Consider the following 72089-nt stretch of genomic DNA (forward strand, 5'->3'; position numbering starts at 1 on the left):
CCCTTTTGTTCCCAGCCCAGCTGACAAACCAGCGCTGTTTGACTCGAGATCAGTTCAAGTGTAATGGAGGTACAAAAGACAATCTTTCTCTACAAGTAAACCTTTTGCTTTTTCTTCCAGAGCACCCTCCTGCTCGTGTTCTGCATGTGCCGATGTACGGAGGCTGCATCCCCAGGAGCGTCACCGGATGCCCACCCACATCTCCTGGCTGCAGGAAACTCCATCAAGCTGTGCTTTGCCTCCTGAACCCACCAAGAAGGCGACTGCACAGAGAAAATTACGACTTTTGTCAGGACCCAGGGAATCCATGAGTGACCACACACAACCTTTCATCAAGGGAGAAGCTCCTCACCCTGCAGAACCCCCTGGAAGCCACATGGAGCTGCCCGCTATGCTGGACCAGTGAAGGGGAGGATGGGATGCTCCCACCATTCCAGTCACAGCCAGAATCTTTTCCCTGCATCCACTGGAGCAGCGGCAAAGCTTACTGGGATGGCAGGAGGTGTGTGGTGCTCACTGCCCACCCAATGCCTGGATGAATCACAGTGCTCCTCCCAGCATAGAGAAGAACAAAGGATCCGGATGCAGCACTGACCAAATGCACACGGGCTCCCTTTTATAGAATCACAGAATGGTTTGGGTTGGAAGGGAACTTAAGATCATCCAGCTCCAGCCCCACTGCCTCAGACTTCTCTGGAGACTTCCTAAATGCTTCTCCTTTAGCTGGTGCAAACATGTCCTGAGAAACCTAATGGTAGAAATCTGTTTGAAATAACACACACAAGCTCTTCTGGAAAAAAAGCATTTTCAAGATTTCTCTGCACTTGAGCCAATTTCTTCAGGCATCCTGCCCCATATTTAAGAACGAAAGGCAAGATCCCCTCATTAAGTGTCGAGTGTTAAGTTTTATGGCCCTGCACTTGAAAATGTGCTCCTAAATATCTGAATCTCAAGCACCTGGAAATAAGTATTTGGAGCCTTTGGAGTGAATAGAAAAGGAAATAGTTTCTGTATATTATTTTTATTTTCTTTCCTTTTTATGGTTTGAAGTTGCTTTTATGCAGCGCTGGAAAGTTACAGCCCGTGATTTGTTGCATTCTGGTCTGCTAATAGAAACATCCCCCTGACTGCTGCTCACTCTGCAGAGCAGAGGAATCATAACACAGATTGTAAATGGTTGCATTACGGAGAAAGATAATGTTTCTTTCCACTTTCATTTCCCTCGGTTGGTATTTATCGTGGTAGGGGTTGCGTAAGCAGATGAGAGAGAGATCATGCATTATTTACCAGGCTGGAACTGGGGAAAGGCTCCAGCCTTTCGGAGAGTGGATGAGCGCCCAGCAATTCCCACCCGCTGAGCTTTGTGCTGTGCTTGGTGGGAGCTGTTAAAGCAAAAAGGATTGTCCTGCCAGCCTGGGGAGCAGTGGATGGGGCTGAGGGACACAGGCTCTGTTCTCCCTCCTTTCAGCTCTGGACAGTTTGTGTCATTATTTATTTCACACCTTGGCAAGAAGGGAGCAGAACTGCACCGAGTCACCACAGCCATCAACCGGTTCCTTAAGGTCTGCTGGGGCTCCGACACATCTGAACAACATTTCTTGCTCTTGAATGTAGCTGAGGGCAGACAAACCCAGAGATGGGGGTGACACAGGAGGAGGCAGAAGCCTTTCCAGCCCCAGGATTGTCCCCAGGATGCCACCAGGGCTGGTGCTGACCCAGTTTCTAAATGGGACAGGAAGTTGCAACACTCTAAGGTTTATTATCATTAAATTCTAGCCAGTGTCAGAGGCCCTGTGTTTGTCCTTGCAGTGCTACTGCCAGTGCACATAAAAGCTATCAAAATAAGCCACTAAATGCTGGCAGCCTTGGGAAAGAATTAAAAAAATCTGAAAAAAACAAGAAACAAACCCAGTGAAACTACTAAATAAGGAATAAGTTAATGAGGAAAAATTACAAGGAACTGAAGACTTTAAATGCCCTTCCAAATTAAGGAGAAAAAAAGGGAAAGGTTCAGCTCTTATTTTTGCAATTAAGGTGTTATTTATGGCAATTTAGCTGTTTTAAGATATAAGCCTGAATACAGTGCCACAGAAAATATATCTGATTTATTTCTAGGCTTCTCATCCATTTCTATATGAGCACCAGCCAAAAAGCAAGAGGACTCCCCGAGGTGTTTTTGCTCACAAAGCACCTGTAAAGCACCCCGAGGATTTATCCCTGCCCCGGGCAGCAGCACTGTGACCATTGGGAAGCCTTCTTGTTTTTTCCTATATATTAACAAAAACAATAAAGGAAATAAATGAATAAAGCATATAAAGCTTTGTTCAGCTCAAAAACAGTTCAAAGAGGAGAGAGCTGCCGGTGGGATGGTGCTGGGGAGACTCTCAGCCTTGCCGTGCTGCTGCTCACAGACTCCCCTCTTTGAAGGAGACATTGCAACGTGACAATTGCGAACTCCGCGGCTCTGTTGGCTTTTCCAGCCCCCTGCCTCGGTGCCCTGTTCTTTGAAGCCGCAGAGTAAACAGGTGTGAGTCCCGTGGCTCCGGGGGCAGGAATGTGTTCCCAGGAGGAGCACTGGGGGCAGGCAGGGAAAGCCCCGAGACCATCCTGGAGAGCGGCATGAGGCGGTCAGAGCACCTGGGCTGAAAAACGGGGGAAGGAGGCAGAGAGAGGAACGCAAATCAAGAAAACCGTCCATTGAGGAAGATCTCCTTGTGGAGAAAAGGGTTCCCAGGAATTGTAAGTAAGCACACAGGTAATGGCTTTTCTGAGGATGGATGCAGGAGGATGTGAACAGGAATGTGACAGAGTTGTGTCAGCTTTCTACCACGCCAGCAGAGCTGCTGGAGGCACAGTGGGTTTAACTGGAGCACCTGGAGCTTGGCAGGAGATGAGGAACAACCAGGGCCTCAGAGGGTGCCGATTTGATTTCATTCAAATCTAACTGTCCAGAAGAATTCTCTTTTCTTCATTCGCTCTCTCTCAGCAGAAACATTTATTATGTTAAGTGAAATGTTTAACCACTGGCACTGTGGGCTGCAACAGCTCATCATAAGCAGCTTTAGCATTTGCTGGGATCAGCACCCTGGGGCTGGGGATGGTGTTTTCCTCTGCCCAGTTACTCTCCCTGGCTCCTCTCGCCTCCAGCTCTGTCCCCTGCGCGTTTTTCAAGTTGCAATGCGTTAAAATAAAAGTATTAACGGCGCTTATCTGATGCATGGGAGATTGTGAGAGCAAGCTGGCAAGCAGCCAGGAGCTAATAGCAGCATAAAGCAATTTGCTGGGGAAAAAAAAAAAAAGAAAAAAAAAGAATTAACATGCTAATTGTCAGGCTGGAGAGGGTGCTGGGGATCACAGAAAAGTAAAAAAAAAAAAAAAAAGGGACATTGATTGCTCTAGATTTAAACAATAAAGGACTGAGGAAGAAAGAAAGAAAGGTTTTGAAGCAATTTTCTTCTTTTTTGTCCCATTCTCTGCTACCCTCCCCCAGCTCAAAACCTCCAGCCAGAGCCTCAGGCACTCACGGGAATTTATCCGAAGATCTCTTCCTTTTTAGCATCGTGTCACTGCCAGCTGCACCACGGGCTGCGGAGCTCTCGGCAGCACCACGCAGCTCTGCCCTTCCCACGGAGCGAGCGGCGCTGCCCTGGGGCTGCTGTCGGGGACAAAGTCAGGTGCGACAGCCCCAGCCCGCAGCTCGGCTGAGCCCAGAGCACGGAGCAGGTTTCCAAAGAACTGACCCTCGCCCATCCCCGGGGAAGATTTTTTGGCGTAACTTTCTTGAACAAAGGGACATTGCTTTTTTTTTTTTTTTTTTTTTTTTAATATTAATATTTTTTTAAATTTCTTTTCCTCAAAGCAATGAGAGGAGTGCCTGGAAATCTCAAGCAGAAAGCTCAGCCTCTTAACGCTGGCTCCGGAGAGCGCCGTTAACTGGGATTAAGAAAGTCACCTAATGCTTCACCAGGATTTCAGCAGCACGGAGCCTCCCGAGGCAGAGAACGGCGACGGCAAATCCGGCAGGATCTCAGGGCAGCAGCAGATCCACGCAGGTGCCGTTTAACCCCGGATTTATGCGCATCCCACTTGTGCGAAGCGGCTGGAAACGCAGCGCGCCTCCCCTCCGCGGACGGTGAGCGCTGCCAGCCCGAGCCGCGGCCGCCCGGTGCCCGGTGCCGGCGCTGGCAGAGGCTCTCCCTCACCCCATGCAGGTGCAGCGGCGGCACGGAGCTCCCAGCGCAGCCCCGGAGCGCCCGGCGCATCCCGGCTGAGCGGCAGATGAGACAGCGCGCTTCCCCGAACCGGGCGTGCTGGGGGAACACGGGCCGGGACACGAGGTACCCGTGGCTTTCTTTTGATTAATATTTGTGGATGAGTGATGTAAATGTGAGCCAAGAAGATTTAAAAGAAAGTCGCTGAGCCGTGCAAGTGAATTAATTTGTCTTTAGGCAACATGCGGCTGGGTTGCAGCCTTTTACAAGCAGGAACATTATTTCTTTCCTATGCCAAAGACTGACCGCGTTTGCCCTCCTGTTTTTACTTCTGCCGTGGAGGAAATTTAAGCAAGAACATGTATAGTGAATTGCTCAATTCAACCAGTGCCACCGAAGCTCACCTAATGATCCAGACCAACACGCCCTACCTGAGCAGCACTCCGAGACCCGTGAGCTCCTCCGCTCTTTACATGTCCACAGCCAGGGTGTTAAAAGAAGGGGAAATAAATAAGCCAGACCTGGTGACTTACATCATCCTGTTTTTCTTTCTGTTCTTGACTGTGACATTCATTGTGTTCTTCATAAACTGCCAGCTGAAAAATTCTTTTTTTGCTACTCTTCCTTACGACAGATCGCTCAGGGAGGCGAGGAACCCGTGGAGGACACAAGCTGTCTGACACTTCTCGTTCCAGCAGGAGCAGGCACCAGAAACCCTGTGCAATGAGGAGTTAGTGCCATGTGCCAGTGCAAGGATGTGACCCCCTTTAGAGTAATGGGCAGGAGGAGATTGTTGAAAATTACGCTGTGTGCCAATCTGAGTAGCTGTAAATAAAAAGTTCTGTTATGAACTGAGGAGAATGCTTTAGCAAATTTATACAGTTTTTGCAAAAAATTGCCCCGTGATTCCCGATTAAACTGTGTATGCAAATGTCATTATCCATCCATTCAGCATCCATACAAGGATAATTGTATTAACAACAATCTCTGATTTGGGCATCTGGTGGAGCCCATGTTTATAAAACCAAGCATCAAATGTTAAAAACCCCAATGTATTTACCTAGCAGCTCCACACTGAGATGAGTTTACTTTCAGACCCGTTTCTCCCAACTGCTGCTGGAATTGCATGGTGATATCGTGGGAGGCCTACCAGGCAGGAGCAGAAAATGAAAAATGTTTATTTAGGGTTTTGATTGTCATTCTGTTAAGGGTGTTTTTGGTGTTTGAATGCATCATGGATCAACTCCTAAGTTACTACTTATGTGAAACTCTTATTACCTATGGAATTTATTTTTGACTTTCACAGCTGCAAAGGAAATTATTTGCCACAGCATGAAACCAAAATGATCGGGATGGGGAAAAGTGGGGAAAGAAAATGAATATATTTGGTATTATGCAAACTAATGAAAGGGGTGAGCAGAGTGCTTTGAGTTTGTTACACAAAGTGGGTAAGTTCTGTAAGCCATAAAACACAGCTTTATAGGAACAATCACTTTACTGCACAGTATCCCCACTCCTTGCTCTTCATCTAAACCTAGCCCAAGCATGAGTTATCAATATGGCAACAGCTTGATTCAACACTGGTCACTGGCAACCCCTACCATTTCAAATTACTACCTGATTTTGTTCTAAAATCAGAACAAAAAAGCTTCTGCTTAACAATGGTAGCTGACAAGCTATTTTGTAGATGCTGGTATCTTGTAAACTTGCAGTTACAGATCAAGATGCATGAACTTGGGAAGAGTGTCCATCATTCCCACAAACAGTGGGCAAAGAACTTATTTTGTTCTTTTTTTTTTTTTTTAACTCAAATGGCTCAACATTAGGAGAATTGCAGCTATCCAGAACCACACAGTCCTAAATCCTATTTTTCGTGTAGTTTTGGGTATTGGATCATCTGAAAATGTTTTCAAAGTGGTGTCAGATGCTGCTCCTAACCCTGTTCTTGACCGGCAGAGTACACCAGAGGAGCTGTGTGTATATATGTGTACATAAGTCATTTAATCCAAATGAGATTTTACAATGCAGTTACACACACATACAAGCTTGCTCTCAAGAACACAGACAAAATGTGTATATATGGAATTCTGTTTGCAAGCTTTTCCCTTTTTAACCCAAAACCTGCAGTTGATAACACTTCCATGTCATTGTCTTTGTTACCATGTTTTATTTTGCTCAAATAAGTTAAACTACTACATAACAGATTTCAATATTTTATTCCTTAATATGTGGCCAATATTTCCTCTGACCTAAATTTAACTGGTGTAATTCCAAGTAGTTACTCTAATGCAGAAAGAAACAATAAATCCAAATGTATTTCTCTCAGCCCTTTTTGAATAAATCAACTTTTATCAAATCAGGCATTTCTTACTTATTTTTAAGTAATGACAGCTTGTTTTCAGCTACCAGCCATAATGAGTTTGGTCTAAGAATTTCTGCTGGCAAAAGCCTCAGAGCCTGACAGAGCACATGTTGCTTTGCACTCTTTGTTTAAACATTCAAGTATAGCTCCGGAATAATCCTATTTTTCTCCACAGCCTGGTTGGAGTAATACTACAGAAGAACCTGTCATGCTGAGAGTGTTAACTGATTTTCTGGGAATGCTTTTATCCATGCTCTGTGTTGCTCTCATCAATATCCAGGATCATTTCTACTGCAGAAGAAAGCTCTATTAATGATATTCAGAATCATAGAATCCCAGTACAGTTTGGGTTGGAACTGACCTTAAAGATTGTCCAGTACCAACACCCCTGCCAGGTTGGGGGTCATTTTCCAATGCCAGGTTGCTCCAAGCACCTTCCTATCTGGCTGTGAGCACTTCAGGGATGGGGCACCACCACAATTTTAGGTAACATACGAAATGAATGTGTAGAAAACATTCTGTTTCACCAGGCTCAGAATTCAAGCTGGTCAAAAAATCTACTTTCCAACCACAAGCACACCAGGGAGGGACTGTCAGGCTTTGCTTCACTTGCTGAACTGTTTTATTAAGCGTACAACACATGTGGAGTCCCAAAGGGATTCTCCATCCCTTCCCCTCACTCTCTGCCAGTCACAGTCCTGTCCCTGATACAAACACACCATTCCCTGCATCTTTTACCAAATCCCATTTTCTCAATGTGCCTTTCAAAAGCCCCTGAACACAGCACTGCAGCAGCCTCCCCCCTGCTGATGGCCTTTCCTCAAGGCAGACTGGAGGTCAATACACTGTAACACAAAGGGTGAGGGGAACACCAGGAATCTGGGGCACGAGGCTGCGAGCAGCAGAGTGATCCCGATTCAGAGAAATTCTTAATTATCAGCTTTGCTTTCAAGGGATGAGCAGCTCCTGTAACACTTTGAGGAGCACCTGTACAATTCACACCCATGGCTAAGTGCTCTGCTGAATCAGGAGCTGTGTGTTAAAGGTTCTAACTCTCCCTCCGAGCCAGGGAAACAACTCAGCACTTCCACCTGGAAGCAGTGAGATGGTTGGAAGCTGATGCCACCCTTTCAATGGATTATTATCACTGTGATGTTTCATTCTGTTGACTTCACCCTCTAAGCTGTGGATGGTTTTGAATGCAGCTGCCCGAGCCACTGGCACAGGCAGTGCCCACAGGGAGTTTTGCCACAGCACTGTACTAAGCAAGGAGAAACCAGCAGCTCCATACTCCGAGAGCATCCCATAACTGGGAGCTCGCTCATCCCATTGCTCTGCCTGAACACTGGGTTGTTAACATTTTGGGGACCCAGCAGAACCCATCTTTCTTCTCAAATTTCCTGTTGCAGGAAGTCCTGCAGGAAATCCTGTTGCAGGAATTCCTATCACATTGCTGAATTCTTATAGATAAACGATTTTTTGTACTACCAACAGAAGTATTTCTGTAAGTACTGTCAAAATGATACCATTTCAGTTGGCTGCATTCTACCAGTAGAAAGAATTCTTTCAAATGAAGTAATGAAATAATTTAAGTCTCTGCTTCTGAGAGCACAGCAGCTACTACGCTACCAAAAAGCCACAGAAAAGCATTTTTTTAAATGACAGGATCACCTTTGTGAGAGGAGGAATATGGACATGGAGAGGCATCAGCAGCAAGTTACATTAAATTAACCCTTGTAAACAAATACTTAAGACACAGAGTTACAGATAAAATAAATCAGAAGAATCTGTGGGTTTTTTGTTTTGTTTATTGAAATATGAGCAGCAGTATGCAAAAAATATCTTTAAAAACATAACATAGCAAAACCTAGTAATCTTAAAATTACAAAATAAAAAGATGTTTAGAGTTAAATGAAAAAACCTCATTGCTAGAACTGTGTTTCCTACAATGTAAACAAAAGCATAAAGGTTATGCTTGCAACAAACACAGAAGCAGGTTTATGGAGCAGCACAAAAAAGCAACATTATGTTGTAATCTGATGGTTTGGTCTATTGATTTGAATTCAGAATGGGAAACCCTCCTCAAGGGAAACTTCACAACTACAGAAGAAACTTAGTCACATGTTTGTCATTTGAAGCAGAACATTCAGAAAATGTTTTGGTTTCGGTTTTTGTTTGTTTGTTTGCTTTTCCAGAAACCATCACCAGCAACACTCTGAGCAAGTAAAACAATATTCTGAAAAAGTTATTATTTCAGACCAGTGAGGAAAGCCTGACACATTTTAATGTCCTCTAGAGTTATACTGCAAGAATCCAAGTTAATCTTACACCCAAGAATCGACAACTTTCACATTGTAATACTGTGGGGAAAATAAACCACTGCTTCAAGCAAAACTAAAAGAATACCAACATTTTAAACAATTTTATCCTGAATTTTAACACCTGGGCTGTTTCATCATTCTTTTGCCTGTTGGGCTGTTCTGTCAGGTTTGTCTCTCACCGGTCAGTCGTGCTAGGTGGTTTTATTTTGGTCCTGTAGATTCTATAACCGTGTCAGCCCCTCATGGACAATTAATTCATGCCTAATGCAGTTAATGAGTGCAATACACAAGGCACTGCCTGACTGCCAGCAAGGCCCAGGTGTTCAAGGAGCAACAGCCAAGCTGCTGTCTTATCTCAGGGACTGTAAAAGCATTCCCAGGAAAGCCTCCAGGGTAAGTCTGCTCCAGGCTCTCTGCTGGTATCGCCAAAGCTGTCAGTCAGTGCTGGGGTTGGTGCAAAGCAGAAAGATGCCCAGAAAGAAGAAAATACACTACAAAAGCCAAATCAGTTTTTACTGAGGAGAAACATTCAGTCTAAGCTGGGCCACACTGGAAAGGCTCCATCTGCCACTACCATACCACTGGCTGAGGCAATTTCCCCATCCCTTTATCCAGACCAATGGGTGATTTCTGTACCAGGAGCAGCACTCCCTGCTCTTGCTACACTTCACATATCATTGGCACCAAACAACTTTCCATTCAATCTATCCGTGCACCCATATCTGAGTTTTGTATCAGCAGCACAGATGAACAAAACAGGATTAGCAACACCATGAACCAGAAGCACACAAAACCTGCTAAGCAGAAAGCTCCCAAGAAGCCCTACTAGGAAGGAACAGAGTAGAATGCAAACAAATCTGACTGTGTTTGCTCCTGCAAGCCTGCCCTGCCAACACCAGCAGTAACAAGGATATCCCAGCACTGCAGCTACTGCAGTTCCAGAATATGTACACAAGCAGAAAAATGCCAGAGCACTTCAGTACTTAATGACAGCATCAGAAGTGGGTTAACTGGATATTATTGCAGAAATCGTGGTTCAGTGCATGGGTAGCCAATCTAACCACAATACCAGCACTAAGCACCAGCTCTGGCTCACAACACCCACTGCAGCACCCATTCTTGAGTCATTCAGTTGGCCACATACAAGCATACAAGTGAACAGAGATGAAGCCAGGTGAAAAACATTTTGGATAAAGTAAAATCTTGTACCTACAACTGCAATCTTTCCTTAATTCAATGTGCCATGTCATTTATTACATAAGCTAGTCAAGAAATAAAATATTCTGTAGTGTCAAATATACATATTCAGCAACTTGACAAACGTCAGGCCCTAAGAAGAAAATAGAAGCTGGATCCTGTGGCCCACTGACTTGGCATCTTATTCAATCAAAAGAACTGTCTGTGGGTTGCAGCTCCAAGGAGTGAAAGGGAAGAAACCAAAACTAAGTGGCAAATGATGTTACTCCCTTTCTCCTGAAGAAGCACTCATCTGTTTTCAAACATACTTGAGAAACTGTTTAAAAAAAACAAAACAAAACACAAAAAACTAAAACAGTAACACAGAAATTCCTGTACAAAAGAACATTAGGGTTCTGCAGAAGTGTTACAGTTTATTCCTTTAAGGCAATTCATAAAAAACATTTTAATGACACGTAAACAATTTAAATCCTTTAAGATCATTTGTTACTTAGGTACCATACAATGCATGACTTCCACATTTGAGGAGAAACTGTCATTCAACAGAAGACACAAGAACTTGTTTAAAAAATCATTTTCTCAGGATTGCAGTAATTAACTGCAACACATCTTTGAATAAGTATTTGCATATTAGTCTTCAGCCTCTCCCCCAAACACTGAACCCTTTTCTGAGGAGGTGTTCAGGAAAGAGCAAAAGCAAGGTGAGGTTAAAAAACATTATAGGGTCTTTCTGCATGCAAAATTTTGTATATAATTCACTTCTAAATCTCTTAACATGTTTCTTTCAGCCTCTTTTTATGATATAAAGAAGGGAAATGTGTATGTTATGTAATTGATTTTAGTGTTTACTATAGTGTTTAAATTCTCTACCAAAGTTTGCCAAATGCAAACATGAAGTTCAACAAAGCCAAGTGTTGGGTCCTACACCTGGGACCCAGCAATCCCAGACATAGCTACAGGTTGGGCAGAGAAGTGACTGAGGACAGCCCTGCAGAGAAAGACTTGGGAGTGACTGTAAAAAGCTCACCGTGAACTGGCACTGAGCACTCACAGCCCAGAAAGCCAACGGAATGCTGGGCTGCATCTCAAGGAACACGGGCATCTGGGCAAGGGAGGGCACTGCCCCCTCTGCTCTGCTTTGGTGGGACCCCACCTGCAGGGCTGAGCACACTTCTGAGGCCCTCAGAGTCAGAAGGACATGGAACTGCAGGAGCAAGTCAGCAAGTCCACAGGTCACAATGCTGTAAGAGGACTGGAGCACCTCCCCTGCAAAGAGAGGCTGAAAACGTTGGGGCTGCTCAGCCTGGAGAAGGAAGGTTGAGTGGGAACCCTCCAGTATCTGAAGTGGCTACAGGGGAACTGGAGAGGGACAGTGTCTGGAACTGTAAGTGACAGGACAAGGAGTAACAGGTCCAAACTGAAGGAGGGCAAATTTAGCTTAGACACAGAGAAGAAATTCTTTACTGTGAGGCTGGTAAAGCACTGGCACAGGTTGCCCAGAGAGGCTGTGGATGCCCCAACCCTGGTAGTGTTCAAGGCAGGTTGGAGAAGGCCTGGAGCAACCTGGTCTGGTGGGAGGTGTCCCTGCCCATGGAAGCGGGGTTGGGACCAGGAGATCTTTAAGGTCCCCTCCAATCCTTAACATTCTGTGATTCTTTAGATGTGAGAGAGAAATTGCATCATATTAACACAGTCCTTCAATCCCATAAAGATGCCAACCACAGTTACAAGTTTTCTGACTGAACCCCTGCCATCAGGGACAGGATCAAGAGCACTGTTTCATGCAGACTACAAAGAAGTGATTACTTTTGGTCATCACCAACAGGTCTGAATTAAATTACATCATCTGGAAGTAAAAGCTCCTGCATTCACTTAGTCATTTGCTAAGCCACTCATAGTCCTCAAAGAGACTCAAACTCATACTTGAAAGTGAATTAAATACAGCGTAATCACTAATACTGCATGATGTCTACTGAGAGGCTAAAAAGGCCTAACACAGATCAATTCCAGACAGGTAAAATAAACAGCTAGAACATCAAAAAGAAAACAAAACGCTTATTCCTTCCAAAAAGTAGTAAGCATTGCCATTTACAAATAGTAGTGTTTATGTTAAAATAGAGAAAGGTACCTAAAAAGAAATAGCCTTGGCAACCAAATCCAAACGGCATGAGTGTAAATCAAAGCAAAACAAGAATCACTACTCCAGAAACGTGCAGGATGTTTACCTTGGATCAATTACTATTTTAAATGGTGGTTAAAAGAGATATTACAAAACCAAAATGGGAAAAGGCTAAGAACTGCTATTCTGCATTAATATACAATGTGTTTATGACAGCATTTTCCAATAGAAAATACAAGTGTTTTTACACCACTCCAATATTTGTAAAAAGTATATTTCATGTGTACACATAAAAAAAAAATCACATTGTTCAATCTGAGGCAAATTAGCCATAATAAAGTCTAATTTTGCTTATGACAGATGTCAACCTTAAGATATTAAAACACTATGCTAAAAATACAGCTTGCAAGCTGGAGCTGCACATGTTCAAACAGTTTCATAAACATTAAAAAAAAACAAATTATGGTATGTATTTATTTTCTGAAGTCAGTCTTCATTAATTCTTGTCCCTACAGGACAAAAAGGTTTTCCAGTTAAGACATTTGTCTGTTTAAGTTTTAAGGGGAAGAAGGGGGAAAGTGTTCTGAATTTTTCAATAGACTGTTTTTTCCCTTAGGGTTCAACTGTCACTTAAGCATCACACGAACAATTTGAAATGTAAAACTGATTAGCTATACACAATGGAATTGGTCACAAAGGGATCTAAAAAAAAGTTAAATCATAAGATCCATTCTCCATATAGCTCACAGTATCCACTGGAAGTTTCTCTAGAATTAGAATAAGTTCTCTAAAAATAAGGCCGAAGATGGAATTTCAGCACTATGAAACAGATGAGATGGGATTAAGAGGAGAACCCATTTGTGTAAGTACTTTATCCAGCCACTGGAGGGGCCCATGAAGATGAATTTCTATCCAGCACGGGGTGCTTGTGACATCCTGCCGGTGATATTCAGCTCCCCAGCCCTAGAAAATGAACAAAATGGTACTGATCAGTTTGAGGACATGCTTGTCTTTTAAAATAACTACTAACAAGAAGCAGGATATCTCAAGATACTTATCTGAAGGTAATTCAGACTCTAGTAACACTGATCTAAAGGAACAAACCCAAGGCTGGGAAGGAGCAGGTGGGAAGCTGCACCTGGAAGCCTGAATCAAGTCCCATGTGCTACAGGCTCCTGTGGAGTTCACTGCTGACCTGAGGATGACTCCAGCCATGGTCACATCTCTCTTCCCTTTCAACCTCCTGCTCCCCCTCTCCTCCACACTCTCAAACTGAGCAGTATTTGTTATAACCGACAAAACCAACGAGACATCTTTTGGAGAAGATGTAAACAAAACGCCTGGAAAGCCCAAGTTTGGACTCCACACTAAACCTGAGACAGACAATATCTTGATTAAACAATGCCCAGGAAATGCTCCTGGGAGAATAACAACACAGCCTGACCTCAGAAACTCAAATCATGTCTTACTTACATAACCAGGGACTGCTTTAAACTAATAATCAGTTTGAAGAAGCTGAAAATTTTTTTCAATAATTATGCCCGTTTCTACTCACATTCTTTTAGTGGACTTGTTATTCAGTTTAATCCTTGAAATTCAGAGCATGAACTTAAATCTCCTTTAATAAAATTACAGCAACCATAATGAATAAACTCCTATCCTGAATACTGCAGTAACTGAATACACAGCCATCATTCAATACAGCAATCTGTGCTTTTTCTTCCCCGCACTGATTTCCCTCTCCCCAATTAATCACTTTAAATATACTTATCGCTGAAAAGAACCACATCAGGCCAAAACAGCTTTGCTACAGAGCTAATGGAATTACTGCTAAACACCCAAACCCACAATAAACTTAAATACCCTCAGAATAACCTACCTTTACAAAACTCATGCGAATGGTGCACATTTTGGTGAGCTCATATACTGCTTCAAATCCATGGTTGACAGACTGAGCTAAAAGCTGAGCAAACTCCTGATTGTTAAAAATTTTCAGACTGCATCCACTGGGAATCTTGCATACAGTTGTTGGATGAAAGCCATGGTGGTAGTTGCAGTTCCTGCTCTGTACAAATATGCTGCTATCACTTAAACACTCAGCATAGACTTCTCCACCAACATAGTAGAGATGAACTCCTTAAAAACAAAGATAAGGACATTTCAAATTACTTTGTTGTCTCTGATTTTGAGGTAGTTATTGTAAATTCTGTGTTACTGGAGGGGAAAAAAGGAAATCTCTGCCTGAGGAGGTTTTCAGAAAAGCTTTTGCTCACACTATAATTCACTGACTCATTTCAACACAGCAGGCTCATGATACACCAGCCACTAGATGTCCTTCTCTGATCAATCACAGAACAGAATGAAGAAATTCCTGCCACATTTCAACTGTTATTTCAAGCTATTCTTCTAGAGAATTTATGTGGGTTTTAAAACTCCAGTTTTATACACCTGGCAGCTTCTGCCTATACTAATTAGAACAGAAATAGGTGTGTCCTGGGAGAAGGGTCAGTAATGGACAGGAATGAGAAAGTATATCCACAGTCTGCTCTGATTTTCAGTACATTTTCTCAAGCCAAGCGACAGGTAAGTCCAGCTAGTTGCTCTACTTAATTACCATCAGGCTTTACAAACCTTAACATCAACAAAGCCCTTGGATTTATCGCATTTGTCTGCATTCAGCTATGCACGTTTTGAAGTCTATACAACATTATTACTGACTAAAAATTAACACACAAAAGCTGCCCATCCCTTCAGCACCCAAACTCAGGTGCTCACTGCTGCTTCACTGAGACACCTGCATTCCTTCCCCTATCCCAGTTTTTACATGGTTGGGATATAGATCTGTTTAAATCTTCCCTGCAATACCCTGAGAATCCATTCTGGACTATTCTGTGGTGTGCCAGAGGAGACTGCAGCAAGTCAACAAATGCAAGTTAATCTTTCAGACAGCAGCAACTGTTGTGAACATTGCTAGATCCACCTGGTAGGATGGAGGTTACAGAGGAACTGTTGGCTGTCAGAGAATCTAGGGTGGGCAAGAATGCATTTTCACAACACAACCCTATTTACTTAAAAAGACAGTGACCACCATTTGCCAGCTAGAGTAAAAAGCCTTAGCACACAGGATTAGGTGGTTCTAAGGAGGCAAAATCTCAAGACCTTCCAAGCAAAAGCCATAAATAAACTGTATTTCATCCCTAAATAACCTTAACTGTAGTCAGAACAGTTACCACAGAGCAAAGTTTAAGTTCAATAATTACTATGAGAGACACAGACATTTTAAAGCTCATTACTATTGTACAACATGATGATGGGTCCTGGTTACACTTCTGACCTTAGGCAGATGCACAAGATTTCTCTGCCAATACCATCAAAAGGGGTGAGCCAAAACAAAAGAGCCTGACAAACCACCCACACTCCACAAATCACTTGTTCCCCTTTGTAATATTATTTATAATTTTTTTTTTTTTTTTTTGGACAACTGCATTGCAGAGTCAAGTTTCCAACAGATACAAATAGAACTTCTGGTCTCCAAATTACCTGCAAAATCTTGTCATATTTACAGTAGTTTCTAATTAAAAGAATGTTATGGGACAGGGTGAAATTTCCATCAATCAAAACTCAAGACCAACTTTACCAAATGCTCTTAGGTATAAAAAGGCTTCAAAACATGTGCAAGAGAAACAGGGTTCTCTTCTCAGGACTGAGTTAATCACAAAAAAAAAAAAAAAATTCAGAAAGCGTTCTACAGTTTAAGATAATCCAGGCACATTCCATCAAAGATGAAAACTGTGCATCTCTATGTACTATCAGCCAAAACAGCACAAGAAAACTAGAAGATCTTGCAAAACCTGCTGTCTCCAGGAATCCCTCCCACACACATCCACGCCCCATGGATTCACTCAAGACAAATGAGCCCTTGCAGTTTTGCATTAGCACTTCAAAGTCCTGCTGCCAACTCACCAAGATATTTAAACATACTGCAGACAGCAGGTAATACCTTACAACAACAAAACAAAAAAAAAAATCTCTGACATGCTGTAAAGGTGTATGAAGAATTTGATTTAAGAAGTAGATATAATGTAGAATATCATGGCAAATCCTGTAATGTTTCCTGGTGCTGAAACACAGACCACTACACATCATTTACCTTAACAAGCAAGCCCCAATGGCAATCTAGTTTGGTAAGGAAGGGGTAATATTTAGGCTTTTTAATTAGTGACAAACAAAAATGCATGCAATTCCTGACTAATTAGAATCAAACCATGCCTAACTAAGTTGTTTTCTAGTACTGGAGAGATAGATAATGTATCACATCTCAGATTACCTCTAGCATTCTCATCTGAGAATAACCACCACTGCAGCATAGAGAAGCAGAAATAAAACCAAGGACTTGGTTTCTCATTCATAAGTCAGTTTTACCTTTGCCAATGTGCCGCCGAGTGTTCTCAATTGTTGAGTTGCGATTAACATTGGAGAGCAAACCTAAGCAGAACCTGTTCTTGTTATTGGAGGGATCTGTAAACCCATCTACTAAGACACTTGTGGAAGATGCATGGAAAGCCTCCCCAACACGGTTATTTAACTCGTAATACACAATGGAACACCAGTGTTTGGGCTCTTCATAGGCAACAGGCTGAACATCTGAAAAGCAAATGCAAGCAACAGTTTACATAAGCTACAAGGTCTGTCAAGCAGATCTTCCAAAACACCAACAGCTAAGTGAAATCTTAGTGAACAATTATGATGGGCAAGAAGTGTCCCGATTATAATCTTAACGATTTTGACCTTTGTGCATTTTAGCTGGCCTGTTGATTTTATGATTATTTTCTGATTTTAAGTGCAATATTAAACAAAAACAGCCTTACACACACACACACACACACAAAAGACTATGTGACAGCAGGTAAAACATAACTCTTCTACCCACTTTTAAATCATCTGTTATAACTGGGGACTCAATTTTCAGAGCCTTTTGCAAATGTTGTTCCAGCAACAGGCAAAGGTAGCAGAAAAGAAAAGAAAAAAAGTTCAACTCACTGTAAGCCACATTATGCACCTGAAGCTTTAAAAGGAAAAGATGAAAATAAAAATAAGCAAGGCAAGTTTTATGCTCAATTACATCTCTTTCAGTCCCAGTTTGCCTAGGAGGAGTATTTCTACCTACCAGCAAGATTTACTGGCCCATTTGAAGTTATTTATTCAGTTTGGTCATGAGCTGCAAGAAGCCAAACTACGTAATTTTCCACCAGATTATACAACTTACCTCTGGTAGATATATTTGGCATGATTTGAGGGATCATTGTATTGCTTGTGTCCATAGACTGTGAATTATCCTGCCCCATTTGTTCATCAGGGGGCATATAGGCAGGAGGTGGAGTATCAGCTACAAACATGAAAAAAATAAGAATAAACGTCAACAATTTAGAGTATTTATTTTTACATTCTACAGCTGTAAACACACAAAAATATTCCCCAACAAGATGTTAAAAAACATGACCTCATTTTCAAAGAAATCTGAACACAGCCAGCTGTCTTTACAGCAAACTCCTTCAATAGCTGAAATTTTACCTAGGAGAGCAATAACAAGATTGAAAATTTGAAAAAAATGAAATGCACATTTTTCTTTCTGTGTGGTTTTTTTTTGTTTGTTTGTGGGTTTTTTGGTGGGTTTGTTTTTTTTTTTTTTTCCTTTAATACCTGCACTCCTGCATTTGGGCAAAATGACTGCTTCCCCCTTTTTGTCACACAAACATGAGCTTTCTTGCCTACCCTCTTCTCAGTGTTCAAAAATAAAGCAGTAGAAGAAATAACTACTTGGGTATAATAAAGGTCTAGAACAGCCTGGGGTTTTTTGGTGCTCCTGCAGGCTGAGCTCATTACAAAAGTGTGGATCTGCTTTCTGCCATCAGCACAGCAATGAGTGTGGCAGCACCCCACTATGCCCCACAAATGCATCCACCCCAGTGATCCCAGTACTTGGCCAACACAGATAATCTTTACTCTATTAAATTCCTGGCTTCATAAACCACATCAATAATCAGACAGAACCAGTAAGGCTTCTTTCCTTTGTCCCTATCATTTTTTCCCGTATTTTCCAACACAGTTAAACAGAATCAGTTTAATCCAATCTGTTCCCAACAAAAATGATATTTTTCTCCAGTTAAACACCATATTCTAAGGGGTTTTATTCAGTGAAAGACATCAGTAAAATTCCTGTTCAGCATCCTGCATTTCCTTTCTTTTCATTGCTAAATATTCTTCTAACGTATGGATTAGTTATTCTATAGTGAAGCCGTGCAAAGTAACTCACCAGTATTACATCCATGACACAAAACAGTTGGAAAAATAAAACTGTAACAATTAACCAGTGACAAAACTAGGAAGAAAAATCCCACAAAATACAAAAGAAAAATCTGTTTATGGCAAGTATCACGAATTCCTGAGGTCACAGGTCTCAACAACACACAGCACCTCAATGATTTTTATTAAACTGCCGTTCAGGCTCTACTCACCTGGCAGCTGAAAGGGACTGGATGGCCCCGAGCTGGCTGGGGAGCTCGGGTAAGTGCTGCTGGCTGGAGAAGGGGGGTAGGGGCTGTTTGGTGAGATGGAGAACGGAGTGCTGTTGGGCTGCTGGAAGGAGTCTGGAAATGTGGCGTTGTGCGGCATGTGGGGCTCGTTGTGGCTGAGGTTCCTGAACTGAACTAGCAGACTGTGCTGGGGGTTGAATTCGCTATGTCTAGGCACTAACACTGGAGGTAGAACTGCAAAAAACAAAGGGAACCCAGATACATTTAGATTAAAACCTGAGATAGAAGAGATACAAATAATGTGCTGTTCTGCTCATCGTGATAATTTCAACTCTAGCTGGGGTGGAAAAGAGGAGCAGAGAATGAATCTGGCATGCCTTTACCCCATCCTCTCTCCTTCACATCACGCTTGACAGAAGATTCAAACTTTACTCTTGCAAGAATAACAAAAACACAAACATATTTCAAACAACTTGAAGATGGCCTTGTAGAAGTGCAAAACTCAAGTCTGCATATATTAGCAAGTCACAGAAAATGGAAATACAGTCTCTATTGCTACAGTCAAACTATATAGTTACATATTGTCCTTTCCAAGAAGAGAAAGAAGATCTGTACCACCATACGTTTTAACTTCAGGATGGGTGGAGTCTAGAATTTCAGTGCTGCAGCAGTGCACTGGAGCACTACAGTCAATGCACTGGAGTTAGAACCACTTTGGGGAGCATGGGAAACAACTTCTCACCACATTGTCCAGAGCAACATTCCTCATCTCTCCCACAGCAGTCCCAATCCTCCTCACCTTTCCCACAGCAGCACACTTTTAACAGCAGCCTCCTTACCTAACACACACCTTCCTCTAACTGATCACATCTCTTGGTTCCATTCATCTCTGCTGTCTCCTAACTGGAAGTCATGTGGGGAACTCTACCACCCTAAAATTTTATTAACTTTATTTTTCATCTTCTCAGTTCATGTCACACATCAATTAAATAGCAAGGCCCTGAAAGGCAGCCACCAACCTCCTTGCAGGGACTGAGATTTTGAAACAAGCTTCTCAAAGAAACTGAACCTGAAAGAACACATCACTGCTTTCTATTTTACTACAAAGGAGAACTTTGCTACTAACTTTAAGGACAGCAGGTTTATGAGGTCTGTGGGAAAACGGTGATCACTCCCAAAGAAAACAGCTAGTACAAAATGGACCATACACCTCCCCAAAACCCCACCAGTAATGTACACTTTGAATATTCCCCTCCCAAACTGCCTCTTTTCATTGGTAGTACAGTACCAGAGGAGGATGGAGAGAATAGTTAATTGGTTACTGAAGATTCTGTTCAGTTCTTAGGACAGTAACTTTCAAACATACCTGGGCTCTCCACCCTCTTGTAGTGGTATGGATTGATGCAGACTTCCTTTTGTTTGGATCCAAAAGGAAATTCACAAATATCCAATGGCTTCAGCTCATGATGGCTTTGTAGATCCGGCCAGCGCCACACACGACAGTAAATCACGTGGGGAAGGCCTTTTCTGTGAGAAACCTGGAGCCGTCCATCCAAAGAGCGGGGGATAGTAACGCACTTGCTGGGCTGCCCTGGACTGCTCAAGGCTTTCTCCAGTTCTTCCATAGCACCCTTTTTCTTTTTCAGCTTTTTCACCAAAGCATCAACAGCTTTTTCTGCCCATTTTTCCTCTTCATCTCCTTGTTTCCAGCCCAACAGACGCTTTACAGCTGGGCTAGTAAAGGAGAACAAACTGGCCATTGACGTCATTTGACACAAGTCTTCAAAAAGTTTGTTGGGTTTTGTCTGTTTATTTATTTGTTTTTTCCCAAATAAATGTCAGCGTATACCCAAAGAAGTTATTGCAACTGATGAGCCGTATTATTTCCTGGAGGATGACAAATGAACATAGAGATGTCAGTGATGAAGTCTTCGCATCAAAAATGATGATAGATTCCTCCAATTTAGTACTAATAAAAAGATAATTTAACAAGGAATTAGCCAACAAGTAAAGGTTGCGGTAAAACAAAAAGGCAAGATACAAAAAGACCTCCCATTTCAACCCTAGCATTGCACCCGATTTTGTTTCAAAACAAAACCCCAGAAGTACTATGATCACAGTCTAAAAAAGTAATCAGTCCCCAAAGCTTGCACTACTGATTAGTGGGAAAAGGGACCATCAAGGGATGACAGGGACAGCACGGTTCCTGTTAATATTCCTTAAAGTGATTACTTTCTCTCAGAAGATAAAACTAACAATACACCCCTGTCACAGGGCTGCATTAGAAGACCAAACCTGCTATGAAGAAACAAGTAAGAGGCAGGGTGGAACCAGCAGTCCCAAGGCCAATACTGCATGGAAATACTCAGCTTCTCAAATGGATCTTTATTTCCAAAAAGGAAAAAAACCCTAAAGCATCTGCTTTTTCTTGAGCTCTAATTAGTTACCCCATGGTTCTGAGAGTATTGAAAGAAATTAGGAAGAAACTGTAGATGAAGAAAACAAAGCACAATTAAAAGAAAAACCCAATTAAAAAAAAAAAAAAAAAAAACAACCACACCAAACCTTCTCCAGCCACCCAGAGAGGTGGTCAACCTTTTTTTAGCTGTAGCTAATTTTATGCTGCACTTCCTTATATCTTTTAAGAAGAGTATTTGAAGAGCTAGCTATTTTTAACCTTGGCAAAAAAAAACTGTTTTCTTCTCCCCAGAAAAAAGAAGGGGGGAAAAGACATGGTGGAGTAAGCACTAGAAAAATGTGACCTTTACTACAAAGTGCCTCCAAAGGAGAGGAGCAGAACAACTGGCTCATGAATGGTGTTTTACCACTCACCAGCCCTAATGCAAATCCTCCCCCCAGCAATTTAAGGAGTACCGATGACAAGAGGAAATGATGTGCTGTGGCAACGAACTGATAAGAACTTGTAAAATCCCTTGTGAATACTAAATAAGCAAGTATAGACAATGAGCAGCTGGCAAAAAGCAAGAGCAGAGCTAAGAGAAAGGATGTCAATAACAAAAGATGCTTCCTCTCTTGCTACAGAGACTGCCAAACAACATTGTCTCTCCACTTTTGATAAACCACGGTGAATTAGAACACCTACCTAGCCCGAGACACCAAATCTGCACATAAGAGAAAAAGGGGGTGGGGGATGAGCAAAATGTTAAATATCTCTGCCCTGGTTCTTTCAGATTACTAGCTTTAATCAAGAAGATCTTTTTTCCTCCCATCTTTGATAAACTAAAAGTCATCTGATAACGCTTTTTAAGTGTCTGGGCACATTTACTGGCTCACTCAGGCACTTGGACAGATATTTTTATATAACAGAACCGTGTACTAAGTACCATCAGCCAAAGCTACAGCAAACATCCCTAGGCAAGGCATTTACGTCCTGCATGTAACCATCCCATATTTTTTATTATGGAGTAAAGAGGGTGAGGAAGGCAGGGAACAAACCCAAGGACACTTGGTGTTCCTTTACAGGAAAAAAATCCATTTATTTCATGCAGTAGCTTAATCTCATTGGTACTTCTTTGATTATTCAGCTTTGTTTCAGTAACACGGGGGAAAAAAAATGGAAAAGCAAAACAAACAGAAAAACTGTTTGAAGGTCTTTCTTCCTAGAGCTCTCCCTCTCAAAAAAAAAAAAAAAAAGAGAATAGAAGTCTCCCACTGCTTCAGTAACTCCCTAGAAGAAGGTACTGAGAAAACAGTAAAGGAAAAAACTCAAATAATTACCCATCACCTGTTTTCTTCAGAAATATCACCACGTCTGCATTTTCAGAGTAATTTAGCTCCCTCAGATTGTTACACATGAGAACCTTTGCACCCTTCAAAGTAACAGGAAATATATAAATGGAGATGAACTTGGCCAGGAACTCAGACTGATTTTTTTTTCTTTTCTGAGGATAAAAGTCTACTGTTTTAAAAAGTAAAAGCTGTCTATAGTTGCACCTAACTTACTTTTAAGCCTTGCACACATTCAATAGCTACAAGACCAGCAACTGCTCACACCCCTAGAAAAGGAAATGAACCCACCTAGAATCTCAGACCAGAAGACAATTAAAATGTTCTATTTTTGCTTTCAGCTATGTTTTCAAAGAACCTTAAGCATCATCAAGGCAGAAGATGCACTGGAAATTCCTCTAGTTAAGTTGAGCTCAAAGGAGATCTTAAACAAACATCCCCTGATCTATCCCATTACAGGATAATGGGATAAAAGACCTAGGATTCTATGCTATGATCATGTAAATTTTTATTTTGTATTTTTAGTATTTTGAACATAATGCATCCACTAAGAAAAATATTTTATTGGTTTTATATAATTTCAACATCACTTACCCACAAGTATGCTCTTGGAATAAACAAGTTCACTAAAAGGAAAGGAAGTTGGAACAGTTCTACTAAGATATTTTGCAGTAACTAATATTTGTAGGGCAATTGTCAAGGGAATTTTGATAAATGACTGTCCTACAAACTGTCTTTTTAGAAATAATCTGCTTGCAGTAACACAATTAACTCTAAAAACTTTACATTTGTCTGGGGGCCCATCAACATAAAGCAAAGCCTGGTAAAACAAGTATTTCCAAAGCATCAGAACAGATTTTATCAAAACTGCTTCAACTTCTTCAAAAAAAGTTTCCGCATACATGCTTGTAAGTCTAAGCACTGAAAAATGAGACGGTTGAAGCTGAAAACCTTAATACCATTCACAGTAATTCCATTCTGGCCACTTATGAGGCTTTCAAGCCTTCAGCAGAGGTGTATTTGAACCTATTCAAGAAAATCAAGGGCAAGAAAGAAAATGCAATGAAATACTAATAGGCTTTGAGAAGTACAAAATGACAGTGAATTTATCCCACTGCACACCTTCCAGAAGTTCATTTTGGAAGGCGAAACACTGAAGGTTTACAGCTTTTGCCTTTTCTTAAGGAAACAAGGCAGAATTATAAAACTTCATGAATCATGAGCTGGCTTCATGAGCTATTTAAGGCCACGAAGCAGTAGGCTCAGGTATTTATGTAGATACCAAACATTTCCATGTAAAAACTGCAATTCATGTAGGGTTTTTAGATTTCTGAATGTGTGACATAAACCACATTTAGAACATTTACTTGCATTTGCCTTAATTTTAGCATCTAATTTGTGAAAGGGTTCTAAGCAATCCTGACATCTGCCAGGAACAGCTTCCCCAGATGATCTGTACTTACAATCAATTTCTTCTGAGGCTTAAAAGTACAAGTTACGAGCTGCGATTGCTGTACCACAGAGCATCACTGAGCTTTGAATACAGACACAAATGCTTTAAAGAGTCGCATTTTCGTTCAGTGCTGCACAAATTATTGCTGCACCTTTAGACACAGCTGGTAACAACTTTCATGGGGAAAAAAGCTTACTTAAATTCCCTTAAGAAGCAGAGGGTCTATTATGCATTACTTCTTTTATTTAATAACTTTTCAGCTGAGCTACAAGAGAGTATCAACTGAAAACCACACTATTACATTAAAAAAAAAAAAAATCAGTTACAAACACTCTTTAAGGAGTGAGTGTAATGAATTACATGGAGTAGCATGAGGGGGCTTTTAAAGGGCAAGTATAAAAGTAAGTAATCACCTTATCAAAATTAGACTTTGGGGGCATGCATTATTTATACTTTTAAAGTTCTTGTTAATGACTACAGCAAGTGGAAGAAAACTATCGGGTGAACAGGTCCATTGTTTGAACCCTCTCCTTAATACTTCATCCAGCCAGCCAGCTATAAAAAAAGTTGGCCAACAGAACTTACATTTCATTTATGTAGATGGAGAACTCCACCACTTTCCATCTGCCATCACAAATACTGAGCAACTTGACTTCCTTTTAGCAGCTCTTGTGAAATTTTCTTAGCCCCCTACATTGGCAAGTTCAGTACGTTCATCTGATGTCATATTGAGGAATCTCCTTCTGGCTAAAAGGACCTGAGCAAGAGCCACTGCAGAACAGAAAATCTAACATTACACATGGTGTACCCATTTTCATGAGATGCATTTTGTATGTAACACGTTCTCTCATTGATGCCAACCTAATTTCCTACCCGCAAAATCTAGGTTTGAAGTACCATTAACCAAGCAAACCATCATCACAAGCAGCAGGGCAATGAATGATGCTTTCACAAGCACAAGAATAAAATGGGTAAAAGCAATGACCCTCATCCCTTCCTACTGCCAGTACTAAGCCTGTGTTCAAATGTACAAGGACTATTCTCTTCCCACTAATTTACTTGTTTGCAAATTCAGGGAGCCTCCCGTAGCATCGTACCCAACGTGAAACAAGGAACTTCACTGCTGATGATTAGAAGCTGTTTTGAGACTCAACTTCATACAATAAACAAAGCACCACTTATAACCAGCAGCACAACTGGGAGTTCATTAGTGCTGCTGCAGATCTGCAGTTAAAGCTGTTCTGCAGTCAACTCTTGTGCTTAACTTTATTGCCCTTCAAACTCAGAAATGCTCAAGTGTTTTGACTCCATACACACATTAACATACATATTCACACAGAAAGCTCAGAAATTCAACTGCAGTATATTACAGTGTTATGCTATAGACACAGATCAATACTTTCTTTAAAAGTACAACCTCGCACATCAATTTCACCTGGTTTTATTAAAATCCTTCTTTCCTTATAAATTTCCTGACAGGAACTGTGCAGGATTGTGCTTGGGTTTTATTATCATTTTCCCAAGTCTACAGCTTACACTGCAGCCCAGCATACAGCCCCATGCAATGGCACATATTAAGAGTCTTTTCTTGAGAACAAACACAGGAGAAATGTTAGCTCCACAGTTTCTCTATACACATCAAGCATAGAACAAATCCTATGATGACACTGTGGTTAAAAAACTTGTTCAATAAACTTGAAGGGCCTGCATCTTTCAAACCACTGCCACAGCCTCTACACCAAAAAGATTTTTCCTACATTACACTATGCAACATCTCAGCCACAAAGAACACCAACAATGAAAAAGCTTCTTTTCCTCCTTCTCCCCACAAGATTAAGTAAAGGATGAAAGAGATTTTATAAATTCTATCAAAAAGGAACTTGTGGTATTTTCATCAGAACTGGGCTTGCAGTACTAATGTACATCCAGCTGACCAAAATCTATGGTAAGTGCTTTTACCCTAGAACTAGATTGCTTCAAACACGCCTTGTAAGGCAATATAATCTAACTGATAATATATGTAAACAAGAACAGAAAAGAACTGTCTGGTGTCTTCAAAACTTTTACTAAGCGTGACTACTCTCCAAACAGAAAACTCTACTGACAATTGCTGACAGGGCTTTCTCACACAATATTTTTGCTTTTAATTTCCACATCTGTACACCATCTAACACAGTTAAAAAAAAAAAAAGCTGAAGCATTTAGTTCTGTCAGCTAAGTATTTAACCAGCACTCTCTTACAAGAAACCTAACAAACTCCGAGGCCAAGCACAAGCAGCAAGTAATACAATGTAAATGGAAGATACAGCTCAATAGCAAAGTGATGCCTCTGCTTCTCCTTAAATTTGCTCAAAAACTACTGTCAAAAAATAATACCAGTGACAATGATTTATACCACAAAAGAGGTCCAGGCAAAGAGATCACTAAGAGAGCTCCATTGCACTTCCAAAGCACCCTCACTTCCAGCTGATGTCAATAAAAGCTCAGAAAAATTATCATCAAAGAATACTTTTAAATCAGTTCTGCACCACAGCAAAACTTGAGTTTAACTCTCATACAGGGGAAGGGCGAGGGAGGGAGAAAACACCAAAACTTGCCATGCCTAAAAAGTACTATCAATTTCTTAAAGCATCCACATTTACAACAACAAAAAAAAAAAAAACAGTGCTCCCATGGCCCCGGTCTCTGCAAATGCTCTAATTAGTAAGCAATTAGCTTTTGTAGAAATCCTCAAAACTAAAAATTCCATCTTTGAAGCAAGGCCTGTCTCCTTTAAGTGTTCTGTCAGAATTGTACATTTTCTCACACTCCTTTCAGCTAACTGGCACTTTCCAGCAGAGGCATTATGCTGGAAAATGCCACCATCAACAGTAGACAGCCCTGAAACTGCCTCCTGTTTTTAATGTTATTTAAGATCTACTCTAACCAAAGCTGATAACTACAACTTAAGAGTCCATTTCTTAATTAAAATTCCAGAGAAAAGCACTGCTACATTTCACTAAACATGAAAACAAAGGCCTATGCCTCCATTGGTAGGTTGGTAGACATGGACAAGCAAATGGGTGATTAGGAATGACCTCAGTACTACATTTGGAGAAAAAAATGGGAAAATAAAGGGCATCTTGTACTTTTCATAAACCCTGAAGTATGCTAAAAAATTAACAAGCCGGAAAAGTCTTCTAAAAATTTAGATGGTCATGTGCAAGACTTTCAATAAAGACAAAGATTCTAAATACCTCAAGTTGGCAACAAAAAGTATATCCTGGAAAATGAGATACTCAAAAAGCTTTGTAAGAAGAAGAAAAATAAAGATGTAGACGTGTTTGTGTGTGTATACACTTCCACTCCAACTGAATTGCATTAAGCCTGTGACAAGTTCACAAAAGCTACAGGATTGGAGGGAACACTAACAATAGTAATTCAGCAAGTTTTGGTTTTTTTTTTTTTCCCCTTGCACAGAATGAATGAATGGCAAAGTATTCTAAATTTGTCAGTTTGTGACATCCACTGACCCAGAATTCAGAGACACTACTTCATAGTTGGTGTATCAGTAGCAGGGACTCTGACAAAGATCCTCTGTCAAGGATGACAGTGCTGGCAGGCTCAACCTTGGTGGTAGGTCAGTAGGGATCCAGACTTGGCAGGCAGCGCCCTGCACCTTGCCAACCCACACTGGTCAAGCGCGCTCCAGTGCCAGCCAAACGTTTCTACGTGGTCACAGGAACACAGCTAAAAAGGCTTCCAGAAAACAGTGCAGGAACTTGCACTGTGACTAATGATAACGGCAAAAGTGTTAAATTACTGCTCAACTTGCTTTTAATGAGCTGTTTATCGTTAGCCATGAAGATATCTCAAGTGCACTCAGCTCACACAAGAACAAATCTTCTCATTCTGAACACGAGCTCCTTACCTGTTATTAAAAAAAAATCAGTGAAGATCTTTAAAGAAACATTAACGGATTAAAATAAAATTCATTTCACCAAATCTATCAGACATTTGAAGAAACTTGTACTTTAATTAAAAAAAAACAAAACAAAACAAAAAACAACAAACATGAATATAACCAACAAGGCCTTAACTTGGAGGAAGGGAAGACACAGGGACTCGCACAGAATTGCCACAGTATTTTTGCAGGTATGTTATTCAGTCAAGAGCAGTAAGAGTTCCTAGCATTCTCCTTAGACATCTATAAAGAAAATACAGAGGACAGTTTTTTGCAATTAAGTGTCCTCTGAAGCATTAAAGATCACAACATAATTTGCAAAGAACATTCAAATAAACCCCAGAAGTTCCTTAACTGAACATGAGCACTCCACCTTGGGACACATTTTTTTCTAGCTCAAATAATATTCTGTGATCATAAAAACTTTGAACAGATCACCCATTCCAGGTGCAAGATTTAAAATCTGACTTCCTAACAAGTACAGAATAGTACAGGGTCAACAATTATAGTGTATAAAACTACAAACAAACAAAAAGATATATATGAAAACTCAGTCACCACAGCTGTACACAGTAGCACACCGTGCTTTTTGTCATCAAGAGAAAGAAATGCACAGGAAGCCTCTCTTTCTTCTTTTCCACTTCTCAGCCCCATCATGATTGTCCCTCTCGGCTTCCACTAGGAAAGCCCTCTTCAGAAAAAGAGAAAATTCCTATCTCAAACGTATGTCCTCCACATTTGAAAGGAAAAGAAGGGTTTGAAAAATGTAGGTATCCCAGTGTGCATATGGTTTGCCGGAGTTTTATTTTGCAGAAGTAAGTGGCATTAGGCACTTAGCAGCAATTTCAAGGCCAAGCAAAAAAAAAAAAAAAAAAATAATATCAGAGGTAAAAGCAAACCACTATCAAACGGTAGGGATTAAGACATTAAATCCAACACAGACAGGGCACTCTCGAAAGTTACAACACACTAATTATGAAACATCTTCAATTAAGTTATTTGCTGCTTCTATTAACTTCCACCACCACTAGCTGCCAACTTCATAAAGCATTACAGGTTTTGATGAGCACAGGCACATGACTGTAAGTGTTTGCACCTTTGTCTTTACTCCAGTCAAATTGTGATTCCTCAGAATACCAGGAGGATGGATATTCAGGGCAGAACTTCTGTAACTGACACACACAACGAAGTATGCTCATTTCAGTTTTTAGCATTTTAAAGCCACCCATGGAAGGCTAATTATCTGAAATTAATGAAGGAATGAAAACCAGCAAGAGATTTCATCTAAAACCATCATATACTGACAATCTAATTTCCCATGACAGACAAAACTTTCCTGATGCAAATTCTGACAGTTATTCCTTGGAGGTTTTGTTAAAGCAGCGAGACCAAGTGATTCACTGCATGGAATTTCTAAATCTATTCTAAATTCTAAATCTATTCTACCAAGAAACTCAAGAACTATTACTGAAGCTATTCAATAGTACATTCAACACCACTGCTGAATCAATTCTTCCCTATCTCATTTTCCTACAAAGTATCATTCAATTACCTTAAGGTCACATAAGAAACCCCACAACTGGAAACAGCGCACAGATCACTTGATTTCCAGTCTTGTGCTCTTAACCGCAAGAGCATATTTCCTCTATTAAATTTACAACCCGCAGAAGACAAAAATTGCCATTCTAAATCACCGAAGCTGTGCATCTGTCGTCCAGCAGCTGTCAGGGCTGGGCGCACACGAGAAAGGCCAAGGTGGACATGTGTGTGTTTGTGAGAGCTCTGTGTGTGTGTGTTTGTGAGACATGTGTGAGAGGTGTGTGTGTGTGAGAGATGTGTGTATGTGTTTGTGAGACGTGTGTGTGTGTTTGTGAGACGTGTGCGTTTGTGAGAGAGCTCTGTGTGTGTGTGCTTGTGAGAGAGTTGTGTGTGTGTGTGTTTGTGAGAGAGCTGTGTGTGTGTGTGCTTGTGTGTGAGCGCTCATATCGCCTCCCGCCTCTTCACCAGTGCCTGCAAACGTGTTTGTTGCTCTCCCCTCGCTCGGCCAGGCCTGACTCCAGCTAAGAGACTCCTCGTCTCAAAAAACAAAACAAAACAAACAAAAAAACCGAAAAAAAAACCCGAAAAAACCCCAAAAACAAAACATAAGAAACAACCCCCTCGAGTCTCTGCCGAGCACGGCGATGTTCGCTCCTGTACCGGCACCACGCGTGTCCGAGCAGCCCCGCGGGCGGCCCCGCGCTCCCCTCTCCTGCCGGGGCTGCTCCTTCCCCCGCAGGCCGCTCCCCGTCCCCTCCCGCCCCGCCGGGACCCCCCACGGCACCGCGGGCCCGCTCCAGGCCTCGGCCCCGTCTCCCCCACCACCGCCACCGCCGCCGCCCGGAACCCGACTAGCAGCGCCGCGACCCCGCGGCCCGCAAACCCCCCACCCCACCATCCCACCGCCCCGACACGACCCACCCGGCGCGGAGCAGGCGGCCTCCCCGGGGCGGGTGTCCGTGAGGCGCCGGCTGGGCCGCGGCCGCCGCTGCTGCTGCTGCGGCGAAACTTTGCCGGGGAGGCGGCGGGACGGGAGCGGCGGCGGCGGCGGCGGGGCCGGCGGGGCCAGCGCCGGGACCCGGATGTGCGCGAGGGGCGGGGCCGCGCGCGCGCCACGGCGGCGGCGGGAGGAAGCGGGAAAAGGGCCGGGCCGGGCCCGGGTGCCGTGTGGGAAGGGGCCCCGCGGGGAATTGGCCCCGCTCCGTGAAAGGGAGAGAAATAAATGCAAATAATAAACCAGGAAATAAGCGTGCGGGGTTCGGTGTCCGGGAAGTAACGTACCACGTAGCGGAGGGATAGAAAATGCCCCGAAGGTCCCGCTGCGATGGCGGGCGCTGCTGGGGCCGAGGGCCGGCGCTCTCCCCCGGTACCGTGTGCTGCTGCCCTGCGGCGGCTGACACCGGCCTGGGCACGGGGGCTGTTTTCACAGAGTCACGGGCTCTCTTGGGTTGGAAAGACATGGAGATCACTGAGCCCAACCTATAACCAGCACCACTGGCAACCAGACCGTGGCACTGAGGGACACGTTCCGTCTTTCCTTAAACACTTCCAGGAACAGTGACTCCGCCACCACCCCGGGCAGCCTCTTCCAATGTCAGAGCACCGTCTCTGCGAAGAAAATTCCTCCTGATGCCCACCCTGAACCTCCCCTGGTGCAGCTTAAGACTATATCTTCTTGTCACTTAACTGCCCCTGGGCAGAGCCCAAATCCTACCTGGCTACAACCTCTTTTCAGAGCTGTAGAGAGTGGGATGGTTCCCTCCTGAGCCTCATCTCTTGTGGGACTGGGTGTTATCCACAATATGCTGGGGCAGTTGAGGTCCTTCAGGGTGCTGCCTCTCTGAAAAAGTTACTAAAATATTCAGTAAACTTCAGGAAACTGTGTCAGCGTTGTTAAGAATGGCTCTAGAAAGGACTGCACAGATGAAGATTTTCCTACTGTCTATAAAAGCCCTACGGGACAAACTCTTACTGTTATCGTGTGACATGGAGATGAGCGTTGTTGCCTCAAAGCTGCTTTTGGACTGCACAGAAGAAATTTTCAGAGGGATATTGGGCCAAAAATACATGCAGTGTGCCACAGCAGTGTCTGACCTTGGTTAAGCATACTGCAGGCACAAGTGCTTCTTGTCATTTTTAACTGAGTGAATTATTAGATATAAGGGTATATTAAAAAAGAATTGGATTCCATGCCATGAATCGATGTAAGAAAATGTTCATTTTTCAAATTCCTCTCAATACACAACTGACGTTTGGAACTCCAAGCAGCTCAGTTTCCACTAAAGCTAAAGAATGTGCTTTCTTCCACTGAAATCAGTTATAAAAATCAGTTGTCCATGCAGAAGTCTCTCATGGCATGGAAGGACTGGCCAGATCATGTTTGTCTTATAAGAGATGAGGTGCTGTGGATGGATGTGTGCAAGGCTGACCCAAACCCAACGCTCCTCTTCAGGACCAGGTGGAACCACCCACCACAAACTATTGTTGAGGTTGGAACTCTGATGGCTTTCAAAAATTTTAACTTTATATGGGCAACAGGAACATCCACAACTAGAGGAAAGTATTTCACACTTCAGCTCACAAAGTGATTTTAAGAGCAAACTTTTCCTACAGGACAATCACTTCATAACCCAAAGGCTGCTTTCCTCAGAGGAGGCTGATCAGCTTCAGACACACTACTGAACTATGCTGAATCCTAGTCTGAAAATTACAGAAATTTCTACAGAAGAATTTCTTCCTCTGGTCAAAAACATTTGTGTAGGAACAGATATATGGGGCAAACCCATCATTTGTACATAAATTTGTGTCTCTGCTGTAGAACATGTAACTACAGTTAGAAATCTGGCATGCCAATTGTATCTGGCATGCCAGCTGAATCTTGCTATTGGATTCCTTTTGGAAAAAAACAGAAGTATGCAAATGTAATGAAAAGTGATTCTATATACATATAAAAATACATATATAATTAAGCTAAAAAGAAGCCACATGAAACTCTATATTTTATTTGTGTAACTTAAAGGTAAAACATCTACCAAAAAGAAAAAAAAAAATCAATAAAAAACAATGTAAAGTTGATAGAAATAGGGAAAAAATATCAAATGAGCCAAGCTGAAATTTCAATTTCAAGTATATTTGAGCTTTAAAGAAGTTTTCTTCTGGTTGGAAACTACGTGGCTCTTGATTATTTTGCATGTAAACAGAAGTTCTTAAGAAGTCAATTAATAGTTCAACAGGATATCTCTACTAAAGTTCATGGCAGCAGTCAAGGCGCAAGGCTTTGGTGTAATTTAGTCCTAGAACAGAGCTAACCTTTGGGGACTCCTCTGTATCTCTGCACCAGCAATTGTTCTGCTTTGGCCAGGCAGTCCAAAATACAGGACAAAAAAAAAAAACCCAAAAAACAACCCAACAATAACCGTTGGCCTTTTTCCAAATCTTTTGTGTAACTTAATTAATAAACCAAGTAACAAACAACAAATTGGCAGCAGGCATTTTAGGTGTTGTTCATGTGCCAACCATCATGTCTCTAGAAAACAAAATGTTCTCCTCTGTTGAGGAGTTACAAAACAGTTGTATACTGCTGGGTGAATCTACATCCCAGAGCTCCGATGCACTTCCTGCTGCGGAGGTTTCAGAGTTCCAGTGATGAGGAAAGCTGAAGGTGTGCATACAAGAGTATGGGAAGATAAGGAAAACACTAAGATTTCCAAAATTAAGTTTTCATAAAAATCCTCCATTGAAAACTACAGGCAATTGAGACATGTCTGCTTGCGGCACACCCTTCTCACAAAATAGTAATTTTTATGCACAATGCAGAGGCTATTTTGGAGTGTGTTAGCAGGGAATATGATAATTGGTCTGGAAAATAGGTTTCCTTTTTTTTTTTTCCATGACATTTTGTCATAGACTAATGTTGAATGGGCAAACCCCAAATGTCCGAAATCAAATTATCTCTTTATAGTCAATGAGACAGATAAAATACAAAATAAATTACATTGGCTATCTGATGATTCATATGTATTCCCTTAAGGCCACAAGAAAATTAACACTGCCTGTCCATACATGGTCTCCATCATTTGGATGGAGTGCCCCATTCCCAGGGGTCCACTCTAATAAGATATCAAGTTCAATAAAAGGACAACATGGAGACTTAAAGCACCCTGAGCACATTTTCCAGAAACCATGTGATTTCACAAATTCCTGAATTTCACAACTCATGGAACCATCGATCCTATTTTATCACTGTCAAACACAGATTTTCCAGCATACATACATGCAGCTGTGTTAATACAAGGAAAAAAACAACTAGCTAACCTCCCCCTTACCTGAATGTTTTAATTATTAAATTATGTTAGGTTCTGCAGAGACAACTGTACACGTTTATGCTTTGGGGCCTGCCTTGTAAAGGCAGCCTTTTTGCACAGGCTAATGGCAATGAGGGTGGAAAAACACCTTCCCATAAAGCTGAGCTACTGTAGGTGTTTATGTCACACTGAGAGATAACCTCAAAATCTGATCAAAGTACAAAACAGCCAACAGAAGAACTTCCTACAGCTATCAGGTCTTCCATGGTTGAGAAGTGTGAACTATCCTAAAATCCATTTTTTTTTTTTCATTTTACTGTCCAGGTTTTGAATACAATTCCTATATTTCTTAATGAAATTTTTATTTGGTTTGAAGTGAATTAGTATGAAAATCAAATAGATTGTTTGAATTATAAGGAAATAGTCTTGAGAAACAGTTGCTTTATTACAAAACTTTGGCCTTCCTGTAACTTCTTAAACAGCTGTATTGTTCAATTTCATTCTCTATCAACTTTCTAAACTGCTGGAGCAAGAAGGTGGAATGTTGTTTAAAAAGAAAAAGAACTATATGTAGACAATTGCCATGTCTCTACCCACGTTAAGCATTTGCTTTATGTTAAAAAAAAATCCTGTAGTGTGAAAGATGGCTTGGATATTTAAACCAAATCTAGCTTAAAAACAGAATTGGGGGAAATGGATAGGATAGCTCAAGAAAGTTCCACTCCCGCAGCTGTCAGCTGAGAAGAAATGGGGGAAGGGGGAAATGCTGAGAAAGGAATTTATTTTTTTTTTTTTTGGCAGTCAAGAGAGGAACATGCCATCCCTGTTTGAAAAGTTTCAGGGTGGGAAAGGCTAAGGAGGGGCTAACATACTATACATACCTTTATGTATATTTTTGAGGCAGAAAAACAGTGTTGTGTTTAAGCAGAGTTCAGCAAGAAGAGAGGGAGGTGGCATTCGCTCTGGCCATTTGGTTCTCTTAAATAAGCCCACAATTGACAGCAGGCTGAGAACAGGCACAGGAGGTGCTAAGAGCCTGCCTCCTGAGCAGACAATACAAATGCTGTGTACCTTGCACCACATACGTAAGAAAATGGAAATAACCTTGAGTGTCTGGAGGAAAGATACTAAAATGTTTATCTACAAGGCTGTCGGAGGTGTAGACTCCTGCGAAGTTACACTCACTGGCTCATGGCCTTTGAATCTCCAGAGCTAATTCTCAAATTAAGTACCCTGTTATTGTTGCCACCACGCTTCTGGGTACCTTGCATGATAACTCACAGAGAAAGAGAGAGAAGAATTAGTCTTGTTTCCTGAAGCTACAGATAGAAGACATTAACATGAAATTGTAGGAGAGAGGGAAGGCAAGCCAAATGCATTCTTCCCAGCAAGTTTAAAGCTGCAAACTTTCCTTCCTAGACTGGAAGAAGAAATGGGCTGAGATACGTAGCTGAATAATGCTGTGGAACATCTATGGGGATGGTAGAAACAAAGACACAATTATGTAGAGGTTTTGAAGGTTCAGCTTCACTCCACAGAATAAAATTGTGAATATACTGGGGATAATATATCCAGTTCAAGAGATCTGAGTCGCTTAGGATGCAAAACTGATCACACAATTCAAGAAAAAAAAGGTCTGAAAAAAAACTAAAAAGGCAAAACCCTAAGAAAGGAAAAAGGACACTGCAGGAAGAGTAAGATGAAGGAATGAATAAGAGCATTTGCTTGAGAATGTCACAAAATCCACATCAGAGTGGGAACCACCATCCATTGACGCCTGTGGATAGAGTCCAGTCAAGGCAGAGTGCTCCCAAATGAAATCTTCTTGGAACAGGGTGAAAACCTTCCCAGAGAAATGGAAAATATGTCCCAGCTGATGAGCACAATATAGCACTCTCAGAGAGGAAATGATAAAGAAGATAGTTTTGAACAGCTTGATTCCTTTGAATATTCCTCTGGTGTTATTTTTCTGGACCATCCCCAGCTTGCCCTCACCATCACATCAGCAGTACAGAAACATGCAGTGCTCTCATTCCTCTTAATCAGTGATTTTCAGCTATTTCCAGAATATGAACTCACATTACAAGAACATTTTCTGGAGTCTGACACCCACTGCCAAGCTCAGAAAAAAGGTGGCCCTTGCCTCCTCAAAGCTGTCTGCAACAATCAGACCAGTTTCCTATGGACAACAGAGAAGTTGGACCATGGAATTGGGATAGAATACGTAGTACAGAAACAGGATGAATCTGACATCACAGTGAAATCCTTGCGTGTACCATAACCCTGTGATCACTATGAGCTTTTTTCTCTGATGAAAACTGGGCTTCAAATTAGCCATGAACAAAATTGCATCTTCCTTTCCTAAAGGTTTACTCCCTTCCCTCCATTTGTTTTACATCCCATACCATTAGCCAAACATGGAGATTTATGGGTGAATTCTTTAACATTATCTCCTGCACAGTCTCAGTTTTTCCTAGGGTTTTTCAGTGCCCAGCCCAAGCACTGCCTTCCAAACATGGTCCCTTTTGGTGGTCCCTGGCATTTGGGTGGGACACATGCTCACTTCAGACAGTGAGGAGATCTGACATGTGGCCTCACACTCAACATAATCATCTACTGACACTGTCATGAGCTGTGTCATCCATTTGTTGCAGCAATAGAAGGAGCCAGCATCCACAATAACTGTGCACTGAAAACTTGCATTTGTGGCTCCATGGCCAAAACCACAGGAGAACTATTTTTAGCACAACAGAGCTCTAAATAGTGGAAGTGCTGAAAATTTAGCTCACATCATGGGCCAAATTCTTCTCCTGGTTACACCCACTCTATGGAGAAGCTTGAGTATAGTAAACAGAGACACTCTGAAACAGAAATTAATTTTTTTTTTGAGAAGTGGAGTTTTGATTATGAGCAAAATAAGTATTTTAAACTTTAAATGAAAAGGGGTATGATCGTCCAGCATTTCCTCTGGAAATAAATGAAAGGAGAAAGGAGCGGTTTGAAATAGAAGCTCTCTATTACAGTAACTGTATCTCCTATGATAAAGGTAATTCTTCCCACTGTGTATGTGTGAAGCAGACCCAGAGCTGACATCTCTCCATTCATTACACAGCCACTTTTGGCCTAGACCAGTGAAAAGAACACTGAGTTTATCTGTATCTGGAGAGAAGGCGACACAGTTGAGTGTAACCTATGAGTAACAAATCAGGTTTTAATAGCTAGACCTACACTTAATTACTCACAAGCCAACTTTCTAACAGCCGTTTTATCACCTCAGGATTTCCCAACACAAAACAATTAGTGATGGCAGTGCAGAGCACTCAGACTCTCTCATGTACGAACTGACAGGACCTGACTTTCTCCTTCTGGGTGTAATTCCAACGGAGTCACCAAGTTACAGGGCGCTGAGCCTTTATGACTTGCATTTAAATTTTGTGGCACACTTAGGGACACATTTTTTTTTTTTTTTTTTCCAGCCTCATGACCAAATAGTTGGGTTTAATAATTTCCTCTGCCATATCAAGATCTGCATATACAAGCATAATAATGTCTATTGTAAATTAAAGTGCTTTTGGGCATAGTGTAGTACAGGTTTTGGACAGTGTGTTGCATGTTGCAAGCTATTTGCTTTCTATTATTAAAATTTCCACTGAGGTTTTTTTTTGGGGGGGGGGGGTTTGGTTTTTTTTTTGTTTGTTTTTTTTTTTTTTTTTTTTTTTGTGGTTTTTTTTTTTTTTTTTTTTTTTTTGGGGTTTTTTTGGCTAGGAGAAGAGGGAATCATCTTCTAAACCCAAAAGTTCTCAGAAAATCCAGTAAGATGAGAAAATCATAAAACAGTAATATAGTAATGTTAATGTTCTTTCTCACTCACTATCTTACTGTTGATGAGTCTTCTTGCACTGTTTAAGCACTGCCCTATGACATATGTTTCAAAAGGAGGTACAGGAAGGAAAATCAAAAAGCAAACAACACACATTTTCAATTTGGTTACATTTTTTCTAATCTGAAATAAATTAGTATTGTTATTGTCTAAATACCTTTGTATGTAACACTGTAAAGGGCAAAGAATAAATTCATAAATGCTCCAGCTGCTTAGCTGGGCCCCGTGTAAGTCACTGCCACTAAAATAGTTCACAACTGTAATTACAATTCGCCACATCTTGGGAATGACATTTAGGATTCTCGAGGTGCTTTTAGATAATTTTTAGACTCTGCGTAGAAGTTCAGCTGTCACAAAGTCAGTTTTATTTTGTAACAGATTTTATCCTTTGGAATGTTATGTTTGGAGTGAGCTGAAGATACGGAAAAATACATGCAATATAATTTGCTTACCCGACTGAAATTTAACTCCTAAAACAAAGCTGAAACATTTTTTTTTCCCCCTTAATGTTCGTATTCCAGCCTGTGCTTGTCCACAGCTATTTAGATTTGGAAGTGGGGGCGATGGGGGAGGGCAGGAGAAAAAACTCTCCCCTACTGCACTATTCTGCCGGCATTAGTGGAGTCAACAAGAATTCCTGCTGTCCCTCCGGTAATTAAATAAATATTTAACATTGCGGGATGTAATTGGAATCCCAAAAGTTAACAATAGCCTCAGCTATCGGTGTCGCTATCTCAGGGTATATTTAGATCTCAGCCACATCGCCTGCTTGCATTACAACTCCCTCTCTTAAACAAAAACCATTTAAAAAAAAAAAAAAAAAAAAAAAAAAAAAAAAAAAAAAAAAAAACACCACCACAACCAAGAAGCTCGGTAAAATCTGGAAACTTTTATAAAGTGACGCCATCTCCGCGGATCTCCTTCCCTGCTGCACAACGTACTTCAAAGCCTAACAAATGCAGTGGGGCCGGCAGGCTCGCGTAACAAAAAAACAACAAAAAACCCAACACCACCAACAACAAAAGGCAGTAAGGAATGAACACAGCATTACCTTCCAGCAATTACTGCAGCTCCATTTTCTGCCCCTGTATTTTGTCAGTCCCCCTTCCAAGGGATCCCCGTTCCCCTGTGTCCCGGGGGAGGAGCCCTGCCCTGCCGGGGGTCCGCGGCAGCGGGGACGGGGCGGTGACACCCCCGAGCTGCCGGCGGAGAATCCACATCCCCGCTTAAAAACTTTCAGCAAAACTCGTGTGTCAGGTCTATTTTTGCTTCCTGCTTTCATCCTGTAATATCGCCCTTCGCTCCCGTGCAACGCAGCCATCTTTTGTGCTGTGCCTTTCCTCCAGTCCCGGGATTTTGCCGGTGGAAGTCCTGGCTTTGGCAGAGCACGCTGATCCCTTTTGGGGATTAATTTATCTAGTTTGCAAAACGGGGACTGTAATCACGGTGCATTGATTCTTTGCATTAAGTCTCTCTGCGCAAAAAGAATAGGCGCAAATCTGAGTTTTTAATGGATATAAATGTGTTTATGCATGTATAATATGTATAAATACATATGTACACACATATTTAAGGTATTCACATGCTATGTCTATGCTCACATCAACACACATCTCAAAATTAGGAAGTTTAATTAGGATAATGGTGCTTTTCATGTAAAAATAACAAAGTATGAATTATCTTTATACCAAGCCCGTGTTTGAATTTTACTGTGTGTATAACCAAGATGGCAGAAATGGAGAGTAACATTTGTAAATGAGAATACAGGTCTGAAAAAGATCATTCTCTGTGTATCTACTGAGCCAAACACAATAAAAACTGATTAGTCTTGTTGACAACAGAACTCACAGAGGTTCCAAAGTCCAGTTAACAGGAAGAGTTGAACAGCTGCACCCCATAGAAGAACCACTTAAAACAGAAAATCGAATTTATGCAATTAGATGCTTACAGAATCAAAACATTTTTAATTAAAATTATGAAATTATTATGATTATGGCGAATCACTAGCCCATGCTCTTCATGAAGATGACTAGAGCTGTACATGAATGACCAGCTCAACCCTCTCAGACCCCAGTTAGGGAGAAATTTTGTGTCTCACTCACACTGCAAGCTTGACTTCCCTTGCCAGAACATCAATGTTCTGAAAAGACTTGAGCCAGCAGTGGAAGGGAAGGTGAAGACCCTCTGTGAGGTGTTGGCTTGTCAAAGAAAAGTCAGACTTTGCAGATTACTCTTGGTTTTCTTTGAAGGATTCAGCCAGAGTGTGGGGAAGACAATATTCTTGGTGTATTCAACCTGGATTTCTAAAAGGCTCTTGGAAACGTCTCCCATTTTTCTTAGGGAAGATTATCTGCCAGGGAAGAGAAGGTAATGGTCTCTAAAAGGTATAACCACTCAAAAGAAAGGCAGCAAAGAGTGGCAGTTTCTGGTTCCTTTTCACAACAAAAGAAGCGGAATTTCGCAGGGAAAGTGCCCATTGGTGCTGCTCAGTGTGTCACTGGGTGAGCTGGAAAAGGCACTTAGATGAGCTGTGGATAACAAAGCCATGTAGGAAAGTGAAGATGAGGATCTGGTGTGAAGAACTGAAGGACGAGTTTCCCATAACGAGTGGGAAAAAGAAGGGAGATGAAATCCAGTCTAGATATAAATGCAAAGTAACACACATGGGGGTGAAACAACATCCAAGATTAAATGATCTAACATATTATCACCCACTAGCTATGTTTTGTAATAGTTCAGTGCAGGTATTGGACCAATGTTTGATCACCAAGGAGTGCACTGAACATCAGGAATTGCTACAAAGGCAAGAGCAAACAAAGCAAAGATGATTCCATGCTGGGAATTCCTGGTGCACCTGCATCACAGATTCCAGACAGAGAGCCAATTCTCTATCTCAAGGAAGGAATGCTGTGTCTGGTAGAGGTACAGACAGGGCCAAAAGGAGTGATGTGAAGATCAGATGTGTCCCATGCAGAGCATGCCTAAATAGTCTCTTCCATCTGGAAAAGAAACAGCTGAAAAGGGATATTAAAGACATCTGCACAAAGCCCCAGTTGAAAAGGTGAAAGAAAAGCCTTTGTCTTCAAGTTCTGGAGGAAGAAAGCTTAGCTGCAGGCTTTTGAGAATTAAAAGGTAGTTCTTCAAAGTACAATGAGTTCAAATTTCTGCCACCAAACTTTATGGATACTAAAAGTCTACGTGAATTCAAAAACCAAAACTGGTGACAGAGCAAATTCACAAAAGGAAAGCCCGTTAAAAGTCAAAAAATACAAGACACTGGTCTCTGGCTCCGGAAGTCCCGTGGCTGTGAATTGGTGGGTGAGGATTCCGTGCCACCACTGTTTTCCCAGCTCTTGCATTCTTCCTCTGGGCATCCCTGTTGTGGCTGTTGGACAGGACACTGAGCTAGACAGGCCTTTGATCCTGCCTGCAAGGGTCACACTCATGTTCTTCACATGCTGTCAGAACTGTTTGTCATTCCGGAGCTCATCTCTCACTGCAGTCATTTTTTATTGTCTATAGTATTACAAATTCTGGTCTGAATTTTTCTAAATTGTGTGATACCCCAGTTCTACCTTTCCACCATTCTACAAATATTTTACATGTACATAAATTACACATATAAAGACATCTGTTAATAGGGATAAAAGTCTTCTATTCAAAAACTGTGATTTTTTTTTTTTTTTAAATTTATGTACCACTCTGGCTTTCTCAATAAGCTCAGAAGCAAACATTCCAAAAAGTCAGTAATGAGTTTACACTCTAAGTTTTGAGTTTACAACTCAAAAATGCATCAATTATTCTAATCTACATTAAGAAACTATTGTTAGAAATTCCACATTAAAGGTAATTTAAATAGAAACCTCAAATTAGTGAAGCTTCAGCATGGTAGAGCATGACTAGGTGAGCTCATGGCCCAGTGCAGGTACCGAGTGAGCAAACCCTGTTGCGTCTTTTCATCCACATTTTTGTATCACTATGTACAACAACAAAAGTTATGTTTTGAAACAGGTATCTGGTCCCTTCCAGTTATACCAAGGCTGCGTAGTAATGGGAAACTTCCCTTCATGCCAAACAAGAGGAAAAAAAAAAAAAAAAAAAAAAAAAAAAAAAAAAAAAAAAAAAAAAAAAAAAAAAAAAAAAAAAAAAAAAAAAAAAAAAAAAAAAAAAGAGAGAGAGAGAGAGGCTTTTTTTTTTTGCATTTTCCGTGAAGAGAAAATGGTAGCAGGCAGAACAAGCATTTGGCATTTGAAAAGTTTGGTTTGATGGAAGAAAAATCCTTTTGAAACAGTATTGCCAGTGAGGAACATCTAATGGAAAAACAGCTTCCAAAACTTGAGTTTTGACAGTGATGAGGTGGGGTTGCAGCTGAACTTCTTTTGTCTGTTCTCCTCCTTCTCTAAAGTAGCAGTAAAATACAACGTATTTCATGAGGTACTTTAACAAATTTATATAGACCAATAGAAGAGATGTAGGCCAGAGATTCTTTGGTCCAGCTCAAAAGGATGGCAATATACTTGAGGAATATTTGATCATTCCACTTTCTAAGAGGAAAGCATTTGCATTGCTATTAGAAATATGAAGAAAATTAGGTTCAGCTACAAAATGCCTCATGTCCAAAATTAGTCAGATATATCAGTGGCAATTTCAGGGCTCAAGCTTATAATTCAAGCCACACTTTTTGTTCCAAAGGCTGCCCTGATGCAGAGTATCTTGGGTGTACAGACACAGAGCAGTTATAGTTGCTCTGCTGTTCCCACTACCCCTAAATACTGAGATTTTAGGGTTTTGTAGAGCAAGGAGGTTTTTCCATTCGAGATTGCCAAAGAGCTGTTTCTGAGAGAGCCACACAATTCAGCTTGAAATAAGCTCTTTCCTGCCTTTCTTATAACTCATCACACCCAGATTTTAATATATGTGTTCTGTTTCAAACCTGCTCTTCTAATTTATTGTACGAGCAATGTCTTGATTTCCATGCTGTTGAACAGATTTCTTGGAAAAATTCTGGGTTTAGTGCCAGGTATTATTAGTGGGATAGTTGGAACTGCTGATAGAAGGCTATAAACTTTAGTTTTAGGAAAATACTGATTAGTGCTTACATTTAACCATAGAATAATCTCCCATTTATTCAGTGAAGTATTTATGGCTGTCCTTTACTTTAAGCACATGTTTAAATTCAATTAACTTCATTTTAATAATGGACTTAAGTGCTTTGCTCTCTCAGGATAATAAGACCATTGGCATTTCATTTAGCTGGCTGAGCTTGTTTTTAAGTAAATTTTGTACTCTCAAGCAGAAACTGACAAACATGCAAATAAGAGTTACCTTTTTGCCTGAAGACCAAAAATGATAAACCAAGTAGTTTTCCAGTCCATGAGGGGAAACACCTGGGCAAGGAATAGATTTTCATTTCCCTGATACTATCATATTAATTGTCTGGAAGTGAAACACTGCCTTGCAAGGAGGCTTCGTGCCATCTTTGATCTCCTTCTGTACTTGAGCAAGGAGAGACATAAGTGGTGTTTTCCATTGAAATGAAAAACATTTGTTTGCTTGTTTTCTAGACAAAAGCAAATGTCTTTGAGACATTGTGGGCCATAGCTCCACTTGATATAAATTGGCACGTCTCTTTCATTCCAGGGGAATTACACTAATTTTACACCTCAGAGTACATCTCGGAGACTTTCCACGTCATGTATAAACTTGAATAGAGAGATTCTGTATCATGAGGTGAGATCATAACATGCAAGTGTTTCACAGACATAAAACTTCGAGGCCTGGGAATGCTTGACAGTAGCTAGTAAATACAGTATGGTCTAGTCATTAAGTGGGACCAATTGTTTATAAGCAGAATAAACCACTTGGTAGGCAGAGCCAAAAAGCAGTTTTCTTTACCATGGCAGTCTTAATTAACAGCTTTGCCCCACTGAAGCAATAAAATGAAAATATATGGTTTTATTAAGCCTTATGTGGCTCAAAAAAAAAAGCCCTTTCAAATGTCATTAACACTTGATTTGTTCACCAGAGAAGTAACCATTTTAAAAAGAAGTAAAAGAACAATTGAAAAAATTGAGCATAAACCAGCTTACAGAACTGGCAAAGCTATTTCTGATACAAACTGTGAACTGGCCTAAAACAATGCCAATTTTACCACCATTCAATCTTAAAGGAAATAATTTGTGTTATGTTGTCATAGCTACTTCAATTAATGTGAAATAAAATACTTTCAGTATTTTCTAGCACTGTAAATATTTATTGAACCAGACCAAAAGCAAGCTCAGCAAAATTGGAATTTTTGGTTTTCATGCAATTAAGTCTATGAATAATATTAGCAAAGGCTCAGTATGAAAAAATACTTTGAACACATGTAGCACACTTCCATTTTTATATCATGAACATTACTGCGATTATTTTCACATAGAGGAAAATGTATTCCTGGCTGAAGATCAACAATACTGAACAGGATTGGGAGAACGTCAGACAGGAAATTTGGTACCTTCAAAGCCAAGAGCTGTGAGTGATTCACGGCCGGTTTAGAGCAGCCCACCTCTGCAAGAACTGGCGGGTGGCTGTGGGTACAACCAGCACCTGAGCTGCCACACACACTGGAGCATATCCATAATGTACCCCAGTGAGATGGCCCAGCCCAGAGAGGTGGAGGGAGAGTGGGCTTTCCCTCCTCCAGGCCGGTATTGCTGCAGGAAGTTCATATGCAGGAGAATGGAGTGAGCCGGAGAAGTTTGCAGGAGCACTTTGGGGTTTTCTCTCAAATTACAGCATATTGGTGCTGCTGGTAGCTCAAAAATTTATAGACAGCGTAATGCTAAGTAGGATGGCTTTCCCAGGTCCTGCCCTTCATCTGACTGATAAACATCTTTTTCTAAGCTGAAGAAAACTGGGTTTGGTTTGAAGAGGTCCCTCTGGCTGACTGCTCCCCATTGCCTGCCTTTTGTCCTTTCCACTTACTTTCACAGACTTTACATAATCTGCATATAAGCCTTGAAGATATTGTTCAGTCCTTTCTTCTAAAAGGTAAAAAAGTCTGAGGATGGAATGATTTCAGACTGTTCAAATTCCTGACATGGAAAACCCCGTGGTTAGTCAAAAGTAATCCTGTCATTTCCACCAGTTTTACAACACTATAACCATCACTTCCCATTGGGTGGTTTTGAAGCTACATCAATATGAAGGGAGAACAAAGTTAAACCATCCCATCTTCTGAGTACAGAAGGGCTTTGGAACCTCCATAAAACTTCACTTCCTTGTTGTAAATGATAATAATTCAGGACAATTCTTCATAGGTTCTTTGCATTTAAACATCAGATTACACGCAAGGCTTCAGAAGCACTCACAATCTGTGCTGCAAATCAGAGGAAAAGAAAGCAGTAAGAGTTAATAACTTCTTTGGAGCAAATCATTATTTACAGGTGGTTCACCATTAATGTGTACCTGAGCAACCACTCTGAGTTCATACAGTTCAGTGGATTCAGTAAATTTAAATGAATTATTGTATATTAAAAGCCAAGTCATACGTGGGTTTTATGCAGGCAAAAGCTTCACTGTTTCTTTCTGAATAGGGCCTGATTAACAACAGCAGAATTCAGCTTTATGTTAATGCACTATTTAGTGCCCCACTTTTACACATTGCAGTGCTGCATCTGTGCCCATTTCATGTTCTCAGCTAAGTTGAAAGACAAAAAGAATAGATTGAAAAGTGCATTACAAGTATCTCACACATAGTCTTGCTCAGAAGCTGAATGGCTTTTTTTGTAAGGAAAAAATGGCCTCCTTTCCTGACGGTAGGCCTTTTCTAAATCTGAATCTGGCTGTTAAAATTCTTTATGGTAACAGAGAAAATCCCCATAATCTACGTTGATGTTGTGCTTACAGATTGTCCTCCTTGCACGGGGCACAAAGAGCTGCCTGGCTGGTGCGTGGTTCTGCGGGAATCATCCATTTTTATCACTTTCACTTATTGTTTCCTTCCCTTGCCACAAATATTTCCCACAGTGCCACTGTTTTCCCTTGGCCTCCTTACTCATCCAAGCTAATAGTTAGGGGCACACTGGGCATTTTGTTATGCTTTTTTTTTTTTTTTTTTTTTTTTTTTTTTATTGTTGTGGTAAGCATGAAAACACTCAGTAGGGATTCCATTATGTTTTAGCACTTGTGTTGAAGGGTGAAATAACTTCACAGCCTCTGTCAGAGGAGTGATGCATCATGAATAGTTCCTTCCTTTATTCTACATATTTTTATTTAAACATTCCTAGCCACGTTTTGTAACAAGCTGCTTTCACTGTACTAGACTGTCCAGAGGAGGGGGATCTGTTTTAACTTTCAAATGACCATGAAAAATTGGAGAGAAGCAATAAACAAGAACATCTCTGAGTTATCAAACTTTTTGCAGGGATCTGAGGCTGGAGATCCAAATGTTAACAAAGAATTTTTACCTTTGTTCAAGGTTTTGCTACCTTTGTTTTCAAAAATTTTCATTGCTTTCATCTGAGTATTGATTTCTTCTCAAACTGTGACAATTTTATCTCTTTTGTAATTTCTTTGAAGGCTGAATGTGTCAGAATTTAGATGGAGAGAACAATGGTCAAACCAGGGTCAAAACCCCATTGGGTACCCTTTTACTGAAAAACTTCAAATTTTTGTCACGGAATTCTGTTTCCAACACAAGAAAACGTCAGCTTTGACATTTTTACTCTGTTGTAAGAATTCCATCTCATTACCATATCCAGCTAAATAACTGCACCAAGCCTTTTATTAATGGACATCTCTGATGAGTGAAATACCCAAACCTCCTTTTAGAATATCAAATGTGTGAAGGTCATTTAGCAGGTGGCTAAGGCTGGAAGAGACTGTGACAAGGTCAAGAATGGATCATCAGGGAGAAGAGGAAAGGACATTTTCCTTCCCTCAGAGCTTTTCACAGTGCAGTTCAAGCCTGAAGTTACTGAGTGTTTCTGACTCTACTCTTTAAAAAAGTACATCAACAACGGAAGGGTTTTGTATATGCACAAGTTGAAGTCAAGTCACAAAAAGCTTGCAAAGTCTTTTCCTTCTGGCTTACACAGCTCACTTTTGTTTTTGCTTTTGGAAATTCTCAGGGGTTGACCAAAGCCACCAACTCTGAGGGTGCATCAAACCAGGACGGCGCATGATCAGCGCTACAGCCTTCATTATCTTGCCTTATGCACTGACCCGTGCTTGCTGTTAACATTGCTTACCTAAGCCACATTATATGTTCCTCCAGATGTTCATCTTTAAAACCAGATACAAATTATTGAATTTATATTCTAGATATAAATTATTGAATGCGAAGTTGAAAGCCTAAGAGCAATATCTTCACAAGACTTGAATCTGGAACATCTGCTGTCACCTTGCCCTAAACCTTACTCATGGTTAGCATGACACATGTTGCTCAGAGGCAGGCTGAGACTTAGGCCATGACTCAGAGTGCTGTTCATCTTCCTTCCTTAGGGTTTCCTTCCTCCCTGTGTCCAGGAAGTGGGTCCTACACAGAAGTGTTTGTGTCACAGGGGAAGAAACAGCCAGAGCCATTAAAGAGATGTCTTGTACACACTTTTACCATCTCTGGTCAGAAGAAGCAAGCAGAACAACCATGTATGCCCACAATTACGAAGCAAGCTCCTGATCCACAGTCTATTGAAGTCCATTGAAAGGTTTCCACTGATGTCAGCAGGCGCTGGATGGGCCCCTGGAGCTTCACTGCACGCTCACAACGTCATGACTGATGTCAGCTGGAGCTTCGCTGGGTGAATTTCAGGACTGGCTCAGATGCCCAGTTTCCTCTCCTGTCATGATGGATAAAAGGGCAGCCTGCAAGGGCAGGTTTTGAGGCTGGTTCTAAACAAGGACCAAGCTTCTGCATATTGTGGCACAGCCTTGGGCTGCGCTAAATTAATGCCATCTGCTCCTGGCCTTTCTCCCCTGGCCTCCTCCCACCTCCTCCCTCAGGGGCTTCTGACAGTAGAGAATAGCTGGAGTACAGTCACAAGCATCACGCCTCTTCCTGTCCCTAACACACCCTTTACACCCTTTGTTTCTCTCTAAGTGTCATGGGTGGAGTAGGATCCCAGCGCGCTGGCTCCAAACCAGCTGGCAGCATCTGGCCAAGCTCAGCCCCATTTCTCCCAGACTTGGAGGACCTGAAGCAGGCAGAGCCTCGGCTCTACAACCTCTGGGGATTAATGAGGGGTTTTTCACCCAGGAGAGGAGTCATTTCCAGTGACGTCACTCCCAGCTGAAAGCTTATGAACTTCCCAAATTCAGAGGAGAATTGCAAATACCGTGTGAAACCTTTCCTCACCCGAGGTTGAAACCTTTGCCAAGAGCCCTCTCAGGGCAAGGATCCCACCGCTAGTCTGAAAGTTCAAAAGGTAGGAGCCATTTCTCACTATCAGTGTTTGTGAAACCCAGCTGAAAGGAAAGATCCTAATTACATTTGGCATTTCTAATAGTCAGTCTCCCGCTAAACAAATGACATCATTTGTGGCATTGGCAGTAAAAGGGACCCACTGTAAGGAACTGTAAACAACAGTCCATCCAGGCTCATTCTACTCTAACAAAGGAAAGGGAAAGGGGAAGAATCTCACTAAATCACCGTGATGTCCACTTGTTTTTTTTTTAAGGATTAGACATGTCCTGATACCTCTGCAAAATGGTTTTGAAACTGGGACTTTTGGCAGCCCTGGGGAAATCCCTGCACTCTGCAAAGTGAAGCAGCTCACGCTGGGGGCTTTCTGGATCTGAATTTTGTGGATATTAAAGATCTGTGAGGTTGGTTTGAACCTGCCTCTGATCATGGAATGCTGTATTTGATATTTCCATGGGATGCATTTTCCAAAACAGTACTTATATTCTCAATTCCTCTTGGAAAAATATGTGCTCCTTCCTCTTCACCCATGGGGGTCACAGCTCAGCTCTGCCCAATGTTCAGGGGGAAGGGATGGTTGTATGTAAGCCCAGAAGGAGATCCCTCTAGAGAGGAGCTAATCAGCTCTTTCAGGTATGAACTCCGCAGGATTTTGGTGAAGAAATTAATCAGCCTGGCCTGACCAAGGAAACACCATGAAGCAGGAGCTGTGCAATAAATCATAACTTAGGGAACAGACAAAAATCTCTCTATATAATATGTAAGATGAATGAATTTCAGTCTCAGGTTGTGTATTTTCTGTTTTTTTCTGTGCAGCAGACTGTCACAGGGCTGTGCTGGGAATCAGGACAACACCAGCTCAGTGACCCAAGCTGCCAGCACAGGAGGATTCTTCAGAGCTCTTCTTTCCTTGCAATGATCCTGCTTGACTCTGCTTAGTTTGTGATATTTGAGGGCATTGCAGCATGAGGTGGTAGGAGCACAGCCCATTAATTGTAACAGGATGAGGGTAGGGGAGGTTTGATATCTACATGCCCGTAACTGTAACCTGCATCCAGCTATTTTCAGCCCTTCGTGCAAATAAAAGCAACATTTGCATTCAGATTGCCCTTAGTGCATAGATGTGATGGATGATAAATTAAAAGTACAGTGCAAGGACAATACTCATCTGTTCCACAGCAAAGAGATATATATATATATTTTTTTTTTTTTTTTTTTTTTTTCCTTGCCAGGTTCTGTAGATAGATGCTTTATGCCAGATTTCTTTTTAGGCAATTGCACTCACCACTGAAAAACAGTTGTTCATTTGGGCTGGGAGCTGGAGTATTATCTTAATACTTCCCCACTACTCAGTTTTGAAACCTTCCTAGCTGCACTTCAGATAGCTTCCTTATCCTAAGGAAATGGCTGCACTTTGGTCTTTTTTTTTTTTTTTTTTTTTTTTCATTTGCAGAAGTATGGGGCACATTCTTGATCCAAGCCTATGGGAAAATCCCCTCACTTATGAAAGGGGATGTGTTCATAATGTTCCTTTCTCTTATTAATTTAGTTACAAGGCGCTCTCTGAATCCTGTTCAGTATCGCCATGCAAACCCTTTCACGCCAGTTAGGCTTCATTCATAGGAGCACTCGCCTTGCGGAGTGTGAAAGAGGCCATTTATGCTTAATAATGATAATAACCAGCAGTTGGAGGCTGGGAAAAGAAAGGAAAATAAAACCCTGCAGAACTTTACAGGAAAGGACATTTAGTGTTGCCAGGAGGGTGAGGAGGTCAGACATCTGGTGGTTAGTCTCGCCCTGGATTACAGGCAGGAATGCTCGGCCGCGGAGGTGGGGCTGGGCTGGCCACCGTGGCAAAGGCGTTCGTGGCCGCTGGGACATCGGGGTGCCCCGGTGTGCCCCCCATTTGCACCGGACCCCTTTTGTTTGCGGGTGCAGAGCACACAGCGAGCTCAGTCTGCATAGCCAAACTCCTAATTATCAGCAAGGAGAAGTTAATGCCCCGGAAAAATTTAGGAGATTAAGTTGGGGTAAAGACTACCAAGGAAATATTTAGGAAATCCCTCAGAAATCAAGTCATATTCATCCTTGTTAGCCGTGAAAACACCCAAGACACAGGATCACAGAGACCTGTGTGCCCTCACTGGGTGGTCCCAGGCTTTCTGGGCACAGGAGCCGGTGCCAAACCTTCCTCCCACTTGAGGGTGTTTCCATGGGGAGCCCCAGGCATTGCTGCTTCATTGCCCTCCTGTAAGGAAGAAACATTGTGAGAGCCAGCGCTGCACCTGAGAGTATCAAAGCCCGGCAGAGAGCTCCTGAGGGGCTGGAGAACTCCAGGGGTCAGCTCTCATTTGGCCAAGGTCACCAAGTGAGAGTAAAGCCTGGAATAATGCTGAGCCCACAAGTTGTATCTTAGTATCAAAGTGATATAAGGTATACAGTGATACAAACTGATATAAAGTGATACAAAGATCATATTTTGGTTTTCCCTTGGTGCTGCATTTTCAGCCCCCCCAGCATTTCATTGAAAGTTATCTCAGACATTCACTGTGCTCAGTTTATGTTCATCTCCATCTATTTTTAACAGAAAATAAACTCAAATGCACATTGGAGCAAGACAGTATTTCTCTGGAGTATCACGAGTCTGCTTGATCACGTCTTTTCCTGGCACTTAGTCCATCAGTTTATGAATTATTTTGTTACACTGAGTACATAGTTGATAGTTTAATGGCTGGGAGTGATTGTTCTCGAAATATGGATGGAGCTGTCATGAAAATACATAGTTAGGGTTGCTAAGGCATGGTTAAACTAAGGCATGCATTGATTCTCTGTTGTTTTAGCTGTTCTTTCCTTGCCATGTTTGGAGAACATCCTATCCAGCGCAATCTTCCAGGACATCTCTCTGGATTCCCCATCAGGCTGTGACTAACCCAACACTTTGAGTCACCAATTTGCCATCCCTGAGCTCCAGCCCGGCCCGTGCAGCAATGGAGGGGCAGTGACTGGCCTCCAGCACTGCCTGTTCTGCAAAACCAGGAATTCCTTCCAGCCCCTTTGAACTAAACTCGGAACAGACTTGCACTTCAACAGAGCATTTGGCTCCATGATGCACAGGAAGGTTTTTCAAGAGCACTGAAAAGTTCAGGCAACAGTAAGAGCTGGTTTTCTAGAATTTGAGTTTTAAGGGTTTTAAAAGCACTGATAGCAGCAGATGGGGGTCCAAGGAGATTTTCAGAAGCACCAACTGAAAGTGTCACCCCGGGTTTGCCTCCCACAGGTCCATGCAGCAGTTTCTTCAGAGAAAGGAACCACAGCAATTCTGATTAGAAACTCAGATAAAGATTTTCATTGAGTATCTCTGTACTTCTGATAGACCACAGGATTTCTGGCTTCTCTTGAGAGAGCTCAGCTGACACCAGTTACATCTCTGGTCATGTGTGACCTGTCACTGGGAATATTTTTCATGCAGCCTTACTGACAGACACCATGTGTGGGAGTGGGATGTGGGAAGTATAATTACCCTAAAAGTGGCTCCCCATAACCAGCCCACTTCAATATTCTCAGTAGGTTTAGTCTGTGCCTCCCCATCTATGCACAGTAAAAAAAGAATATGTACCAAATCCTTATTTTTGAGCGAATATCTATGGGAAAAGAGCATTATTGGCAATTCCATGCAAAGTCTCAAATCCATGTGGGTATTTGAAACATGAGTAAAGGGAAACCTTCAGACTGAAACTCAAGGAGAAAAAAAGAAAAACAAAAACAACCAAAAACAACAACAAAAAATCTACAACCCAAAAGAAAATAAAAGGCCAGTCTATGAACACGCAGAAATAAAATGGTCAGACTTGATAAGTGAAACAGAGTCCCTGTATTTATCTCGGAACATCCTATTGCTCTGGACAAAGGAAATTCACAGCAATAAGAGCTAGCAAAAAAACAGTTTATCATTAAATCCAGTGACATACACTAGTAACTACTCATTGCAACTGCAGTCTACACCTTTCTTGTAAATCCAGCAAATAAAGATTCACTGCCCTGTGTGTGATCTTCAGCCTGCAGTGAGGATGACCCCAAGTACGTCCCAAGCACATGGGAAAAGGATCAAAACAAAAAGCACATGATGGCTCTTAACAGAAATGACATTATCCGTGGAAGGGACAAACACACATGGCCTTCAGATTCATGGAAAACAATACCAGGGCTGCAGCAGGGCTGGGGCTGGGAAAAGCAGATGCTGCCCAAAGTGGGATCTGCTCGTGGAGCTTAACGTGCACAACACACGTCAGGAAATCAGAGCCCTTTCATCAGAGTCAGAGGAGCTCATGCAAAATGCATTTCCAGCAAGCATCAATGAACCAAATGACAGAGCCAAGAGGCAGAATTCAGCACAGGAGACCTAAGTTCACTTGGTCTAGTTGAGTTTGTCTGTATGCTCAGCTTCTTGGTGAGAAAGGAGCCAGCTACAGAAACAAGGCCTGGCTTAAGGTCAGGAGCTACAGAAAAGTGTAGGAATGATTCTATGGATAGATAACAGCATCATTTCCTCTCAGAAATGCTGTTATCCACAGCAAGGAGCAGAACACTTCAGCTGGTGCTTGTTCATGTAAAATTAAAAACTCACACAAAGCACAAGGGTCCCTGAGACATATGGGGAGGGGGCAAATCCCCCCCAATTCACATATTTTTAGCTCCTCCAAAGACAAATTCAGTTTAACCCTCAAATCCAGAGCTGTTTATGCAAATGTAAGAAAACCTCTAGATCTTAATATTGCCAAATCCATTGCTTTGGCTCGAGACTCAGATTAGCTTTGGGCCAGTGTAACAGACTAAGTGATTTACTTGAAGTCACCTTCACAGTCCCTGCCATAATTTTATAAACTAAATACAAGATGCAAAGTATTTTAGAAGTATCCAAAGGCAATATTGGCCTTCTTGTACAGTACAAAGCTGTGCAGGCTGCATAGAAGTTACCAGCATTGTTTCTGACAACTAAAACATCTTAATTCTTTTAACATTAAAGGGAGTTTGCAAAAATATCTTCATTCTTCCGCATTCAGAGTAACAGATGTGGAAAATTCAAGCCATGTTTACAATTGAGTTAGAGCTAGGACATGGCTCAACTATGAAAAAAAGACAGATAAATCTCACTAGATAAAACAGACAAATATTGGTGGTGTTTATGTTCATGGTGTTCATGAGTATCTCCAGAGGAATTATCTCCATGAATGGTCCTGGTGGAAGGCATGGAACGTGCTCTGTGTGTGCAGTTGGGAATTCTTGGTTTTCTGTGCACAAAGATGGGAGAGAAAGAAACCTCCACGCTCAGCCACAGCTGCCTGTAGGAATAGGAAAGGTCAGGTCGCCACACTTCAGGTCTTCCATTCTTCTCCGACACCAAGGTATTTGTAGTGAGACCTTGGAGCTCTAAGGAGGCAGCAAAGACTAAAGCTCATCCTCATCTGTCATTACCAGGCGCAGAGGTGATGCTCAGAGTCCCAGCGAGGAACTGCAGGCATCTGCATCCTCAGTCCTCACCGCTGCAGCAATCCCAGCCTGCGTGGATCTCCTGTGGGATCTTTGGGGCCACGGCTGTGCCTTGTGAGCGGGGTCAGGGGAACAGCAGAGCTCAGGCCAGAAGTGACCTGGGAAACAGCTGGGTCCTGCGCAGGGAGGTGGCCACAGCGCCGGTGTTGCTGTTGGCTGCCCGCCCTGCCCGGGGCATCTGAAGGGCTGGGGCATCCAAAGGGCGTGCAGGGAGTGCAGGGAGTGCAGCTGCCCAAGGTTTAGGATGTGAACGAGCCTGTCAGGGCAAAGGAAAAGCAGCTTGTGCCCTAAAGCTGTTCTTCCCCTTCCTTTCTAAACAAAAAAAAAGAAAAACGAACTTATTCCAAGGCCAAAAAAATCATTAAGAGCACAGGAGTGACACCTTCTCTAAAAGGATTTTTAAAAGAATCCTGTGATTTTTCAGAGTGTTATCTAAGGGAGTGTGATCTCGTGAGCATCACGTGAGGCTAAAACTCCTCTCTGCACCCAGAGCAGCAGCCCTCGCTCCCAGGGAACCCAGCCCTGGCACTGGCACACAAGCTGCCAGCCAGGGAAACATGCAAAGCAGCCACTTGAAAAACAAAATTCCCCACTTTCTCGTGCGTGTGGAATGAGCATGATTTATCTGGGAAGGAATTTGCCCTCAGTGTTGATCTCCTTAAAAGAGACTGTAACTAAAATAGCTACAGGCCACTCGAAAATTAACCAGTCGTCATACGCAGTGGCCTTCCCATTATTTCCCCTCATGTTCACCCAAACTCTCATCCCAGCATCCATGTCAGCCTGTCCTCAGCCCCTCTCCCCAGCAGACGGGGCAGAGGTGGGCATCCCTGCAGGGCGATGGCTCATTCCACGGAGGAGCGGGAGCGCCACTGTCACCGGCAGCTGGAGCAGAAGAGCCGTTCCCAGCCCGCCTGGGCAGAGGGCTTCCCAGCAGTGGGAGAGTTATTTGGGAGGCAGGGAAGAAGCCAACTGACACAAATTGCTCACCCAGACAAACAGTCAGGATTGCGAGTATCAGGAAGCAGGATTAGAATCACAATTTGTTGGCACAGACGTTATTGGCTTAATATTGTTTGTGAAACCTAAAATGAATTGGTTGGGGGAAGGAGGGGACTCAACCACCCACCAAAAAAACCTCGCAAACAAAACAGTCTGTCCTTTGTAGGTTCGTATACAAACTCTCCCACACAGCCTGGGACCAAGTTTTGGATCAAGGCCTCAGCTTGGCTTTCATTTACTGGCCAAAAACAACGGAGTGGATTTACAGGGGGGCAGGGCTGGGCGATGTGAGGGAGGTTGTCATCTTGAGTTGGCTGGGCTGGTTCATGTTTCCCTGTCTGCATCCCAGCTGTAGCAGCCTTTGCAAGGAGGAGGGAGAGGAATCTAACTCACTTTAAAAAGGTCCTCATTCCTGATGAGTGCTCAGAGCTGGGTAGGATTTAACCCCTCACACCTACAGCTCTCTGTCACCAAGAAGTGATATCAAATATGAAATGCCTGCAGTGGTGGGGCACACTTTGGGCAGGAGAGCTGCTGAGGGCAGCGAATGCCTGGGGAAGCTCCAGACAATTAGGTGCTGTCCCACACTGAGGCATCATCAGGACGTTTGTTTCAGCATCATAAGGATGATGAGGTGCCACCTGATGCAACAGCAGGTTCACCAAGTCTTTTAACTCAGGTCATTATTACAAAAAATCTTTGGTTCAGTCTTTTGTTTAGAAAAAAATAAGAGGTCTTAATGATCATTTAAAGACATCACTACAAGGACTGCCAGATTAACTTGCCAAAACAGCATTATTGAGCTCCTGGAATTTCATGGCGAGGAAAGGTGGCTTTAATGTACCTCATTTAACTCCTCTTATTCAGAGGAGTCAGCAGGTGTGTTTCTGTGAAGCACTCTAGATGCTAATGGAGACAGCGTGCAGTCAACAGCCTGTGCCTTGCTAGAACTGGAGTTACACAGCTGGAAGGAAAAATACTCTTTTTCTCTTCTCCCCAGAGGTCTCCAGAGGCAAAGGGATTTTTCCAGTCTCTCAGGATGCAGGCTTTTTATTTCTCTTCACTGCTTTAGCCAGAATTTATCCCCACCTCTCTGTGCACTTCACACAGTTCAGATACCCCATCCCGGCAAACTTCCCTTGATGGACTAATACCTAAATATAGAGGCACTTATTAACGTACTACTCTTGCAGTGTCAAAGTAAATACTAAGTGATTCTCTGGAACACAGCTTGAATATCTGCCCTCAACAGCTGATTATTGCACTTGGAGCAAAGCAGCACAGCCTGGCTCAAGTGAACCAATGTCCACATGAACAAAATCAGGGCGATGTCACAGGTGAGTCAGGACAGATCTGTGTTTGAGGCACAGAAAACCCTCACTGTCCTGCTCACTCTCCTGGGGACCTGCTTTAACACCTCACCTGAAACACCACCACGCGGTCTCTGAACTTGCCCCAGGCTGTTGCAGTTCCCATGACCCAGCACAGCCTCTCCCATTTTCCTTCCTGCAGACCCAGCTCCCCACGAGGTGCAGTCACTGCCAGCCCCACACTCACACAGCACTCAGTGCTCCAGGCTGAATTCCTCTTTTTTTTTTTTTTTTTTTTTTTTTTTTTCCTCCCCAGGAAGAAACTGAAAGAAACTGAAAGAAAAGAAACTGAAAGCTGCCCCTTGCACTTCCCAAGAGAGTGACTACTGACAGTGACTTGAGAGCCCATTGTTTTACCCCACTGGTAAAGGCTCTCAAATAATTGAAGATTCACTGATCTGAAAGCAGGATGCTATAGCGCTGCTTGTTCTGACCCCAGGCAGAGTGGACGTGCAACAGTTCTGGTCTTTGCTTCCAAAACGGCTCCATCTGATGGTGAATTGTTGTAAAACATATCCATAACCCTAGGAATGCCCTTTGCTCTAATCTTCCACCCCAAACCCCAGCTCCTTTAGCAGCCTCGCAGCAGGATGCCAGCGCCCACACACAGTTATTCAAACACCTCTTAGCACAGAGGCTCAAGGGCTTAGGACGGGGATGTTATGGAACTGTCAAGCACAGCTACCCGTGGAAGGGACCCTCCAGACCACCAACTCCAGTCCAACATCCCCAGGGCAGCAGCCTGGCACCCGTGTGAGAGTTTTAAGTGAGGTGATGTCTACCGCCTCCTCCCCAAGCCTGGCAGTGCTCCCAGATGCAGCCTGGCCCCATCAGAGATGCTGTTGGTAAGTGTGCAGAGAGCAGTACCATCCCCAGATTCTGCCAAAGGGACATCCTCTGCTCCTGGGAATATAACAGCGAGGCAAGAAGGAGACAGGAGAGGAAGAGACAGATCTCTATTGCTTGACTTTGTGCTCCCTAGGGAGAGCAGTGCTGAGGACCTCTCCCAGCTGGCCAGTGCTCACCAAGTGTGTGGCAGCAAAGACCAGGGTTGCAAGCGATTGTCACTGGGCTGGGTGCATCCTAACACGAGACAGGAGACAGTTGGAGGAGATAAAAAGGGAATTATTCTGCTGTTTCCCACAACAGAACTCTGGATTGCGCTAATGAGAGATGAGGACACCTTCTGCAAGCAGAGCGGTTTGAAGCCGTTATGCTTTTTCCCTTGTTTCATTAGACCTTCCTGTGTCGCTCTGAAGAGCACAATCCTTCCTGATGCCCTGCATCTGCTTTGCTCCATTTCCACGTTCCTTTTTCTCCACTTATTTTTCTCCCCATGCAGGTATTTGTAGAGCAGGGCAGCCAGCAGCTGACGGGCACCAACTCCCCAGCACCTCTGCCCTCCGTCTCCCTCTGTGCAATGGGTTTCTGGAAACAATGTTGGATTGCTCCTGCTTACTAAATCAGTCCTGGTTTTTACAGCACCATTTAAACTACTTCCTCAGGAAATTTCACAGGCACACTGGCAGGCATTGATTTCAAGCAGAAAATATCCCAGCAGGAAACTTAAAAAGGAAAGATGTGCTGTAATTATATTTGTTCTGGGCTCGCAAGACAGAGGAAGACGAGATATAAACTAACACATGCACTGTAGCTATAAGGTGCAGTAATGCTGTCATTAATACAATCAAAGCACTCCAGAGCACAATTCAGAGCACTTTTCTTGCAAACAGAGTTTTGAAGTCGAAGCACAGAGCTTTCTATTTGGTCACACACACGTGATCCCAGCAGCATCAATGCTAAATGGCACAGACCATTTTGTCTCATCACTCCACAATCCAGTCAGATAGGCATAAACAAATAAATAACCGTGACAACTTCTGGTTCACCAAAAGAATGGACAGGCAAGTCCAGCCTTTCAGTCAATTTCTAGAAGCAATAAATGCTTTAATAGAAGAAAGAAAACTGCACAATGAAAGGGGATAAAGACTCTGAGATGTATGAAAGTGCTTCACACTGTCACAATAACAGATATTAATTTTACACAGCTTCTCTAAAACTGCATTTTTCTTAGCCAATTTAGGACCTTGACATACAGTCTGCCCTTTACCTAACAAAAAATTTATCTGTGGTGCCTTTTTCCTTCAATGCATACATGATTTACAAAGCATGGATGGGTTTTAGGGTGATACTCATTTTCAAGAGAAATTCCCAAATGAAGAAATGAGGGTTGGGGTAGGAGATGACTAGATTTACAACTTCTTCTGTACCAATTAAACTGATTTCAGGTCTGTTCTCTGAAAGGAGAACCCCACTAACGAAAAGGTTTATCCTGCTCTGCAAGTGTCCCAAAGCCAACCCCTCACGTTGGGCAACATGGACAGTCCAGAGCCAGTATCACATAAAGGTTTAGAGAGGGATTAAATCTGTTAGATGAGATCACTGGGGATGAGACTGAAGCCACAAACCTCACTGAACAGGCTGCAAGTGGTCACCAGGAGCCACTGAGCAAGAACGTGTTCACTTTTAATGTCCTTGAACCTGTACTGGTGAAGACAGTTGCCCTGCAGAGCTTGTCCTTCTCTGAAGCAGCAAAACCAATAACTTCACTCAAGGAAAGAGTACAGTGAGGATTTTGCTGAGGTTTAGCCATATTATTAAAAAAAAAAAAAAAAAAATCACTATGTAAATCTTTTATATGAACATTTGTCAAATAGAAACTTGATTTTTTTTTTCTGAACCTGATTTTGAGGTAACATTGTCATTTGTATTTGTGACATACAAATACCACATTTATTTATAACAGGGGAAAACACACTAATTATTTTACATCTCTGCTCAGTGCAGATTTACCTCTTGTAGTTTGCAGGGGGGAAAAATCTTATTACTGGTACAAACAGGAAATTCGGGCATAACTTTATAACAATGTTTTACAGGTCTGCTTTGTGGGCAGGGCATTCCTGGAGACACTCCTTTCTCTGCTGGTGACTCGTTCCACTTTCCTCACTACGGAGCTGAAGAAGAAATCAAGTTTTGATTTCCAGGCTCGGCTTTGCGTCGTTACAGCACAGCTATTTATACTCGCTGGAACAATGGGTGACCTTGGCCGGGCGCGCAGCCCGTGCCTGCATTGTCCCGCAGCATTCCCACCCCGCTCCTGCGCTCCCTGCCCTCCCCGGGGCTGCCAAGCCCTTGGACGCGGGGTGGGGACATCGCAGAAACCATAAACAAAGCTAAAGGCTCGACCGACAGCGTGTCCAAAGGCGGGGAGAGGTGATTTCTCCCTCCCACGGCAGAAAGGGATAAACTCCCCTGCTGACCTCTGTCATGGGATTGTTCTGTGCTACCGACAGCTGCTTCTCCCAGTGCAAGCAAACCTCTCCCTGGTGGGTTTCTTCCTTTCCTCCTGACAAACAAGCCAGGTGTCCTGGTTTTCCTCCCGGGTTGTTTTTGCACTAAGGAAACAGCAATCGGAGAGGAGCAGGGCGTACCCCGCTGCCTTCACCCTGCCGATTCCCTGTGCCCTGCTCCTGTGCTGCAGGGCAGGGCGATGCTGCCAGCCCCCGCCGCCCTCGGACAGAGCCTGGGACATTCCCGGAATCTCCGCGAGAGCCTGGCAGGGCTCTTGGGCAGGTCCCCGGCGCGTCTGTGAAAGCAGAGCCACGATGTGCCAGCCCCAAGGCCAGCGAGCGGCTCACGGGCCCGGGGAGGATGTCTGGAGTCCCTCGCTTGCCGTGGGGCCAGACGGACAAACCCGCTGTGTCCAGCCCTGCCCGCGGGGAGCCCCGGGCCGCGGAGGTGTGGGAGCTGCTCCGGGCTGGCTGTGCCCCGGAGATCCCCACCAGAGGGACCTCTTGCTCAGAGCTGGGAGCGCCGGGCTCCGGCCATCCCAGAGCCGGGAGCGCCGGGCTCCGGCCATCCCAGAGCGGGCACAGCCGGGCTCCGGCCATCCCAGAGCCGGGAGCGCCGGGCTCCGGCCATCCCAGAGCGGGCACAGCCGGGCTCCGGCCATCCCAGAGCTGGGAGCGCCGGGCTCCGGCCATCCCAGAGCCGGGAGCGCCGGGCTGCGGCCATCCCAGAGCCGGGAGCGCCGGGCTCCGGCCATCCCAGAGCGGGCACAGCCGGGCTCCGGCCATCCCAGAGCGGGCACAGCCGGGCTCCGGCCATCCCAGAGCGGGCACAGCCGGGCTCCGGCCATCCCAGAGCGGGCACAGCCGGGCTGCGGCCATCCCAGAGCCGGGAGCGCCGAGCTCCGGCCATCCCAGAGCGGGAACAGCCGGGCTGCGGCCATCCCAGAGCGGGCACAGCCGGGCTGCGGCCATCCCAGAGCGGGCACAGCCGGGCTGCGGCCATCCCAGATCGGGCACAGCCCGGCTCCGGCCATCCCAGAGCGGGCACAGCCGGGCTCCGGCCATCCCAGATCGGGCACAGCCCGGCTCCGGCCATCCCAGAGCGGGCACAGCCGGGCTCCGGCCATCCCTCGGGGCAGCATCCCGCCCGTTCCCAGCGCACTGCTCCGGCTGGCCAGAGGCAGCTCTGCTGTCTGGCTTCTGCCTCGTCAACGCCTGGTTCAACTCTTCCAGAGAGGCCAGGATTTTCTGAGTAGGGTGGGAGGCTCATGCAGGCTGCATCTCATCTCCCGCAACACGGGGGATGAGGGCAGCCCCAGCTTGGCTGAGCCCCCTCAGCACAAGGCCATCACAGCTCCCCTGAAATGTGGCTGCTGGCTGAAGGCAAATTCCTGCAGCTATAGCGAGCAGCAGCCTGAGCTCAGATGAGTATCTCTGGATACAACTGCCAAGTCCCAGGACAGCAAAGCCTTGTTCTCATTTTCAAAGAAAAGACACATGCTTCCTGTTCCAGCATCAGCTGCCACCAGTGCATGTGAGGAGGGAGCTGCAGGAGTGACAAGGTGCTTTTGGCCTCACAGCTTGGCAAAGCTGCTGAGGAGCCACCATGTATCCACTGTAAGAGCACGGGGCCTTAAACGTGTCACCAACTTCTGCCCTTCCACACCCATTCCAAATCAAACCTTGGTAAACAAGAGAAAGTGCACGTGCCCAAGAGACAGACCAAGATCCAGTAACCATTCACTGGGAATCATGTTCCTTTTCTACATCATTTAGATCAGAGCAGGACCTTGTATTTTGTGTGGCAGTTTAAATCCAAGGAGAGAGAGAACATTTCATCCCTCACTGTAATAATTGTGTAGGGATTTAATTCTGATTTTCAGATTTCCCAAGCAGAATGGAATTGAATCAGTACATTTTCATACGAGGGTTTAAGTAAATGGATTCCTCATCTCCCATTAAAAACCATTTTCTTGTGGGATCTTCCCATCCGCACCTTGGAGGAGAGGTGGAACACCCAGTAATGACCAAAACCAAGAATCCAGATAATATTAACCCCTCCATGGGTAAACTGGAGGCTGAATGGACCAAGGGGACATTATCAGAGTGTCTGTTTAAAGCTGCAAAATTTCCTTCTCCCTCTCCCAACAGGACCCTCAGCTGGCAGGGTGCCCAGGGGCAGCAGGAGCCTCCCATGGAAGCAATCCTGAATCCTGGCTGCTCTGGTGGCAGATTTTTTTTCCTCTCTAACATGAATCTGAATATAATTAAGCTCCCACAACAATTGGATTAGAGGTTAGATCGCCTCCCCAAATCCCCAGGAGAGCCGCAGGAACAAGGAGAGGATATGGAGCTGCAGTTTGTGCCAGCACACACCTGCAGCAAACCCCAAGCAGCCTCACAAAGAGCACCCAGCAGATCACATAATAGGGAATGTGTGATCCAGCAGCGCCCACAGCAGCCACTGCCTCCCCTCTGCCCAGAGCCTGGGTTAGCAGAGGCAGCCGCAGAGCAGAAGGCTGGGACGGGCTTTAATTGCTGACGGTATTTGCAGGAGAGGTTCAGGGGCGAGTAAACACACACAAACATTTATGAGTTGAAGTCTGGGATTAGGCCCAATTTCCAGATGGCTTCCTTGGAAAGGCTCTGGGATTGCTGCTGTTACAACATGTGGTGCTATCAGGAATACCACTTTAAAACCTTTCTCTGGAAATGCTCAAAGCACGGAGGTTTCCTTCCAGACCTGCATTCCCAGCACCACTTGGTGCCTCCATCCAAGCTGCATCTGCCAATCGCTTCACTAAATTTTACAGAATTTGGCTTAAAAAGCCTCTTCTGCCTCACATCATCACCAAAGAGATGGCTGGCAGATTCAAATTTCTTTGCTGTTAAAACATCCACCAGTTGTCGGGAGATTTTTGCTCGCCTCTGATGGCACCACAGTTCAAACATGCTCTGAATGGAACACAAATCAGATCTAGATTTTTAAATATAAAGATTATTTTGCTGTGGAACAATTTTCAGTGGTGATAGGAATGGTAGTTCTAAATGGTACTCTAAAAAAGTGCTAATCACCCATATGCACAACTCCACCTGTTTAATAATAAACTTTGTACTGTTTAATAGTGAGATGGCAAAACTCCAATCTCAAAATTGCCCCCAGCCTTCGCAAACATCTTGTGATTTCTTGCCTGAATGATAAGGTCCAAAATGAGCAGCCTTTCCATGAGTGAGAAGCAATGACTGCAAGCAAGAATCACCAGGGCCCTGCATTATGCGCAGATTAATTCTTGTATTGATGTTCAGGGGGTTTCCTTTCCTGATAATGATAATTTCCTTTAACTGCTGCACTTGGAAGGGAGCCATCCCTGTGCAGTTGGGCAGGGCTGCACTCTGCTGGCCATGGAGATGGTATTTTTGGAATGGGGGGGCTGCTCCCAGCTCTCTGCTCCCCAGGTTTCATAGTGTGGTGTCAGGGGGAGTCATCCCACAAACTCCAGATGTGAGATGCTCCAGCCACGCTCTGCTGCCTGGCACAGGAGGAAAGGCCCCAAACTCTCCCTTGGTTTGCTGACCACACAGGGGGCTGCTGCTCTGTGAACACAGCAGCCCCACGCCAGCTCCTGAATGTTCCACTAAAAGGCTCAGGTGCTGTTTAGTCTTAGTTTACCTTTTTTGGGCAAAGGGTGTTTCCTCACCAACAGTGCCTGGTGTCCTTAAAACACCCCATCCTCTCCTGGTCCTTTGATAGTTTAAAACCATTACCCTTTGTTCTAAAAAGCTCAGTTTAGGATAGATGTAAGGAAGATTTTTATAATGAGGGTGGTAAAATACTGGCACAGGTTCTCCAGGTGGTGGATGCCCCATCCCTGGATACATTCAAGGTGACATTGGATGAGGTCCCGAGCAGTTTGGTCTGAAGGGTGTCCTGGGTCATTACAGGGATGTTGGACAAGATGACTTTTACAAGGTTCCTTCTGAGCCAAACCATTCTATGGTTTTGTGATTCATCACTTGTTTCCTGTTCCAGCCTTTTACCTTTCCTCCTTGGCACCCTCCAGGTCTCTCTCCAGCCCCATAGCTTTCACTCAATGGCACAGAGGCTGTTTTGATAGGTGATTGAGCAACATCTCCCTGCAGCAATCTCCAGGCAGCACCGCACCAACATCTGCTTCAAACCCTGTTTCCTCAGTGCCCCAGATGTGATTTCAGCACTAAGTCATGTTTCATCAGTAGCTGAGGCAGCGATGCTCGAAGGATTATGTGTCTGCCTCATCTGGCTGAGCACTGCCCATTAGCACTCCACAGGCTTGAAAGAAACAATTCAACAAAAACCAAAGGGCTGCAAAGGGGAAAATATTCCCCTACGGCCAAGCTGAACTCCCACTGAATTCCCCGTAAGTGTTTCCACTGACTCCAGGGTGAATTTGCTCCAGGGCCAGTCACTATCTGGGAGGCAAACTATAAATGGATGGTATTTCTGTGTGAGTCATCTATATGTACAGGAAAATTTAGCTCCTTTCTCCACTACGTCTTATGTCTTGTGATTGCTGTTTATGTAAGGAGTTCTGTCCTTCTGTCACCTCAACATTTTAGTGACCAGACACCTGGCATCACACACAGGGTGGTGACTGTAGGCTGCAGAACATGAAGCATCACCTCCCAACTTTCTGCTTGAACTTGAATTTATTTCTTCCTTCGTAGAATCATAGAATTATTTTGGTTGGAAAATACATTTAAGTTAATCGAGTCTAACCCAACACTGCCAAGTTCACCACCAAACCACATCCCCAAATGCCACATGCCTTTTAAATCCCTCCAGGGATGGTGACTCCACCACTGCCCCGGACAGGCTGTTCCAATGCTTGACAACACTTTCACGGAAGATCTTTTTTTCCTAATATCCAATATAAACCTCCCCTAGCACAACTTGACACCATTTCCTCTCATCCCACCACTTGTTACCTGGGAGAAGAGATGACTTTGTCTAACCAACAATGTAAGAGCATGGAGTCTGGAAAAAGATGTCTGGAAATCATGCTGGGAAATGGCTTTCAAAGTCAGAACACGAGACTCAGCCATTACCTGAAATCTGATGAGAGCAAGGGAGCTGGGAAGGAGCTGTACCGCCAGCTTTGTGCATCCAGACACCAGAAATTACCCAGTAAATTCTGTGGCTGAGGAGCTTCAAAATATTTGAAAGAAATAAGCAGCCTTATCTGTTGAAAGGGTTTAAGCAAAGTGAGACCAATACAGCTCTTCAAGAACACCCAGAAAAACAAACATAGGAAGTAAATCTTTGTCTGCTTCCCCAAACTACCGCTCAAGTCAATTTGAAGGAATTTAGAAGCACCTGATGTGTTTTGAGAGGGAATTGCTGAAGACACTGGCAAGGTAAAGTACTAGAGAGAGAAACCCTTGAGAAGCAATGAGACCTCCCTCAGACCATGTGTTTGAGGCAGAGGAAGAAACGAAAGCTGTAATTACTCAAAAGAAACATTTCCAGAGCCAAGAATTATCCAATTAAAATAAAGGCAGAGAAATACAGGACAAGCCTGAGGACAAGCAGGAACTCCATATTCCCAAACTGGCCCCTATAAACAACATTTTGTGCCAGAAACTGGGCTTTCTGGAAAGACACAGGCAATCATCCCCACTTCGAGGGATCCTTCTGGGCAAACAAATTGTGCCCTGGAAATAAGATCATCTCATCTGCCAAGCTGTGTACTGCTGACCTGTACCTCAAGCACATCACATCAAAGCCAGGGCTTTCACCAGCCACATCCCTCCCTCCACGAGGACCCGTGGCCTCAAAGACTCACAGATCCAATGCAGAATGGGATGTTGTCAGGGGATGGCCAGTGACACCTCTGGACAGTGTGACAGGATCACACATGAGAAGCAGAAGAAATGAGAAAGCTCCATCTCCTTAGTGGGTGTTTTTTCCTGCAGGAGCCAGGATAGTGCTTGGCTGGCTGCCTGAAACACAACCCCTGTCCATTTGGACCTGCCCAAACTTCACTGACTGCATTGCATTCCTGCATTACTTGGCTTAGAATCCTGGAATTCATAAGGTTGGAAAAGACCGCCAAGATCATCAAGTCCAATCTTTGACCTAAATACCTCTGACCTCTGCCCGCTAAACCATGTCACAAAGTGCCACGTCCATTTGTTTCCTGAACACTTCTAGTGTTCTAGTGCTGCCATTCCACTTAACAGCATGATTGGCCAAGTGTAACCCTAGAAGGTGCTGAACGCTAACATTTTTTCATAGCCTACAGCAAGAGGCTCAATAGTAATGTCAGAGATGGTCAAAGCAACATTTTCAAGCTATGTAAACTGGGTGTGTAATGGCTTCTTCCCGGCACCTTCCTGGATCAGCTTCCCTACACACCTCACTGCTTTTGTTCCACACCTCATTTCTTGGTGTTAGGAGTTAAATTGTCCTCACCTTGAAAGACAAGAGCTCAGATTTTCTCTGAGGAAGGAAAACATATTAAAGTATAAATATTAATGTAATATTACCTCTAAAGGAATAGTTGAATGACAGTTCATTTTTCCACCTTAAATGTAATTTTCAGTTTCAAAAAAAATCCACTAAATTAAATTAAGTTAATCTATAGCAACAAAATTAGAATCTAGATAGCTAGAGAGATTTCCCTTCATTTACAATTCTTCCTCTTTTTTAATTGCTTGGCTCAAAAGCAAGCAGAGCTTTTCTTATCAGTTTTACATGCTTATTGTTAATTTTCTTTTATAAATGAAACTCCAGACATCTTCCTTGTAAAAGCATGCCAGAATTTACAGTGGCACCAAACTGAAGCAATAATTCCTACAGAAACTAAGCAGATTTCATTATTGTCAACATGTTTTTCACATCATAGGAAAAGGTTGGACAATTCAAATGTCATATAAAAAGTGGGATCATTTTACTAGAGGAGAAGACCGGAGGATCCCAGTCCCATGATATTTTTACAGTTCTAATTCCTCCCTCAAGGCAGAGAACAGAACTATAGAAATACACAGAAACAAAATACTGAAACATTGTAAAATACTTTTAATTTCAGCAGAATTTGGACCAGCAGAGGTATGCAGAAATAACCTTATTTTGCATCTCTTTCATCTCTTAGAGAAGGTTTTGACATCACTTTCAGCTGGAGAGATTATTGCTGCATTAAGCAGGCCTGCAAGCAGGTTTGTTAAACTGAGAAAGAAGCCAAAAGACCTTCAAGAGAGAAATCCATCCTGGAGGCCAATGTCTAAATTCATCTTTAATTCTCTCTTCACCTTGTGCAGCCCCAGGAATTCCAAGAGTGCTGAGAGATTAGACGTTTATCTTTACATCCTCTAGCATCCCATTAATTTTATTTTAATTTTTAAGGAATCCTCATTTGTCTCTCTCTCCTTACTTTCTCCTGCTGTGACGTCTTGTTTGAAAGTTTAGGGGCAGCAAGGCCAGGTTGTGCCAATGGACAGTTCCTCAGTCTGTGTGGAAGATTACAGCAGAGGCATAGCAAATGTCGAGAGTCCTTCTTTCTTTAACCCTGAAACTCATTGTGATTTGGGGGACTTGCAGGGCAAAAAGCCCAAGAGTTTATAGGAGAAACTGAGTACACAGAGAAGAACACAGAAATGTCTTTTACCATCACATAAGAACAGAGGTCATCGCTAATGGCAGGACAGAGAGGTTCAAGAACAGCCTTTAAAGCTAACAGCCCATTGTCAAAATGTGAAAGGCTCCAGAGGGGAAATGAAGCCCAAAATAACCCCCCCAAAACTTGGGGAGCCTCATACCTTTGGGCTGTTTTCCACAAGAAGAGACAGAGAGGGTGATGCCCAGAAACCTACATCTGTCCACACTGGAGCTCGATTCCTCCTCCACAGTTTGTGCACATGGTACAGCTGAACTGGTGGCAGAGGAAGGATTTAAAGGATTTAAAAGAATACTTTTTCCATTTACTAGCCCACACCCAGGTTGTTCCACTTTTCAGTGGAGTAACAGAAAGTCCACCAAGCCCTGACACTGTTAAATATATTGAAGTAATCTTAATTACATGGCAACAGACACATATTTGTGCTGATGTTTAACAGATGATAAAGAAATTGAAACTTGAGATTTGTAGTTGATTTTTGAAGGATTTCTTGATGAGACCATGAGTGCTGACTGTAGAACAGTTCAGTCCCAGAGAGACTAAGGCTCCAGTGTGCCTTAACACCACTACCAGTGATTGCTAGAAATGTTAAATCAGGAGCCAGCTGGTGGGTGCATGGCCCATGCCTGGCTCTCCATCTGCATCAGCATTCCAGATTGCATAGTGGAACAACACAACCACACAGAGAGCCACAGTCTTTGAAAACCACAGGGCCCAGCCAAAGATCTGAGCTCTTTGGTTGCAATAGAAACAAAATATTTTGTGAACAAAATCAGAGTTGAATGCTTTCTTCAAGACCTTAGGGTCACACTTAGAATTTAGCACGTTGACTACAACCAAGGGAAAAAGTGGCACACGACAGAGAAGTAGCCAGGAGTCGTAGAAGGTTTGGTACCTAATGGCACTATCCTGGTTTTGGTTTTGACCATTAATTACTATTCAAGTAGTATGCCATCAATTTATTTTTTTAATTAAAAATTAGCCACATTTGAAGGGAGGGAACTGACAGCTCTTGGGTTGAGGCTCAGTGAAATCAGTCCTGATTCTACAGAGCAAAGCAAATGCACTTCTATTTACTGTGAAACATTGGTTAATAATTGGTTAAAGTGGATCACAGTACAGTAGCATATCTGAAACAACTTTGTGGATGGTGAGTTGGCTGCAGAGGAAAACCCTGGACACAAAATGTTGTAGACAGAATGAAAGCTTGAAACAGCAATAAATTTAAGGAATTGATTTCTGAAGTACCTAGGCTGTCTATGTACAGTCTGAATATATATATTAAAATTGCTATGCTCTTTCACAACTGAAATACTTGACATGCTTGAAGGAACCCTATGTAAATGGGCAAATAACTTCCTTATATTTTCTTTATCACAACTGCCATTTTTCATGGCACTGGGCTGTGAGCATCAGCACAGCAAGTGGTTTTCATTTTCAAAATGGAACAGAAAAGAGGAACAGGTAGTGTGAGAGACCATCTCAGGAAAACAACACAAAAATGTGCAAAACATTTTGACAAGCAATGTTCTGTAACAGCTGCCTCACCTGCCCTGCTTCTATAGGAGAAACCTCAATGTCTGGAAAGACCAGCTAGTGCAAAACAATAGGCATTTCCAGTAAGAATTTCTAGTTTCTTTACCCTTAATGTCATTAACATTTTCACTTCTGTGTGCAGCACCTTCCTCACCTCTTTTTCCAAGTGCTTCAAAAGAACATTCATTCTCTCTCCTTTAGCTGCTCACCCTTTGCAGGAGATGGTTGCTTTGGAGTAACCAGCCAGAAGCTTATCCAAAAGGCTACAGTTTGGACATGGATGCAAGAAGGGAATAGTTTTCCTCATTAAAAAGACATTTTCCATTAAAATTTAGATGTCAAGTGAGTAATTCAACATGTGGAAGGCTACTGCTGGGAAGAGATGTTCATGTGGTAGTTAATGAGCAAAGGTCATCCAGCCCTTACAGCCTCTGGAACAGGCTAGCTGTTGGAGATGAGACAAAAGGAGCTGGACTCAAAATCTTGTGGCCTCAGCCCAGCCTCTGCTAATGAGTCATTCTGATCTGGGAATGTTTCTTCAGCACAGCTGCCTTCAGATCTGAGCGCTGACATGCATGGTTGGAGTCTTCAGAGACACGGGAGAGCCAGACACTGTTCCCAACATCCCCTTCAAAAACAGGGAGTTCAAAAGCTCCAGGCCCCACTTACAGACCCTTCCTACTCAAGTAGCACAAGTGCTGAAAATGGACAAATCTCCTGAAAAACACCCAGAGATGCAGAGCAGCAGATCAGCTTGAGGGAATGCGCAGAACCCCAGAGGAGTCACCTGGACAAGCCTGTTTGTGGGCTCTCCTGAGGGGGAGGAACCCCAGACACCTTTACTAGAGCCAGTTCTTTGCACCAGCTACAGAAGGGAGGCTGAGGACCTGCTCCTAAGCAGCAACAGACATCTGGAGAGCAGCATGACCAGTTTTAAGAAGGTTTTGCAGCTACAGGGCAGTTCTCTGCTACCTTAGGCAGACCAAGGCTTATTCTACTTATTATGACTTATTATTATGACTTTAATAGTTTTACCTTTATTCCCATGATCTAATGAATTCAGGAGTAGCAGGGAAAACTCCAAGTAGCTCCTATCTCCATCCAAACCTTCCTTTTGCTTCTGACATTCCTTCTTTCCCTTCTCCCTTGGCCTCTCAGGGCCAGTAACATTTTCATGCCATAAGCTGGAAACAATTAAGGCAGAGACAACAGAAAAACATCCTTTACAGATTAGTTCACGTAAGTAATTGCATTAGGCTTTTCAGCAAACTGTGTTAAAGCCAAAAGGCTCCTGGCTTCAGTGGCTGCAGGAGGTTCCAATTATAGTCACCCTTGAACAAATAAAACACAGCCCTGCTGCAAATGACAGCAATTCTGCTCCTACGGTAATGGTGTGACACTGTTAGGACATACTGGAGACATGGATATCTATTCTCCAGAAACAAATTACTAGAACCAGAAGAATGTGGATGGAGTTTATAGTAAACATCATTACACTACAACTTTACACTCGTGGTAGGTTTTCTACATAAGGCTCATAAAATGCAAGGCATCTGTCTGTGCAAAATGGAGATGGAGAAAAAAGCCCTCATTAAAATCCGACAGATGAAACACAGAACAAATTCCAGAGTCTTTGCCAGACTGAGCTAGCAGGAATTGCAGCCACTGGAGAGCAAGCCTTTATAGATGTCTGCATCCCATCAGCACATGGTTGCAGAAGGTAATCATTCCCAAATCGATCTTGTGCCATGTTTTGGAAGGCCACATTAATGTGAACATGCACTTCTAGATCGATGGAGCTGCTGTAGGTAGCAGTGGTATTACATTACTCTGTTATATACTGAAGTACACAGATTATGTGTCCATTTACTTAAAGTTTATTTGAGTGGAGAAGCAGATTGCCCAGGGAAGCTGTGGATGCCCCAACCCTGGAGACATTCAAGGGCAGGCTGGACAGGGCTGTGAACAACCCAGGAGAGCTGCAACCAGCTGATCTTTCAGATCTCTCTCAACACAAACAATTCCGTGATTTGCTGGTCTGACAGCAGTAGCCAAAGCACTTTTAGGGCTGAGCTGCAGCAGCATGGGGCTTGCACTGGGTGATCTTCAAAGGTCCCTTCCAACCCAAGCTCTTCTGTGACCCTCCCAGCACCATGGGAGTAGGGAGGAGCCAAACCAGGAGCTGTCTCACACCCACGCAAGGCAGGCAGGTGTCCAGGGCTGTCACAGAAAGGGCTGTGAGCTGGTGCTGCAGCACTGCACATTTAAATTCTGGACATGGCTGAAAATAGCAAGGGAAACAGAAGGTTTCCAGAAAGGTGTGGGCTGAAGGAGATAACTCAGGGGTATATCTATGAATAGATCCCTGGTGGATGAAGCTCTTTCAGAACGCTAGTACCAGTCTTTGCTTTTGGATCAGTGTGTGGCACATACCAGTCACCAAAGGGAGGGACTCTAAGGGGTATTCAGCCCAGCAAGATGTGGTCCAACCCATGGGGTGAGCAAGCCCAGAATTGCTCAGAGGTGGTGTCCAAGCTGGTCACTGTGCTCTTGTCTCAGAGCCTGACATCGTGATACACCCTGAGCTATGTGTTGTTGCATGCATGTGTAGGCTCAGCCACAGATTCCAATACAGCAGAGCCTCAGTCCTTCTAAAAGATCCAGTTTTAAGGGTCTAATGGAAAATTTGAAGCTATAGTCATTGCTTTTGTGACAAAGAACCAGAAGCAGGCTGTAAACAGGCAAGGTAAATTTTAATGCATGGGAGGATTTAATCAAGCTGTTCCACTATTGCAGCCAAGAAGAGTCAAAACTTGCTTAAACCTGACAAGTTAATTTTCTACATTGTGGAGCCAAGAACATATGTGAACTTCCTCCTAAATCCCCAGCAAGTTCTGTGTGCTCAAGGCATGTCTCACGACTGGCCCATAGAGCACTGGGTAGCAGCTTAGGGTACATCCTCTCCTCCAAGCTCCAGAAACCACCTGGAGCTTTGTGAGGAGCCAGCCAGCCCAAGAACAGCCCAACATTAGTTCTCTGCACTGCCTGAGTCCTCCCAAAGCCTTGTATGATCTCCTGGATCTCTCAGGTGGGGGAAAGCACCAAGCTGCACCTGAAGAATGGGAGAGTTTCCTCTTGCCTAAATCCAGCCCAAAATACCAAGTTCAGTTTCTCCAGTCCAAGTGTGAGCTATGCTGTGATTGTCTCTATCTCTTACCAAAGGTCCCACCCAGGTTAGAACAAGAAAGCTTTCATTGTGCCGAAGTTTTACATTCAGTGAATCAACAATTCCCAGCATCACTGGAAAATTCCTAAACCAGATCTAATTTGTTCCTAAATGTAATAAAAATTCCAGACCAGATCCTCAAGTGCTGCAGCTCCAGTGCCCGAGGCAAGGAGGAATGATGCCACCTCAGCAGTGACCTGGCACACAGTACTTTGGCCAGCTGTTTTCCTTTTGCTCTTTAGGGACTTCCCAGTTCGCCTTAAATAACCCAATTTGCAGTGGGCAGCTGCAGCTACGTCTGTAAGTTGCTCCTTTTTTCCCCAGTCTTGCTGTTCCAGCTGTTGTGGTGATCTCTTGCTCTGAGCTATCTGTAATCCTGTGTTTGGTTGTGGCTG

General features: G+C 43.1%; 2 protein-coding genes across 8 annotated transcripts; one reads left to right on the top strand and one right to left on the bottom strand.

Annotated features, from left to right (window-relative positions):
* The first annotated feature begins 3548 nt into the window (after positions 1–3548).
* Positions 3549–6429, top strand: SMIM32 (small integral membrane protein 32). The gene is given in 4 exon segments (XM_040078393.2): positions 3549–4052; positions 4212–4337; positions 4512–4533; positions 4535–6429. Coding segments are annotated over 3 exon segments (438 nt in total). The 5' UTR covers positions 3549–4052; positions 4212–4278; the 3' UTR covers positions 4892–6429.
* Positions 6430–8364: 1935 nt separating this feature from the next.
* Positions 8365–38755, bottom strand: SMAD5 (SMAD family member 5). Of its 7 annotated transcripts, none has more exons than XM_040078082.2 (8): positions 30347–30413; positions 24529–24714; positions 20110–20630; positions 18726–18977; positions 17477–17596; positions 16633–16854; positions 14090–14346; positions 8365–13173 (listed from the first exon to the last, which is right to left on the bottom strand). In XM_040078082.2, exons 3-8 carry the CDS (start codon positions 20510–20512, stop codon positions 13030–13032), a joined length of 1398 nt encoding a protein of 465 aa, XP_039934016.1. In that variant the 5' UTR covers positions 20513–20630; positions 24529–24714; positions 30347–30413; the 3' UTR covers positions 8365–13029. The 7 variants fall into 7 exon arrangements, with proteins under 7 accessions (XP_039934016.1, XP_039934020.1, XP_039934021.1 ...); XM_040078086.2 differs by having other exon boundaries at positions 30343–30408; XM_040078087.2 differs by lacking the exons at positions 24529–24714; positions 30347–30413 and adding an exon at positions 38661–38755.
* Between the last annotated feature and the right edge of the window lie 33334 nt (positions 38756–72089).

This window comes from Hirundo rustica, chromosome 14 (genome assembly GCF_015227805.2).
Source record: "Hirundo rustica isolate bHirRus1 chromosome 14, bHirRus1.pri.v3, whole genome shotgun sequence".
Taxonomy (NCBI): domain Eukaryota; kingdom Metazoa; phylum Chordata; class Aves; order Passeriformes; family Hirundinidae; genus Hirundo; species Hirundo rustica.

Bases quoted from the DNA above. Each gene is read 5' to 3' on its own strand.
- SMAD5 (XM_040078087.2), bottom strand. From the start codon at position 20,512: ATGACGTCAATGGCCAGTTTGTTCTCCTTTACTAGCCCAGCTGTAAAG. The intron at 18,978-20,109 runs GTATGTTTGAAA...TGTTTTTTGCAG, and splicing joins CAAGAGGGTGGAGAGCCCAG to TTCTACCTCCAGTGTTAGTG. The intron at 14,347-16,632 runs GTAAAACTGACT...TTTGTTTTTAAG, and splicing joins TCGGCGGCACATTGGCAAAG to GAGTTCATCTCTACTATGTT.